Raw genomic sequence first — 67,440 nt, 5'->3', positions numbered from 1 at the left:
GGCGGGTCCATGCCGGGTCTGGGTCTGGGTCCGGGTACCCGGAATTTCTGCTCACCCCTATTGTTAATGGAGATTTTGATGTTGAAAGTGGGTCAGTGAACGGGAGCTCCAAAATCAGTAATCGGATGAAGAAGGTATCAACAAATTTAGCAATTTAGGACTAGATTGAATTGTTCTTTTCCTATTGATATATGTCAATGTGTATGACTATGTTTTATTTAAATCAAATATGATAATTGATTAATTTTTATCAATTAAATTGAAAAATGAGAAATGATACACCAAGTCAAGCAAACTTTAAGTTAAACGAAGGGACTTTATGTTTGCAAACTTTTCCCCCTATTTCTATGTTGAGTTCACTCATGGTACACCCGGGTGTACCATGAGCATGGTACACCCAGGGGTATTTTTGTAATAAATTAGAACTTCAGGTGCTCATTTGACACCAAATTTGCTCATATGGGAATTTTGCTCATTTACTCATTTGCTCATTTTGCTCATTTTGTAATAAAAGTGTTTGCTCATTTTCATAAATGAGTAGAAATGTTTGCTCATTTGTTCATTTGTTCACTTTGCTCATTTGCTCATTCGCTCATTTGGAGAAAATAGTCTTGGGTGTACCATGAGCATGGTACACCCAGGTGTACTATAAATATTCTCCGATGTTTTTACGTCCGTATTCCCGAATTTGAAATCTTGGGTCCCCGCCAACTAGTTCCTCGGTGTACTTGCATAAATCCCTTTAGATAGTGTTTGGAAACTTGTATTTCATTTCAAATAATGGGATTGAAATCTGGAATTTAAAGTTTGTATTTCAATTCCTAATCACTGTCATATGGTCCACCATTACATTATTAATTCAATTTTACCCCCTTTCTCGCTCCTACTTTAACCTCTTTTTATTTGTTTATTTATCTTAACCCCTTTCTCTCTCCTACTTTACCCACCCACACCCCATATAAATTAATTCTCATTGGTATCCGTAGTAATAGTAACAACGAAGATCTTTAGAAAACGGAGGTAGTATATCTAATTATAAATAATAGTTGGAAAAAGAAACCAAACAACTTCATAATTGTCAAGAATGATTTAGGGTTATGATTTCTTGCCTTTCGTATTGATTTCAATATAATATATATAGTACACCAAGTAAGGAAACCGTATAAACCTAGGGCCCTAAACATAAGGAAAGATCCCTAAACATAAGGAAAGATAACAACTATACAAATCTGTACAATATCTCCTAACACCCCCCCTCAAGTTGGGCAGGGAATGGATCCAAGATGCCCAACTTGGACAGTAGCAAATCAAACTGGGATTTCCCTAGAGCTTTGGTGAAAATATCGGCAAGCTGGGTCGAAGTAGAAACATAGGAAGGAAGAATCAGACCATCCTGGATAGCATCACGAACAAAATGACAATCGACCTCAATGTGTTTGGTGCGCTCATGAAACACTGGATTGTTCGCAATATGAAGAGCAGACTGGCTATCACAAAAGAGAGGCACGGCTTTGGGATGATTGACGCCCAAACTTAGTAACAAAGCTTTTAACCACTTGAGCTCACAAGTGATAGAAGCCATAGAGCGGTACTCAGCCTCAGCCGAAGATCGAGAAACCGTGGGCTGTTTCTTGGTCTTCCAAGAGATAGGAGAAGCACCCAGAAACACAAGCCAACCAGAAAGAGAACGACGAGTGAGAGGACATGCAGCCCAATCCGAATCACACCAGCCCTGGAGAGTGAGATCACAATCAGAACGCAATAGAATACCCTGGCCCGGGGTACCCTTCAAGTAGCGCACAACCCGCAAAGCAGCCTCCCAGTGCTCAAGACGAGGCTCCTGCATAAACTGGGAGAGAACATGAACAGAATAGGCGAGATCAGGGCGAGTCACAGCTAAATAAATCAAACGCCCCACAAGACGGCGATAAGCCGCAGGATCCGTGAGCAAGGAACCGGACGCGTAAGCCAGACGATGATTTTGCTCAATGGGAGAGCCACAAGGCTTAGACCCTAACAAACCAGCCTCAGAAATAATGTCCAGAGTATATTTGCGCTGACATAAAAAAATACCAGTAGAACTGCGGGCAACCTCAATACCCAAAAAATACTTCAACGACCCCAAATCCTTCATTTTAAAACAGTCACTCAAATAAGCCTTGAAAGAAGAGAGAGCAGCGAAATCATTACCAGAAATGATCAGATCATCGACATACACCAAAACATTAAGCTGAACAGACTCCCGAGTATAAGTAAAAAGAGAATAATCAGAGTAAGACTGCAGAAAGCCATAGGCTTTCAGAGCTGTGACCAATTTGGCGAACCAACAACGGGGAGCCTGCTTCAAACCATAGAGAGACTTACGGAGGCGACAGACAAGATTGGGGTTGGAGCACTCAAAACCCGGAGGAAGCTTCATGTAAACTTCCTCATCCAGATCACCATGCAAAAAAGCATTGTGGACATCCATCTGATGAAGCTGCCAGTTTTTGGCTGCAGCAATAGCCAGAAAAAGGCGAACAGTAGTCATTTTAGCAACAGGAGCAAAAGTCTCCGTATAATCAATACCTGCCTCCTGATGATTACCAAAGACAACCAGACGGGACTTGAGACGCTCAACTTCACCAGTAGACAAATATTTAGTGCGATAGACCCACTGACTCCCTAAGGCGCGCTTCCCAGGAGGCAATTCCTCCAAGGTCCAAGTACCATTATCCTCCAAAGCCTGAATTTCAGCTTGCATAGATTTCTTCCACTCATCACTCCGCATAGCTTCCCGAAAGGACCTGGGCTCAGTAGTAGATACAATAGCTGCAACAAACTTTAAATAATTTGCAGAGAAATTTGAACAATTTATGTAGTGAGCTATAGGATAGGGAGTACCTGAGGAAGCAGAAGGAGAGGCAGCAGAGGAGGACGGACTTTCAGTAACAACGGCATTAGTGACGAAATCTTTGAGAAGAACCGAGGGAATTTTATCCCTCATACCACGACCGAGAGGAGGAGAAGAGGGGGGAGTGGGTGAGTCAACAATAGAGGCCGCGGGCTGGGCAACAGGAGAAGCCGCGGATGAGGGAGAGTGGGCCGGAGAGAAGGCCGGGCCCGAAACAGGAGAGCTGGAGAGAGGAGAAGACACGGGAGATGTGGGAACGGGCGCGTGAGGCGCGGATGGGCCAGGAGAGAGAGCTGGGTCAGGATCCGGAGAGGTATTTGAGGAGATAGAAGGAGAGGGGGGTGGGCTGGCAGTATTTGTGACGAGAGAGGGGGGTGGGCTGGCATTGTTTGTGGCGAGAGAGGGAGAAGAAGCGGGAGACGGGTCCGGGCGAGCAGAGGGCATGGGTGAGGCGTGGAATGTGGGCGGATAGTCATCATCGAAATCCGGTTGGATGGGGGGAGAAGTAGGAAAGAGAGCAGGTGGGTCAATGTTAACATCTGCAGGGGACAAAAAGGGGAACATATCCTCAAAAAATTTTACATCTCTAGAGACAAAGAATTCCTGGGTGTCAAGATCATACAAACGCCATCCTTTCTTACCAAATGGATACCCAACAAAGACACATTTCCGACTTCGACTAGCAAACTTATCTCCCTTAGTTTTGTGATTGTGAGCAAAACAGAGACAACCAAAAGTGCGTATAGCATCATAAGAGGGACAAACACCAAAGAGAATCTCAAAAGGGGATTTATTTTGTAAGAGAGGAGAGAGAGTACGATTAATAAGATGAGCAGCAGAAATAACACTTTCACCCCAGAAATAAATAGGAAGATGAGCTTGAAATCTTAAAGCCCGACCAACATTTAAAATATGTTGATGTTTTCGCTCAACCCTCCCATGATGCCAGAGGAAGCAAAGAAAGCATGGAGACAGTTAAATTCAGTGCCATTGTCACTTTGAACTACTTTAATGGTTTGAGAAAACTGGCGATCAATCATGGCAACAAAATTCATAAATAAGGGAAACACCTCAGTTTTATCAGTCATTAAATACACCCACACAGCACGGGAGAAATCATCAACAATAGTCAAAAAATATCGGGCCCCACAGGAGGAAACATGCCTGTAAGGACCCCACAAATCACAATGAATCTTCTCAAAAATACGACTAGCCTTATTATCACTTAAAGGAAACTTGTCTCTAGAATGTTTAGCACGAAAACAGATTTCACATGCTTTATTTAAACTACCCCTATGACCACATAAAGGGGGAAGTAACTTCACCACTTTCTCCGAGGGATGCCCCATACGACGATGCCACAACTCAAAGTCAGCAGAAACACTGTGAATGGAGACAGGAGGAACAGAGTCATCACCGTTGAAGTAGTAAAGTCCATCCTCTCTACGACCCGTTCCAATCAGCTCCCTCATGCGGTCCTGGATAGCACACATAGAAGAGTTAAATTGAACAAAACACTGCAAATCATTAGTAAGCTGCTGAACAGAAAGTAAACTACAACTGAACTGAGGAACTAAAAGGACATTAGTAAGAGTAATAGAGGAAGATAAGCGAACCGAGCCCGTCTGAGTAGCCATAGCCCGACTCCCATTAGGGAGACCAACCGAACATGGAGTAATAGAGACTAGATCAAACATACAAGAACTCTCACCAGTAACATGGTGAGTGGCACCACTATCAATTATCCATGAAGAGGAAGAAAACGCACCATTTAACCGATTGTCAGAGAGCTTGGCGGAACCGAAAATACCGGCCAGGGCTTGCCATTGTTCGGGAGAAAAGAGAGCCGGAGGTGCCGAAGAAGAAGGGACCGAAGGGACGGGCGAGGCCGCAGCCCCCACTACCGCCGTAGCATGAGCTGAAACAGTCCCTCGGCCACGGCCAGCCGACGGTTTGGTGGAGCGAGCTTTAGGATCCGAGCCATCAGGGTAGCCAATTAATTCATAACACTTGGAAATATCATGACCCGGTTTCTTACATTGAGCACACACATGAAGAGTCCAACACTTAGAGACCTCATGTCCAACCTTATGGCAGTGAGAACAAACCGGCCGGTCCGTAGAGGAACGACCGCGAGGAGCAGCCCCGGCAGAACTGGACGGACCACGCACGGCAAAGCCGAGTGCGTCAGGCGGGCGCTCGTCCGAAGGGAATTTGGCCAACCGAACTCGTTCCTCTTGAACGACGAGTTGGTAGGCGCGGTCAAGAGAAGGCAAAGGATCACTGGATAATATTTGAGTGCGTAAACGACCATAAAATTCAGAATAAAGACCCATCAAAAAATCATGAAGACGTTGATTTTCACGACGCTCAGCATGAAGAGAACCAGCAGAACACGGAGAAGGGCATGTACAAGAGATAAGAGGTTCATGCTTGAAAAGTTCATGCCATAGCACATTCAATTTGCCATAGTAAGTAGAGACGGACATGGATTTAGTTTGTTCACACTTAGCAATTGCAGATTTCAGTTGATGAATTCTAGGGCCATTAATGGTAGCAAACCTAGTTTTTAAATGAGTCCATAATTCATGAGCCTCACGGAATTTACTCAACGTACCTTTAACCTCGACGTCAATGGTGTTGAGCAACCAAGACACGACCATGGCGTTGACCGTGCGCCAATCTGCGTCAATGAAAGGGGAGATGGGACCGCGCAGGCTGCCGTCGACGAAGGAAAACTTGCGGCGGGCCTCTAGGGCGAGCTGGACATCGCAGGCCCAGTCGTCATAGTTATCCGTCGTGAGGCGAGTCGGGGTGATAAAGTCGCCAGGCCTGTCGCCGGTGCCGAGGAAAAACGGGTTGGTGATATCGAGACGGGGGACACTTTCCGGCTGTTTTTCAGAATCGCCGGCCATGAGAGAATATTATGGGAGAAAAAAAAATTTGTCAAGGCTCCGATACCATGTCAAGAATGATTTAGGGTTATGATTTCTTGCCTTTCGTATTGATTTCAATATAATATATATAGTACACCAAGTAAGGAAACCGTATAAACCTAGGGCCCTAAACATAAGGAAAGATCCCTAAACATAAGGAAAGATAACAACTATACAAATCTGTACAATATCTCCTAACAATAATAAACGTTTATCATCAATCTCAAATCCACAAATCATAACTTCTTCTGCCAGCATTAAAACAAGCATGTCAAATCGGACCGATAATGGTAGCCATAAAAATGCATATGAATTTATGAAATATGAATCTTCAATACACAAATAAGTGAATAACTAGGATGTAGGAGATGCCAACATTTGTTATCCTTTATGGAAAACATTACTCTTTTTTTTTTTTTTTTTTTTTTTTTGACGAGGGAAAACATTACTCTTTACACTAGAGCAATGCAAATAAAAAATCATAACACTAACATTACTCCCTCCGTCCCATAATATAGTGCCTACTTCATTTTTTGTGGGTCAAACTTTAAAATCTTTGACCGAATATTCTCATTTGCATGTATAAAAGAACATATTCATGTGGGATCTTGTTAGATTTGTCTCAATGTGTAGTTTCATAATATCAACTTCCTATATTTTTTATTAATACTGAATTGAAGATATTAAAGGTCAAAGTTACGTCTTGGAGACCGTGTAACAAATAAACAAACACTATTTTATGAGACGGAGGGAATAATATATTGTCGCACGCATCACGTGCATATAGTACTAGTAAACATATATAGCTAGTAGCTATTCCATTACTTCATAAATGTATATGCTATAGATAAATAGATTGTCGGTCTACAATCATAGTACTATACAATCAATCATCTTCGAATTCATTAGGTCTATCTGTTAATAATATTCAGATGAGACCATATATCGGTTGATAACATAAGAACTAATATACTCTCTTTATTCTAGATTAAGAGTCACATAACTTGAACTAATCATGTGACAGGCAAAATCCGAACAAAAAGAATATATTTTCGTCCAAATTTCAGAGTTCAAACTAATATTATACAACAAACAACATAAAAATAAGTTCATCAAATAAGCATGGTTAAGCTGCAGATGGAGCCAACATATAGTAGGCATTGTTAAATTCCGATAACGCCGCCTTTAGTAATTGGAGTTTTGCTTCCTCTGTATTGTAGTCAAGTGATTTATCATCATAAATATCCCACCACTTTTTAACCAGTATTTGTATGTCTTCTCTCTCCATGTTTTCTTCTTCACCTGTATACCTCCATGGTTTTGATCCCTATTTTTTTTAGAAAATATTTGTATTAGACAATTGAAACATATATTTATCTAGAATAACATTAAAGTAAATATTTTGGATTAGTGTATACTTACAGCAGCACAATAGTGAACAACTTTGGCATCATTAAGTACAATGTTTTCAGGGTGACGCCATAACATGGCTAACACAAGATTGTAAATTGGAGGAATGGGCTTGTATATGTTCTTGAAGTACATGTTTAGAAAGTCCTGCATGATATGCCACAAATTAGCCAAACTTTGACTTTAATCCAATAATTTTTAATTAATTGCTAATTTTAGATATCTATATAAATATATTGAAAGATGTTCCTATATAAGGATTGTGCCACGGGGCGCTCTCCCGAGGGAGTTTTAATTCATGTAATCCATGTACAATAAAAAAAATTATAGATTGCATTGTATAGGTTTTGATACTGTGATCTCAAGTTCATATACTAAAATTTTAACTACTATTTAGTGTTATCATTTTAAAGTTCAATAATAATAAATGAAGTTTTTTCTTACTCGGGACATAGCCCGGGTCTAATAACTAGTTAATTGTTAAATTAATATATGAGAGAGCATGAAAAATCAAATATCATAGTTATAAGAAGTGGATGAAGTATTTATTAATTTGAAAATTATCGTGTAAAAATCGATGATTTTAATTTACCTGCTCAGCAAAGGGGGTGGGTGTGGTGGTTTTGACAGTGTTGAGAAGATCATGATAAGTGGACATTTTGGGCTCAAACACAAACATTCCAGCGTTAAAGTAAAGAGCAGGCTTTGGGCCTAACTTGTCCTCAGCCCATTGGACTTTGTTTGGGCATTGTTGGCAGTACCCAATCTTATATTGAGGAGTGTGACTCCAAGTTTTCTCACAAAAGCAGTCCATCACAGCATAAAAATAGCCATCGGGTAAGTCAAAGAGGTGGTCAATGTTGTCAAACACTTGGATATCTCCATCCAAGTATATCATCTTGCTAAACTCCACAAACTGCAAAAAAAAAAAAAGAAAAGAAAAAATGCAAAAACATTATTAACATCAGAAAAACTAATTTTGAGGTGAAATAAATTTTTAAAAAATGAAATTTTCACATACCCGATAATTTTTTTTATTCATCAATATACCCTCAATTTCTTGATAATTCACCATGTACCTCTTATGATAACGACGGTCAACTTTTTTGATCATTAAGCCCTGATTCTATTACTAAATCTTTATTAATACCTATTTCAATCATTTACTCTTCCAGATTCGTATTAAAATAACACCTAAGGCCAAAGAAGAAGGAAGAAAATTCTGGAAGAAAAGGAATAAAAGGAGTCATTTGTGGTGCTTTAATAGTGGTTGATTAAGGTTAACAACTTAAATAAGGTTTAGATAGGGTTTGATAATGAAATTAGGGGCTAATGACTATAAAAGTTGACGTTCAGTATCTATTAAGGATATGTGGTGAATTGTGAAGAAATTGAGGGGTATATGGTGAATTTTGAAAATATCAAGGATATATGGTGAATAAAAAAATTACGGGGGTATTTGGTGGGGTATATGGTGAATTTTGAAAATATCAAGAATACACGGTGAATAAAAAAAAATATCGGGGGTATTTGGTGAAAAATATGTTATAATAAACATGTTATGAGTACTCTAATTATCCATTGGAAAAGATAAAATACAATATTGAAATTATTATTATGGAAGTTATTGTTTAATTATGAAATAAAAGGTCTCCTTATCATTAGTCTATAGAGATGTATGAGTCACAACTCAAAATAATCCTAAAAGTTATTGTTACACATTGGATGAGCAATACAAAGTTGATCATTTCATCTTTTTTAACATGAAATTTACTTAAATAAGCTAGTTTTCACGAATGCGTGAACATTCAACTCTAATTATATTGAAAAATAAAGTGGGCATAAAAAGTCTCCTAAGGATAATAGTAGTCAATGGATCATGCATACATGTGTGGGGGCATTTTTCCTATACTAATTGTTTTTATATAGGGTAAAATGGGAATACTAATTAATTAAATGAAAATCGTAAAAGTTTTTCGTAAAAAGAAGATAAATATTTAGCATATAAAAAAAATATTAAAAGATAAATAAAACAAAATACATCGAAATAGAATTTTATAATATGATTAATTAGACAATTTGACAGAAGACTCGCTAAGTCGCTCTGGATGAATATTTAAGTGTTGAACCAAGAAGAAAACCTTGAGATTAAATTATATATAAATATGCATGCATTGTCCTTCTTTATATTGTACTTGACGTAACAATACCGAATACATGTGCTACATGAGTAATACTAATTAAAAAAAATATAGTGCAAAGGTGACAAGAAAAAGCTAGGCAATACCTCCCAAATTCTGAGCTTGGAGTAGTTTATGACATAATAAGGCATAGCAAATTGAGTATGGTTTTCAGGTGGATAAACCGGCTCAATTTCACGAACTACACAGCCTTGAGACACCAATATGTTGCGGTGCTCCGGCGGAACATCCGGCAACACCGCCACCACCAACGGATAACGACTCTTGGCTTTTCTTAAACCCTTGGCAAGCCCTACAACTCCTTTGACATAGTCACCATTGCCTGCCAAAAATGTTATATAAGCTCTCATGTTTTTGTCATCATTTGCACTGATCATGTTCAAGATTTTGGAAGCCATTTTTTAAGGATGTATATGTATATGTGAATGAAAATTATACTAATTGGATGATGGAAATTTCTGTGTTTAATTTGTAAGTGTTGTGATAGAGTAATTACTGTGTTTAAAGATGTTGTTTCTTGACTCTTGTGTAAGTAATGTGTGTATGGTTGAGAACTGAAGGTAAGGCTTGTTTATATAGAAGTTTTGGGAGGGGGTATAAGAGTAAGTGTAACCTAAAATTAGCTTTCCACGTATGTTCCTTTAAGGGGAAAAAAATATACACTCAAACAGTCAAAATCATATCCATTATTCACCTAAATTCTAAATTTCTACATAAGTGTACTTTTAAACTTCTATGATTCTTTGTATGAATATCAAGTAACTTATTCAGTTAAGTTAGTTAACTTTTCACGACTTGTTTGGTATTTGATTATAGATGGTGGTAATGGGAATGAATTTTGTATGTAATTTGTGATGAAAATCATTATTCATTCTCATGGTAATGTTTAAGGGTGCTTATCGAGCGAGTCGAGCCCGAATAGCACTGGGCTCGGCTCGGCTCGGCTCGAGCTCGTTTAACTTTTCATGAGCTCGGCTCAGCTCGAGTTGTGATGACCCATTTGGAGATTCGATCCAACATTCATCATACTCATACTCAATTAGCATAGTCCAACTTGTTACTTACATCCACTTTAATATTTTTAGCAAAAACACCAAGTAAGGGCAAACCTTAAATATAATAGATATTTTGTCTAATATACTCATATAAAATGTTGTAGTATACTGACAAATTATTCAGTTTTTGAATTAGAGGTTGCGGTTCAAACTTTGGTCCTTCTAATTTATTTTAGTCCAAAATCTTACTCATGATGTGAGTTACTTACTAGTGTAAATGGGTTTATTATACTACTAGGGTCATTCTATCATACAGGCTCATTTGGTTAATACATGATAATGCTATTTTATCCCAAAATACCTATTTTCTTCTTAAAATTTCATTACCATCCATTACTACTGGAAAGGTGGTATTGAATGGTAATGACAATTTATAAAGAAAAACTCATATTTTAACATCAAGTTTCATTACCATGAATATTAACTTGGAAATTAAATATATTCACAAATTTATACTAAAATCATTACTATTACCACCATTTTGTACCACGAACAAAACGAACCGTAAAAGTGCAGCTTAGACACACCGAGACGGACGACTAATCCGAAGATCTATTTGCAAAACACTAATGATAGTTGTAGCCTATTTTTTTGTTTTAATAGTTTAACTAGTATTTTAGGCTCGGGCAATATCTTGGTAATTGTAATTTTCATTTATTAATATTTATTTTAAAATTATAACACCGAACACATTACTTGAATTAGTGGTTAAGATTTTAGTATATAATGTGAAGTGTGACTTGCGCGAGAGAAGAATGGCTCGGCACGAGTGGTGCGCCCGCACCAAATGAAGGTGCGCCCGCACCAAATGAAGGTGCGCCCGCACCAAGATGTGGTGCTCCCGCACGTCCTACGACGATTCAAGTTGAGGCAGAACACTTTGGTGCTCCCGCACTCGAGGCATGTGCGCCCGCACCAGATGATGGTGCTCCCGCACCTATCGGGGGATGCGAAATTTTCGGGTGTTTTTTTATCTTACGACTTAGGGCTTGTATCTTAGACTTCATATAAATATGTTTTGTCATATTTAGGGCTTTTAACCACAAAATAAGAGAGAGAGATTAGAGAAAACACAATAGAGAAGATTAGAGAGAGTCTTTGAGATTCAATTGACAATTGAATCTTGCCTATTGTATTTGTAATCGTCTCGTTCATAGTGAAACGATCTTTTTCCCTGCCTTGAGGACGTAGCTATCACATTGATAGTGAACCTCGTTAAATCTTGTGTGTCATTTATTCGCTTTCTTGTTTTCTTGTGTGTGTGCTTGGTTGTTGTGAATTCTTGTTGGTTTAATTAAACGCTTCCGCATAACAAGTGGTATCAAGAGCTACAGGTTAACACCGGGGTTAATCGCTTTTGGGACATGGCAACAACAACCTTAAAGATCGACAAGTTTACGGGAAGGAATAGTTTTGGGCTATGGCAGATAAAGATGAGAGCTTTATTGAAACAACAAGGTATCTGGAAACCATTGATTAAGGGTTTCACAACGACATCAAAAGAGGGAAATCTGACTGGTCTAACTGAGGCTGAGTTGGAATCTATGGAGGAAAGAGCACACTCCACTATCTTGCTATGCTTGGCGGACGATGTCATCACAGAGGTTGCAGATGAAATCACGGCTGCAGGTTTGTGGTTGAAACTGGAGACTTGTACATGACAAAGTCGCTCACAAACAAATTGCTATTGAAGCAAAGGTTGTTTGGCCTACGCATGAGAGAAGGTATGTCCCTAAAAGATCATCTCGATCGTTTGAATTCTATTTTACTGGACTTGCGTAATTTAGATGTTAAGATTGAGGATGAGGATGCTGCGTTGATATTGTTGGTTTCATTGTCAAGTAGCTATGAACATTTTGTAGAGTCTTTTGTGGTTGGAAAAGACATGTGTCCCTAGAGGAGGTAAAGTCGGCACTTTATACTAGGGAATTGCGTCATAAAGCAACTGGTGATATGGTAGAGGATCGTGATTATTCTGCAGGTTTGGTAGCAAATGCTGAGAAAAATAAGGGAGATTCGAGTAGGGATAGGAGAAAACCTAGGTCGAAGGGCCCTAAAAGTAGTGATCTTTGCCATTATTGTAAAGAACCGGGTCATTGGAAGAGTGAATGTCCTAAGAAGGATGGTTCGGCTTCTTTTGCAAAACAAAATAAGGTTGACTACGATTCTGAGGAGGATTTAGCTCTAATTGTCCATGAGGAGAAACGCTTAGAAGATAAGTGGGTTCTAGATAGTGGATGTTCTTCACATATGTGTTCTGACAAGGAGATGTTTTCGACCTATAGCTTATGAAGAGTAGTGTTACTTTGGGTGACAATACGGTGTGTGAGGTGGTTGGAGTAGGCTCTGTGAGGTTTAGAATGCATGATGGGAGAGTTAAGGATCTTAGAGGCGTGAGGCATGTTCCACAACTTAAGAGAAACCTTATATCTCTTGGGATGTTAGACCGTAAGGGTTTTCGATTCCAAGGAGGGGATGGAGTTTTGCGTGTGGTGAAGGGTTCTTGTGAGTTACTTCGTGGCGTGAAGTCAGGTGTGGGTAACTTGTATGATTTGCAGGGTACGACACTGGCTAGAGATGATTCTGAGTTGAAGCTGCATTCTGGGTTGAAAAATGATGGTCTTGAGTGTGAGGTGGAGCTTATGGGGGCTTCTACACATGTTGAGGGGTCAGAGTCAACGAAATGAGTTCAACAACCGGGTTGGAGAGTACTACTTGGGCTGAGGATGAGAGTGTCAACAGTGAGGTAGAGTTTGTGGGAACTTCTACACAACTGGTTGAAACTAAGGGTCATCAAGAAGAACAACCAAGGGTCTTCAACAGCAGATTGGTATGATAAGGTTCGGTTCTATCGATACTTGTGTGCCAGCTTATAGCTATGGATCTCGAGCGACATGTTTTTGCCAGGGAGTGTTGGGTTGAGAGGTGATTCTGGGAGGAGTCACCAAGAGGTAGCTAGATTGGAACTCCAGGAGGAGTTGGCTGCGTTCCAGTGAGAACGGGGTGGAGTGCTCCGCGCGAGCATAGAAGAACTTCGACGGAAGTTCCCCTGCGCCAAGGGTGATTTGTTTTGGGTACTTAGACGTAAGTGCAAATGGCTCTAGTTGGAGCAACTGGCAGGGTACTGGCTCGTCTTGATTAAGGTGGAGCTAGTGTGTTTGCGGTTCAGTGAAGGCGATTTGATTTCCGACGGGTAATAAATTGGGTTTCAGTGAATGCGCAACATGGGTCTCATAGGCTGTGAGACCGGGTCGTTCACGATAGTGGTCAGTGATCTTGGCGAGATTGGGTGAGACTCATATGAGGGCAAGCCTGGCATCGGGTGAAAGATGCATGAGCAGGAGGGGAAAGGAGTATCTCGCGTACTGTTGCAGAGGTACATGCTATGTTGATGGTTTCGAGGTGGAGTTGTGTGGTAGATGCAAGTCAAGGTGGAGATTTGTGAAGTGTGACTTGCGCGAGAGAAGAATGGCTCGGCACGAGTGGTGCGCCCGCACCAAGATGTGGTGCTCCCGCACGTCACTACGACAGATTTCAAGAGTGAGGCAGAACACTTTGGAGCTCCCGCACTCGAGGCATGTGCGCCCGCACATCAGGCTGGTGCACCCGCACCAGATGATGGTGCTCCCGCACCTATCGGGGGATGCGAAATTTTCGGGTGTTTTTTTTTATCTTACGACTTAGGGCTTGTATCTTAGACTTCATATAAATATGTTTTGTCATATTTAGGGCTTTTAACCACAAAAGTTAGAGAGAGAGAGAGAGAGATTAGAGAAAACACAATAGAGAAGATTAAAGAGAGTCTTTGAGATTCAATTGAATTGAATCTTGCCTATTGTATTTGTAATCGTCTCGTTCATAGTGAAACGATCTTTTTCCCTGCCTTGAGGACGTAGCTATCACATTGATAGTGAACCTCGTTAAATCTTGTGTGTTCATTTATTCGCTTTCTTGTTTTCTTGTGTGTGTGCTTGGTTGTTGTGAATTCTTGTTGGTTTAATTAAACGCTTCCGCATAACATATAAGTTTGAAGTCATGGGATCAAATCTCATATGATCATGCATTTTCTATTTTTTTTATTGTATGTCGAGCACATGAAGTAAACAATCTAACGGATAGCACCACATGGCGCAATTCCTTGTTGAAAAACTTCTTTTAATATATTAGTATATATGCATTCTTTTCTAGAGTTATGAGTAAAGATGGCAATGCATCGGCTTCACATGGACCTAGACTTTTTTTATTTTACAAATTGAGACTCGTTGGGTGTAGAATTTTCAGACGTAGACCCAAATTCGTCGAATCTGGCGGGTATTAAATGGGTCATTATTAGTTTTCATCACATTTTGAACTTATGTTAATTGTTTTATGCGCTAATATACAGGTTATTCATCTATGGGTAAAGTATTATCTAAACAAAATTTTAAAAAATAACTCATAAAACCTTAAAATGTTACAACTTACTTACAAGTCTAAAACGGGGTCATAACAATACCGAATTCACAAAATTCAAACTTATAAAACCTTGAGTTTAGGTAAATAATTTTTTTTGTATATATATATAAATGAGTCTGCGAGTCGGGTTTGGACAGAGTCTGAGTTTGACATATGTTGACCCAGACCAAGTCTTGACCCATGCTCTCCGGGACGTAGACTTGAGCTGAACCCATTGGGTCTAAAAAAAACTAGACCAAAAGTCCTATAAAATGGGTTAGGTCTTGGCGGATCTGTATCGGGGCCATGACCTATTGTCATCTCTAGTTATGAGTGGAACACTTGCTATAAATGCTACCTACTATACTCCCTATATATGTCTTCTTTTAGTTGCTACATTTTACCATTTAGACGTGTCTCTTTTTAGTTACTACATCCGTCAAATATTTCTACTTTTAGTATGTGGTACTCACATATTATTTACCTTTATACCCTTGTTTTTGTCTTCATTATGTAAAAAGACAACTATTTTATGCTTTATTGCTCTACTTTTCAACGATACGTACATGTTTCCTTTGTATGTATTAAACAAAAGGAAAACACCTAAAAGAGACACAAAAAATATTTGACAAGACAGAAAAATAAAGAAACTTCCCTAAAACGGTATTGATTTTATTTCTCTTCCAAACATCTATATAGATTTATTTGTCATTTGCCTCCTCCAATTTAAGAACTTATCTTTATCAGCCGACCACGGTTCTCTCCCTTGACTGTCCAAAAATCATGCAATATTTATAGTTTATATTACTCACTACTCACTAATCAGTATATATTAGTCAATTCATGCATTGACACCTAAAATTCCAACTACTTGGTTGTTTCCTCTTTTCATGCAGAAGATTGCTACAGAAAACGTTGTTCGTTATGGCAGTTGATATAAATGGGTCCCACGCCTGAATTTGTAATGGGCCACGAGAGTAGTTAATTTCGTGTCCAGCTCCAAGCCCATATTCTCTCCACGTTACAAAATCTTACAATGGTAAGATTTGCTTTGTAGTTTATCTAGTTAATGTTTGTTGACCCAAATGTTTAGGATAATGACTAAGATTCCATTTTGTTCTTGGTGAGAAATGAGGATATCCTCCTATAAATCAACCGACCTTATGGTAAAAAGGACGAGATGTTTCCATATTTAATGCACAATGGAGTAGGTATATTGTTGTTTTCAACTCTAAAAATTGAGGAACAAGAAAAGGTTTGTTATTTTTCAACCAAAGAAGTCATTCAACCATTTTAAAAGTAGGTGTATTAGTAATTGTTACCTTTAGTAGTAGCTGTCAGCGGAAAAAACTTTATCTACCCAGTGAGTCAACAACCCATTACTATAGAAATAAATAAATAGTGGGATCCAACTCATCCATTCTAATAGTTTTTTAATGCTCTATGTCTAGCGGGTTAACTACCCACCGGGTAAATGTAGCATTGCCCTCTGTCATCTATTTTACAATTTGATAGTTATTAGATATTAGTTATTAAAAGTAGTCTGTGAAAATTACATTTATAATTATTATGTCGGTAAAATTAGTTGTTAATTTAGAAAAACAACAAAAATAAATTATATTCAATCTTCAAATACTACTTCTATATATCCCAAAAATTAATACTCCGTATAACATTTTCAAAACACTAGTTCAAACACCAAAAGCTACACATACACTCCTTTACCAAACAATAATTTTCACCATTATTAGAGATTTGACTCAGTCTAAATACTAAAAATTACTTCAAACACTATTGTCGAACATGCTTAAGTGGTATAAAAAATTTCGGTTACCGACGTAGAATGGGTCAAGTCGCTATATGTAGTATGAGATTAATTATTTAATTTTTAAGTTAAGTGCGATATTTATTTTATTTCAAACAGTTTAAAATTACAATTAGTTGTACAACTTTTATCATATATTCAAATGTATCATGTTCTCTAGATAATTTTTTTGCTCATTCCTTATTTGAAATCATCCAAATGAGCAAATTTTACTAAAAAAGAGGGTTCAAATAAGAAGAACTAGTCTTGAATGTATCATACGGATTTATGATAAATGATTCAATTAGTTGCATAATCTGCTTTGAGATTACAATTTTATTTAAGCACCACTTGTTTTGTGTAAAAAGATATTTTGCTTGACATGAGGTATGAGTAGATTCAAGTAATAGAAAAAAGATTAGATTATTTGCGCCAACTTTAGAGTCCGTTGCAAGTAACTCAAATTCAATTAGTAAAAAAAGTCCCAACTTCTTTCGACTGAATTGCTTTTGTAGGAGAAGATACTAGTGGAATTCTTAATCTACAAAGCACCTGCAACTCGCGTCATATTTAATAAGGTTGGAGTTAAATATTAAACTTGAGTAGTAAAACAAGGAATATCTAAGGATCTTTCCTAATACCTCTATTTTTGCCTTTTACGAGGTGTGATATACCGCAAATAAGTACATGCACCCAAGTCCATGTAGAGCATGGTGCACCCTTTTCTAAACTACGTCGTTTTATTATTTTTAGAGTCTATAATTTAAAAAAATTATTGTTATTTGTTTCCTTAAATTTTGCAAGTAAAGATTCCTTTTTCAAATTTAAATTAAAAAAATATATGTTCTTTTACCTTAAATGTAGATGTTCTTTTACTATATGTTCTTTTCATTATAACATTTATTCTTTTATAAATATAGATTTATACGTTCTTTAATTTAAAGCCGTGTGTTCTTTTTAAAATAGAAAAGTTGTTGAAAAAAATTCATGTTCTTTTATATTAAGGGGGCGTTTGGTTCGTTGAGAGGAAAGGGAAAGGGTTTGAGAAAGGGTTACAAGAGGAATGGAAAGGGTTTCCCTTTGATTAAAATTGTATGTTCTTTTTGGGTGCACAATGAGCATTGTGCACCCTAGTCCATCATCCACACTTTGTTGATATACTACTCCTACCTTAAAGTGGAAAGTATACGTAGTACTAGTTGTCTAGACTGTAGACTATAGATACTCATTTTGCTCAGTTTCTCTAAAATTGGAGTGATAGAATAATGGCATCGCTTCTTACTTTATATTTTTGAATTTTAGGAATCAAAATTCTTAAAATTCATCTAGAAATTTTGCCTAATCTCCTTTTACGGTTTACCTTTTTGTAGGAGATTTATCGCTCTATTATAGGGTGTGTTTTTTTTTTTAATTGTTCAAGCTCGAACAAATCCACCAATACTACGAGGATATTATCACCCTTTATCAATCCAAAAGAGAGAGGTAGGAAAAAAGAAAACCCATTTTACACTACAGTCACTCCTCAATTCATAGGCCAAACTCCAGACCCTCCCAAGCCACAAGATCAATGCATAAAATATGACTTAACAATGCATGTATCAACTTAATGCATTTAATTGTTCATAGGGTGTGTGTTTATGCTTCTTACTTACTGTAGAGTTCCAATCTCAGTGCAGCTAAATCCCTCAAGTTAGTATGATTCAACTTCTTAGGCACAAACAATGCTTTAAGGTTGTTTCTCCCCCACTCACCCTGCCCCCTTTTCTTCTTCTCTTCGTTCAATAACCTAAATCCATTTTTAATTTCTTAGAGAAGTGTTACTCACAAGAGTAATTATCTTCTACCAGTTGCAGCCAATGATGAACTTATAATGAACTTACAAGAGAATAAGCAACTTACACTTTACACAAACAATAATGCAGGAGCTACAATAAAATTAAGACAAGCCAAACGTTGTATTTGCCTGCTCACCAAATTAATCGATGTCGATATTGTAGTGCTCCCCAAGACTAAAGATAGAATCATACGAGTTACGACTCATCATCTTCCCAATGATACAGCAGGTGCTGGAGCACTTCAAACAACAGCCTTTCCTCGTCACTTGTTTTCCTCATCTGTTCAGGTGATTCTACTTTGCTGTTACACATTAGGCATGTACCATTAACCATGACTCCCCTTTTCTGAAGATTATCACAGGTTGTAAGAATCACTGCTGTTCATAATTTTTCCGATCACCAGATCAACAGTAACAGACAGATTGTCAATAAAATGATTGATCAGCTTCTTTCAAACAAAATATTAACAGCAACAATATAATTTAATAGCTACACCGGGAAGGGACAGACCAGAGATTAGTTGGTTAAGACACTGCAAACTGATGAGTGAAAACTTAACAGAGGTGATCAATCAGAAATTCAATATAATATGGGTTTGTTCTCAGTTAGGAGATAGGACATTATTGTGGATAGAGCGATTGATTAAGGTTGTAAACATGATAATGAGGGAAATAGCCAACTTGGATATGTCAAGAAGAGAGAAACTGAAATCGACAACACAGTGAAAGGATGCTTCATCAGCTTTTTCTATCATAGAAACAAAACATCATATATTATCAGCACACATTCAACTTAATACAATGAAGAAACAAACAGCCCAAGGGCCAGAAATACGAGTCATAAAATAAGATGGTTATCAGGGACTTGAGATGAAGTAGACAAAGAAACTAAAAGCAAAATCTCAAGCCAAAGTACAAGTAATCTAACGTGTGACTTGTATCGTTTTAGACATTACAAACAACATGGAGGAACATCTCAACTATACTGAGATCTTGCATATCGCCAAAACTTAGTCATAATTATCCTGATCTGGTTTTATTCAAGTCATTTGATGAATTTCTTTATCTGGTCCTTTGCCGAGTCACTTAAATTATCAGAAGACAAGAGGCCAATAAATAACGAGAACGTATCAGCTTCAGCTTCATGACCCTTGCTAACCATAAGGTCAGAGTAGTAGAATGCATTTGATAAGTCATTGTTGACAATAAATCCTCTGATAATTGTATTATAGGTACGATCATCAGGATAACAACCATTTTCCTCCATTATTGTCAACAATTCAACAGCTTCATTCATGAGCCTTTTCTTGCAAAAACCTTTGATCAATATGTTGTATGTTTTAACATCAGGTTGTAGGCCCTTCAATACAAGATCTGAGAATAATTTTGCAGCATCTTCAAGTTTCCCAGCCTCACACAAGCTGTCCATTAGGATATTGTATATGATAATATTAGGCTCAACACCATTATATTCCATATCTTCAAGTAATGCTATTGCCTCATCAAGTAGTGCATTTTTGCATAAGCTGTCAAGCAATGAAGAATATGTAAAAACGTCACGAGTGATTCCATGACCTTGCATATCTTTGAACAATTTACGGGCAAGTGGGAGTCTATTAACTTTGCATAGTCCATCAATAAGAGTGTTATAGGTAACAATATTAGGTGTCATTATTCCTTTTTGAAGTATTTCTTGGAATAAGTAGAGTGCCTTGTCAATGTTTCCAGCCTTGCAATATCCGTTAATCATAGTGCTGAAACTTATAATATTAGGCTCACAACCATTTTCGGCCATGAGATCAAGTAGCTTTTCCGCATCCTGCATTTGACCACGCAAACAATAACCATCAAGTAAAGCACTGTAAGTTATGACATCTGGCACCTCACCTCTCTCAATCATGTAGTCTAGAATAGCTTGTGCTTCATCAACATTCCCGTCTTTGCAAAACATGTCAACAAACATGCTGAAGGTGATAACATCTGGCGCTATGTTACACTCCAACATCTCAACTAGCATATCTTTAGCCTCGACCTTGGAGCCGGAGTTGTAGAGACCTCTAATCAAGGAGGTATAAGTGACAATGTCAGGTATAATGCCCTCACTTTTCATGGCGGTGAACAGGTCGAGGGCCTCTTTCAACAGCCTATCCTTACAAAGACTATCAATGATGGTGTTATATATAACAAGGTCAGGTCTGCAACAACCAGAATACATCTTCCTGAGCAAGTGGAGGGCAGCAGTATTGTCACCAATCCGACAAAGGCCTTTGAAAATAGCACCATAGGTAATAATGTCGGGTTGGAAACCTATCTTAACAATTTGATGGAGCAATTGAAGAGCTTGAGGAAGCTTATCACAGTGGATAAAGCCATTGATTAAGGTGTTAAAGGTATAGCAGTTGGGGGGATATCCAAGTTTGAGGCATTTTCCCATAAGAGAGAGGCCGAAATCTAGACGGCCCAAATGACAGTAACAATTGGCGAGAATACCAATAGAGTGCCTATCGGGTCGAATACCTGACAATTCAAGGTTTCTAAGTAGAGAGATAAGGGTGGAGTGAGGGTGAAGGCGTTTCAATTTAGAAATGGCAGTGAAGAGTTGAGTGAAATCAATAATAGAAGGGAGAGGACGCAAAGAGATCATTTGATGAAAGAGAGAAAGGGGGAAATTGAGATTTGAAAACCCTAATTTGCAGTGTTCTCTAACGGATTGAAGAAACAACTTACGATGTTCATGAGTTGCAATGGAGTAATAATTGCGTAAATGAAATTGAAAATGAAAAGCAGAAAAGAAAGGGGAAAGGGAATAAGAAGAAGAAGAGAGAGAGCTATTACCAATTAATGGACGACTCAGCCTCATTGTCGTCTTCGCCACAAATGAAAATGAAATGCAGTACTGACTACTGAAACTCAACAATGAGAGTGGAGAAGTGGAGTGACTGGAGACCGCAACTAAAAGTGAGGAAAGAGAGAATACATTGTGTGTGACTCAACCTCCTCAAAAATAAATCCTAATGCGAGAGAGTGGGATAGAGAAAAGATAATTTGCTAGAGATAAAATTATAAATATAATTATAAATATTTAGATTTATTGTTGGAAATTATTTTTAATTTTCAAGTTTTTTGCGAGAAACTATCTTATAAAAAAACTTGCTGTCCTAAATTACATTACTTTTACAATTTTGTTGTTGACAACTAACTTATGCCGGTTTTCGACGTTGACTTTTGTTTTTTTTTTTCGGTTTTTTAATGTAACGTTATATCACTTGATCTCTTCAAAACTTCAACTAAAATTGAAACAATCACCCTCTCCATATCGTCGAATCTCAAGCAATTTTCACAAGGGTAATTTTGTTTTCCCATAATTTATAACTGAAAAAACAAAAGTCAACGCTAGGAAACCGAAATAAGATAGTTGTTGTAACACCCCTCTGGGGACCACGAGCCCGCTAGTAGATATTGTCCTCTCTGGGCCCTAGCCCGCAAGGTTTTGCTTTGGAGTGGGAACGGCCCATCCAAAAGGCCTCTACTAGGTTGAGTTATCCACCTCTATATAAAAGAAGGCTTTGTTCTCCTCAATTTCTGATGTGGGATGGCTTTTTGATATTGGATTATTAAATCAATGAATCAATGTAAATCGATAAGCTAAATCAAGATAAGAATATTACATTATAGTTGATTATAAAGAACTTATAATCTTTGTAGACTCATACATTTCAGCCAAACTTAAAACACATTGATCGATATTAGACTAAATGTATATCAATATATCAATACAAGTCGGTAAGATAATATATAATACGGTGCTCCATTTTGAATTCAAACCATAATATTCAAGTTAAAACTCTCTCTTTCTCTTCATAACATAACATTCCTCATTATTAATTAGCCTCCCTTTCTCTCTCTCTTTTCTCTAAAACACTAACCTCTCCTACCCTTCTTCATCAATTAGGGGCTGTTATGGATGATTTCATCCATGGTAAGCCCTTTTTTCCCTTTTATTTTCAGTTTTTAGTTCATTTTTTTATTTTGTTGAATAAATTAGTATCTATTTATGAGATTTCTTTAAACCCTGTTATGAGGTTTTTAGTCTCTGTTGTGGAGATATCCTTCCCCCCTATGGGAGTAGGGATGGCAACGGGTGGGATTTGGATCGGGTGAGCCATCACCAGCATCCATCACCCGGTTAGATTGTCTCTCATCCATCCATCCATCACTCGCTTTACTCATCACCCGAAATCCATCCATCCATCACAACCGGGTGATTCGGGTGGGTCGAGTGATTAACAGGTGAAAAAACTGAATATATATCAAATTTAGATTATAACTATTAAAAAAATAATGTACTCAACTTCCACCTACACTTTCCGAAATCATAAATAAATACGCCGATGTTTCTAGCATAAAGAAAAGATGGCGTCGCACCATACAAGTTTTTAGGAAGTCGTCTTCAGAATAATAAAGTCTCGACAACAATACTTCAACAATACGAGTTTCAAAAATACGAGTTTGAACAATAAAAATTAAACATTCAATATCATCCATAATATTTCAACAAAAAGTGTTTTGGGAGGCTAGAGTCTATAAGAGAATCAAAGGTTAGGTTTAGGGTTTTTAGTTTTTATATCTAGTATTTTAATTTTAAATTTATTATAGAAAATTAAACGGATGGACAATGGGTCGGGTGCTTAACCGGGTGGTGGATCGGGTGATGAGTGAGAAATGGTCACCCGCATCCTACCCGGATCCGTCACACGGTTCACCCGTCACCTGGTCTTCATCCGTTTATTCCGGTTTTTTACCCTTTTACACTAGGGGAAAAAACATAAAGGGCTGCGCAGGAAGGGCTGCGCTTTTCGTAAAAGCGCAGCCCTACTAGTGAAGGGTTGCGCTTATTTAAAAAACGCAGCCCTACTAAGAGAAGGGCTGCGCTTTTTAAAAAGCGCACCCTATAGCAGGCTCAGCTTCCTATAGGGCTGCGCTTTTTTAAAAAGCGCAGCCCTTCTGTAGGTAAGAAGGGCTGCGCTTTTAAAAAAGCGCAGCCCTACTAAGTGAAGGGCTGCGCTTTTTTAAAAAGCGCAGCCCTTCTGCTTAGTAGGGCTGCGCTTTTTTAAAAAAGCGCAGCCCTTCCTGAAAAAATTTGAAATTTCGGAATCGCGGGCTTTGAAATATTGAGCGGGGATTCGTCAAATATATTATCCCATTCTCTCTCCTCTCTCACGTCCTCATTATTCCTTTTCCTCTTCTCTCATCTCTCTTCTCTCTCAAAAACTCCCATAAACATTTGCGACAAAAACCTTGAAATGATTTGCACTAAACATGGCGACGGAGTCCGATTGCCTATTGTGATACCTTTTCGGAAGCGGAACGAGCCAACGAGTCAAACTCACGCTATGCTGTGAGTTTAGGCTTTTTAAGCCATCCGAGTTCGTTTAAGCCTCCAAATAGCCATTTTAAGTTTTTCCGAAATTTTTTTTTCCTTAAATTATGTATTTGGGTTTTGTTTTATGTATTTAAACATTATTAGGTTGTAGTTCTTGTATTTTCAGATCTATAATGTTCTTGTATACTTCTCTTTGTTGATATATTTTGATTAATGTTCTTGTATACTTCTCTTTGTTTTGTATTTTCAGATCTATATGTTCTTGTATACTTCTCTTTGTTTATTTGAATAATGTTATTCTTGTATACTTCTCTTTGTTTATTTTGATTAATGTTCTTGTATACTTCTCTTTGTATATAATTTCTTGTATTTTCATCTTTGTTTTGATTAATGTTCTTGTATACTTCTTGTATACTTATTGTATACTTCTCTTTGTATATTAGTTTTTGTTCCTTTTTTTCATTTTCGTTTCATTCTTTTTATTGTTTTGGGTTTAGTATTTTCGTTTCGTTTCTCTTCTCTTCTGTTTAATTTCAGAAAATGTGAGATTATGAGTAAAAAAATGACAAAAAAAAAATTTTTTTTTTTTGGTAGGAAGGGCTGCGCTTTTTCCTAACTAGCGCAGCCCTTCTAGCTTAAGGGCTGCGCTTTTCTAGCGCAGCCCTACTTAAAAAGTGAAGGGCTGCTACTGAAAGGGCTGCTGTCAAAAAGCGCAGCCCTACATGCCTTTTTTAGCGCATCCCTTCTTCATTTTTCCACTAGTGTTATTTAAACTGGATAGAGCGGGTTACTGGATATCTACTGGATATTGCCATCCCTATATGAGAGTCGTGAGTGTTTTTTTTAGGTATGAGAAATTGTTCTTATTGGTTGAAGTTCGAGACTCAATATAAAGATATTGAAATCTCAGATACGGTTAACATGGCTCGATAAAAAATGCTCTTCCCAAACTATGCTAGAATGATAGACTTCCTCATCAATAGTTGTTTGATTTAGCAAATACAAGCAGATTGCGTTGTATTGCTCAACCTGGTTCATTATAGTTTCTTTGAAGACGAATTTGATTTAACCTTGTTTAATTATATCTTATTTTTCCTTAATATCTATTGTAGATATTGTTTGGTCTTAAATTAATGAAAATTTTTTTCAAAAAAGAAAAGTTAGTATCGGATTAAATTTTTTCTTTACCTCAAACTTTTTTTTCAGTTGCACACTTGTATGCCAGCTTGTCAAGTGTGTTTATGATACTGTTTCGGTTTACAAAAATTAAATTGTGATTTATGATACTGTTTCAGTTTACAAAAATTAAAACCCAACCCGAATCGCAAAATGCGATTTGCTTGAAATCGTTACCCAAACCGTAATTTTAAAACCGCAAACCAACTCAAACCGCGAAAAACCGATCTTGGTAAGTAAGTGAATGGCAGCAACATTGTCACCAATCTGACAAAGCCTTTAAAGATAGTTGATAATAGGTTTTTAGTGTATCTTTAAGACACCAAAAATCGCTTTTCAAGCAATATTTATAAAACCTAACAAGCAATTACTAAGTAAATAACTGCATACTCGCATAATTTTTACAATATTTTCACAAATTCTAAAGCTCACAGAAAAGTAAGAAAAAGGGATATCAAGGGACACTATTTTCTAGTTCATCTTTTTACATAAACAAAAGCCAAACAAAAAGAAACCCCAACAATAAATTTGTACAACAAAAAAAAAAAAAAAATGGATATATATCCACTAGGGAGCTCGTTCTAAGCAGCAGATGGGGCGGAAACATAGTGAAGAATACCAGCCTCCGATAGCGCCGCCTTGAAAGGTTGCAACTTTCGACGATGAGCCTCAACTTCAGGCTTGTAATCAAGGGATTCATCGTTATATATGTCCAACCATTTGTTTACCAGCAATTTTATGTCTTCTCTATCCATGTTCTCTTCTTTTCCTGTATACCTCCAGGGCTTTGAACCCTGTATATATTCAAAGTATTTGTATTAATGGAAGTTTTTGTATTATATATACTATCCATTCAAAAAGAATATCTAAGAAAAATAGAAGTCATAGATAGACAAAATGGGTATTTTACTTACGTTTGCACAATAGTGAACAACTTTGACTTCCTCTAAGTTGATGTTCTCTGGATGGCGCCATAGCATGGCCATCACAAGGTTGTATATTGATGGGATGGGCTTGTATATGTCCTTGAAGTACATGTTCAAGAAATCCTACATATTCAATTAAAATTAAATATTGCTCTTTGTAATTCTAAATTAAACCAACTAATAACATTCTTTTGGAATCCAAAATTACAAATTCAGATAAATATGTATAATATATACCGTACATCTCTATAAGTTTCAAATGAGCAATTAGCGAAAAAAAATTCACACCGAAACAATAAGCAAAAGGGTAGATTTGCATGTTTAAAGGTTTTAAATGAGCAATGAGTAACAAATAATCCTAGATGTACTATGTTCACTTATGTAATCGTAATCTTGTAATTTAGTATCCCACGCAATACAAATTATTGGGTCATTTCAATCACGTTTATGTCAATTTTAGCTAAAACCAAATAATTATCATCCAACATTCAAAATTTTGATCTTTATACTACCATGGTAGTTCTTTTTAGTAGAACAAAATCACACATCATCAAAACTTACAAATTTTTAAAAAATTATGTTATTTCAAGACAATTAAAAAAAATAGAGAAATGAAAATCAACCTGTTCAGCAAAAGGAGTAGGAGGGGTGACTTGGAGAGTGTTAAGGAGGTCAAGGTAAGTGGAGAGACTGGGCTCAAAGACGAACATGCCAGCATTAAAGTATTTAGCAGGCTTTGGGCCCAACTCCTCTTCGGGCCAGCACACTCTATTTGGGCTTTGCTGACAATATCCAATCTTGTATTGAGGAGTATGATTCCATGTCTTCTCACAAAAGCAGTCCATTACAGCATAAAAGTAGCCGTTGGGAAGGTCGAAAAGATGGTCTATATTATCGTACACTTGAATATCCCCATCTAAGTATATCATCTTCGTGTACTCCACAAACTGTAATTACAGCAGGTTTGATTTATGATTAGCTCAACAACGAAAAATAATCGATTCAAAGAACTATAGTTGGGAAGAAACAAGATTGGGGGAAAAAACAATATAATGCTGATATATATTCATACACCCTTTAAAAGAAATATTGTAATACACAAATTTTTCTTTTTTTTTGGTAGGTAGCCAAGGTAGGTACGATAAAAGATGTTACTGAACTAATACCTCATTTAGGTTTAACCAATCACATTTGTAGCTTAAACTTCATAAGAAGAAGGGAATGATAAGAAAAATATCACCCTAATTAAAAAATTCTAATAGAATTTAATCTTATAACCGTAAATAAATGAAGCCAAACTTTTATCACTAGGTCAAACTTTTCTTAATTGCAATATATACAAGATATATATCAAACTCAAAAGATATAAAAAAAAAAAAGGAAGAAAGGCCACTTTTCGCCATATCTTAACTTCACCCCTATTGCATATAGGTATTACATTTATTTTTTTAAATAAGACTTTATAACAAGACCAAAATCATTTACTTCCTCCATTTCAATTTAATTATAACACTTTTTATTTTAATAAATTTTAATTAAGTATAATATTTTTATATTTTAAATAACTTCTCTCTATCTTTGTCATATTACATGACCCCCTTACCCTTTTATTTTATTTATCTCTTTTTTTTCAAAAAATTACCTAACAATCCTAATTTTAAAAATCACACCTAAATTAAAATGGAAGAAGTACTGAGTATTCATATTTAGTTACTACTTGATATTTTCATTTTCAACTTGTTATACTTCCTCTATTTTAAATATAGTTACACTTTTGACATTTAATTACCATTCGTCAACCAACTTTAATAAGCATTCTCACCCCATTAAATAAAAAATAAGAAAAAATAGTAAAATAAAATCTTATTAAATCCATCTCAATTCAAGAATTTCAAACGTCTAACTTTTTATAATTAATTTTTACTTATACATAATTAAAAATATTAGCATTTAAAAAAATATCTCGACAAACATAAAAAAAAAAAAAAAAAAAACACATGGTAGAACTAATGAAATATCATTTCCGTAATAAATTGATCATTTGCCGACATATAACATTATAAACAAATGCTAAATATTAGTTAAAAGAATCATCAATACAAATTTATAGTTAATAGTATAATAATGAACACTAAAATACAACAAAAAAAAAACGGCAAGATGATAAAATTTACCTCCCAAATGCGAAGCTTAGAGTAATTAATGACATAATAAGCCATAGCAAATTGAGTTTGATTATCAGGCGGGTAAACGGGTTCAATCTCCCGAACTATGCACCCTTGAGACACCAATATCCTACGGTGTTCTTCGGGTACGTCGGGCAGCACCGCCACTACCAACGGGTAAGCTGCCCGGGCCTTTCTTAAGCCCTTAGCCAGCCCAACAACACCTTTGATATAATCTCCGTTGCCCGCTAAGAACGTTACATAGGCCCGGCCCATATTATGCTTACCAACTGAGCCCAAAGTTGGCTTTGTGGTCGCGGGTTCGAGGTTTGGCGGAGCCATTTTTGTTGAATGTATAGTGAAAGTTTATAAATATAGTGTGTGATTTGACTTTTGTGTGAGTTTTCAAGGATAATTTGGATTTGATACTGACGAGTTGAAGGAGGGTTTAGGGGATATATATAGAGTTATGGTTGGGTGGCCAGATAATTTCTTTTCTTCTTTTTTAATCTTAGATGGTATCTTTTAAGTCATACTTATATTATAGACTAAATCCAACTCAACACCATATAGTATAACACGGATGCACCAAACCGTCTCAATTTCGACTTATAGTCAAAACATCCAAAGTACGGATCCGGGTACGATGCAACCCGTACCCTAAATAAGGTCGTGACCAAAATTCTCACCGGCTATAAGTCTAATGCTAGATATTAAGCAGTCATAAAAGCGTTTTCCTTCATTGAGGTTGAACTTTCAAGTGGTTTGGACTATTATGACAATTGATGTTGATAGGAAAACTTACTATTACTTAAACTGGTATTTGAATTCTTCTTAAAACTTGAATATGAAATTAAGCTCATTTTTGTTATGTGTATTTCACTCTTTCAAAATTTAGGGTTTATTTGGTTAGAAATAGGAAATTTGGGGAAGTACGAGGGAAGTTGAGGAAGAAAGTCTTTGTGTTCAGTTGAGGAAGGAAAAAATAAAGGCACATACATTTTTTTTGTTTAATTAAAAAAAATTAGGGTTAAAAAACAGAAAATAAGAAATGGGGAGAGAACCCCGTGAGGATTCTGAACAACGATCTTATTTATGATACGAATTGCACCAAGTCTGTATTTTGGAGTGTTTTGACTATAAACCGTAGTTGGGGCTGTTTTGGAGGAAGTATATGAAGTATAATTCATAATACGTTATTTTTTTTTTTTTGTTCCTTTTTCTTTTCTTGGAGCTTTACAGAATTATAATGAAGCTAGAAGTCGATCTCTACTATCCGTGTGCATAAATCTCGTACTGTAATTCAGGAGACTGATTCGTGTTGGATTTAGGATGGCACGTGCTCCACCGAATTTAAAACATTTATAACAAACTGTTTAGATACTTCTGTAATCTCATATTCTGAGGGTCGTTTCCTTGTTTTCAATTGATACATGTATTTGAAAGCTATTTGCGATCCAATCTTGCAAGATACAACATTCAATTTGATCTTTCCTTTTTCCCTTTTATGTTGTGTCTTGCTATGCGTTGTTCTAGGTAGTCGGTATCTTTGCAGGATTGATGTATTTTCTGTAAATGCCTTGTGACGTAGGACGGTTGGCAGATAAGCTCGATCAGGAAGTGCGACGAAAACTGAACTGATTTGCGCTATTTGGGCCGACGGACTCCGATTGCTTATTGTGAAACCTTTTCGGAAGCGGAACACAAATAGGCATTTTAATTATTTCCGAATTTTGTTATTTCCTTAATTACGTATTAGGGTTTTGTTTTACGTATTTAAACATTAATAGGTCAATGTTTGGAGGCAGTTTTTTGATTTTTAATAATATCACAGAGTTTTTACTCTTTTCTGGTGGATTCCGGAGTTTTACAGATTTATCGCTTGTAAATCTGTGTGTTCTTGATTCGAGATTAGCGCTTGCTTTTCTCCATTGATTCCGACTGCGTCACCTTGTTCTTTTCGTATCTTTGCATGAGTAACTTTTTAGAACACATGACACATCTTTAACAAGCTAAGTAAAAGATTGAGGGTATGTTCTTCTCGACTTATTTTCAGTTCAATTTCGTTCAGTTCAGCTCTGAATAATACTTTTAGGGCTTGTTCTCCCCAGCTTATATTCAGTTCAATTCAGTTCAAATCAATTCAGTTCATATCAGTTCAATTCAGTTCAGATCAATTCAGTTCAGCTCTTGACAATACTTTTACTCTCACATATGACTATTCATTTCAGTTCAGTTCAATTCAATTCAGTTCAATTCAGTTCAGTTCAGTTCAGTTCATTTCATTTGTTTTATGCCGAAGAGAACATGCCCTACTCTCACATATCACTATTCATTTCAATTTAATCCAATTCAATTCAGCTTTTTTATGCCGAAGAGATTATGTTCGAACAACCACTTCTTTAATATTCAAATAAATGCAACAATTTGTTTTATGTACTATATATATGTACTAAGTTTTACCAAATTTTTCCTGTAATAGGCTAGCGTTTAAAAACAAATATTATTTATAATGTTGATAAATATTCCTCAATATGTGCTTCTAAATTTATATCAACTTCTAATCTTTAGTAACAGATAATTAAAAGGTGTAGCTAAGTTGTTGGGGAGGTTTTATTTATTAAAAAAAAATGGACTACGGGTCTACGGTATATTATAAATTTATAATTTGAAAGCTTATTTTCTGTTATATGACGCTAATAATAATCTGTTTGGGAATTTTTATGGAGGTAATGAAAAGGTCGAAGTCACCATTATTAAAATCCATTTTCTCAAAGTTTAATGTATTTTGAATCAAAAGTATTATGAAATTTGTATATTAGTTTTATTATTCAAATTTTTTTTGATGTGTTGTGTCCGGATGAACCCTTTTATTTGTGTCCCTTCAAATATGAAAATTTGAATCCGTTACTACCGCAATTTATTTAATATTTTAATTTGTATTTGGTTGACTAGGAGATAAGGAGAATTGTTTCAGGTGCATAATGTCACATATATATTAATACTACTAACCGCTTAAGCTCCTCCGGAATTGAGAGTGGTGGGATGTGGGAGAGGGTAAGTAAAATGTCCATGCACACTCTTGAGTCTTGACTTTATCGGTCTCATTTATTTGGCATAAAATGGTTGAATTGAACTGATTGGAGCTGAATTGAACTGATCTTATCTGAATTGAATTGAATTAAATTAAATTGAATGAAATATATATATAAATAATATTTAAACAATAATAATATGAATATTAAATAATAGTTATAATAATAAGTAATAATAATGAATAATCAATAATGAATAATAATAATAATTAACGATAATAATAATTAATAATTACTCCCTCTGTTTTTTTATATCTTTCTCACTTGGAATCTTGACAATATTCATGCTTAGAGAGAATCTTCTCAATTTTTTTCAATTTATAAGAAAAAATATAATCATGTGGGATCTTGTTTGATTCGTCTCAATTAGTACATTATTAATATTCAATTGTTATAATTTTTACTAATATATGATGAAAGATATTTAAGTTCAAAAATGTGCATTGGAAGATGTGTAAATGGAAAGTGAGAAAGATAAAAAAAAACAGAGGGAGTATTATTTTATATTATTTGTATTAATATATCAATACTTGATGATGATTATATAATAACAATAATATATGAGAAGTAAATTAATATTACTATTTTAATAATTAGATCCAATAATATAATAATATTTAGTAATAAAAATAATGATTGGGTCGGACCGCACAAAATTGCATCATAAACCATTTTGACGCGATTTGATTGGTTCATGGCTAAAAAAAGTGGGTTTATTTGTGCTTTTTGACCTAAACCATGTTCCTCCTAATAATAATAGTAATAATAATGTGTAAAGCTATAATAAACAAAATAATATATAATAATAATAATAATAATAATAATAATAAGAGTAATTAGTAAAATAAATTAGACCAACATTATAATAATATTTAATAAAAGGGTTATAAAGAATGAAATCGAACCGAACAGAGCTGAACTAAATTGATTGAAATTAAACTGAACTGAACTGAACTGATAATGAGATGAAAGAATATTTCTATGTTAACTAATTAAGTAATTTATTGATAAGTGGCAGGGATCGAACTGCTGGGTAATCGAAGTTCATTTTAGGGCTAATTAAAGTCGTAGTGACACAAGAATGTTCTAGCTCTCAAGTATTTTGACTATGTCGGGATCTGCTGGAACACATTATGCATGTTTGAAAGCTGATATTTATGTCATAATCTAAAGCTAGCCAATTAATAGGGGACAAGAAGGGACTTGAATCTAAAATTATTTCCTTCACAAATATAGTTCCTATATATTTTTATTTTTTTTTACAATTTTCAAAACGTAACTTTAGCTTATTATATTTTTTTATTTTCTATTAGCAAAAAAATATAAAAAATTTGATATTAAAAATGTACACGTTGAGACAAATTTAATAAGAACTCACTTGAATATATTTCATTATACACATTATTGAGAATATTTAGTCAAAGTTTTAAAATTTAACACTCAAAATAAAAACATAAACTATATTTTACAAGGGAATAGTAATTAACCGACCTATTGCTAAGTAGCGTCAAGCAGACCACTCTACGTGAAAGCGGCGCATGCAAGGTGTAATACAAAGCATAGCATTAAATTGCTTATACACGTGTTACAAAATATTAATGGAATATAGATATTGTGGATAGGATTTAGGAATAATTAGGATGCTTGGTGGTTGCAGAGAGAAAGTAAAAGTTATATTGTAAAATTAAATTTATACTTTCCTAATTATTATGCAAGGTTAGTAAATTTTCTAAATATGTTAGATGGTTAATATGTACTCTTATATTTTTTCCAAAAAAAAAATAAAATAATATGTACTCTTATATTAGAGGATCATTTTAGTTCAATTAAAATTAAAATTGATATGCATGGGTTACAACTAGGAAGAAAAGGATGTTCCCATCATTTATTTATTACTAGTTTTACATACACGTAATACATGCGATAGCGTGTCATAACATTTGAAGTATAAAATAAAATTAATTTATTTTTATATTTTGTTTTCTCAAAAAATTGATATTATGTTTAAATGTCCTATTCCCCCTGCACTCAAATGGAACAGTTAGTTATCCCCTTTTTTTTCTTGTGTCCCCCGTGTTACCTTATATAATAAAGATTTTTTATGTGGTTTTTAATTAATTCCCTTCAGTGTTCATATTCAACGTCAATATCTACAAAAGCTGATATTTTAAGAAATCCATATTGAAAAATACGAATAAGATTTCACATGCATGGTTAAATTTTGATTTTAATTATTATTTCAAAAAAAAGTTTACATCCAAAAGACAAGTGAGTTAATTAAAAACAAAGAACAAACAATATTACAAGATCATCAATTTGTTCAATTATTATAACTATTTAATATATTTACTCACTGTTTTGCATGGTTCGATTTAGGTTGATTTGGGCAAATTTTTAGTGCGATTTGGGTTTTAAAAATGTCAATTATATATTTGCAGTGTGGTTTGGATTATAGCCTAAATCACATTAACTCAACTCAAGAACAATTCTACTATCAACAAATTTGAATTTGACTTGGCTACATTTTTTATTGTAGTACAAATATTTCAAAATAGTAAAAACAAAAGTTTTGATTAATGAAATATATGAGAGTTCAAATTTCTCTTTCAGTTCATTTTAAATTTGATTATTAAATCGGATTAGAGCTCCTTAGGAACAGTACATGCACCTTTTAATACATACAGTTCAAACAAAATTGTGAAAAAAAGCCTAGATTTCATGTTTTTTTTTCATCGAGATTTTTTCAACTTATAATGAATAATCAAGGGTCTTCTTTTCTATTTTTCCCTACCCTTCCAACGTTTCCATTAACAAGTCTAGTCTTAGGTATGTCTGGTCATTGGATAGAATACTCAAATGGCTAAAGTGTGAGGGTCTAATAAAAAAAGGGTTTTTTTATTGAACAAGGCTTTATTGAAAAGGGTCTTATTATATGGCCAATAGAAAAACTCAATAATTTTGCAAAAATAAAATAGGTTTTGTAAAGATAATTACATATTCGGATTAATGTTTAAATTCATATTTGGCTTTCTTTGTTCTTTTTTTTTTTCTCGTTTGCCAACCCACCCATTACCAATTCGTCATCGGCGCACTACCCATTTGATCCGACCGTTGTCGATCCTTTATGAGGCGATGACCCGACCCGCTTCCTATTTTGATCGGCCCCGTCTAATAACCAGGTCTACTCCTAGGTAAGATTACTAAAGTACTCACGCCGACACGTAAGCAAAACCTTGCACGTGGCATGCCAAATCTACTGTAAATTTCAAGATACGACTAGGACCCCTAGCCGACAAAGAAGCGGGACCCACTAAATAAGATAGTAATATGTGGCTCTTTCTCAAAGCATGTGGCGTTTGCAAATTTGCCAAATGTCAGCATTTGAAGGACTAAGTTCCACCCACGTGGCATAACTTTAAGGTTAACCTTGCTGTCAAGAGTCAACACGTTAAAAAGATTAGTTGAGTGGATTATACTAGAATGTGTAATTAAAGTTTCAAGTAATTGAATTAAATAAAGAACTTCTAAAGATTATTCTCGTATAAAGGATGACGTATCTTGGGATAAGACAAAACTTGAGATAATGTAGCTTGATTTCTTCAACGAAATTAACTAATTATGGGTAAGCCACCGACGTTGTAACTTGCAAAAAGTCTTTATTCACAAATTTTAAGTTACTGCCGCCCTTAGAAAATTAAAAGTTTCGTGTAATCGCAATGGTTCTACACACGTCCAAATCGGTGGTTGTAATTTGTTTATAAGAGAAATGGATAATCTTGTTTTAGGGCCTGTTATCTTCAGCATAAAACAACTAAACTGAACTGAACTGATCTGATCTGAACCGAATTGAACTGAACTGAACTGAACTGAACTGAATTGAACTGAACTGAACTGAAATGAATAGTGATATGTGAGAGTAAAAGTATTGTCAAGAGCTGAACTGAACTGAACTGAACTGGTCTGAACTGAACTGATCTGAACTAAACTGAATTGAACTGAACTGAACTGAATTGAACTGAACTGAACTGAAAATAAGTTGGGGAGAACAGACCCTTAGACTTTCTTTTTACGAGGACTTTTACATACATTCGTTATTTTTAAAAATAACTCTTGAAAAAAAACTTTACAAGATTATCTAATATAAATAATTTTCTTATAAAGATCTTCTTATTGTAAAATAGAGTTATTTAATTAATCTAGGTAATATTTTTTCGTTTTATGATAAATGAAATATAATATAAAAGAAAATCTTGATAATTTCATGGGAAAAACATAACAATATAATACTTCCGTTTGTTTTCAATTATTACATTTTACTTTGATGGTTTGGGAAATATAAAAGTGCACAACTAGTTGATTCTGTTTCAAAAAAATTTATTAAAAAAAGCATTGAAGTATTGGAGGAAAGAGATAAGTGGGGTAAGCAGAGCTTTGTTGAGTTTATAAAAATTTTGGTAGGTTAAATGAGGTAGAAAAGTGAGTAAACATAATATAACATGTTATCATATATAGATAAAATAGTATAACAATTAATTAAAAAGAATGCAAACGAATGTAATATATATATATATATATATATATATATATATATATATATAATACCTTTTCAAGAAAACCCTAGCTAATTGATCCGAGAGTATAGTACGTTGGAGGTCAAGAAAGGACACGTATTATTGTATTTTTTAGAAGTATTTACAAAATGATGAATACATTTAAGGATAGGTGCATATATCCAAAATATTTTTGCTTATTTGTTAATTTAACTTCTTTCATTGTGAAATAAGTAAACCGCTTCTTTCTTTTTAACTGTTTTTTAAGAGAAATATTTCTCCTATTTCATAACGGATGAAATATGTTTTTTTGGTGCTAACGAGTGATGAAATACGCTGATGTACACATGATTCGGTCCTAGGTCTTGAATGAAGTGTACAATGTACAATCTCCAAATAATAGCTATAAGAAAAAAAAAAAAAGAAAGAGGCAGCCAACAAAACCTTATACACAACCCAAATCAACCATATTAATTTCAAGGCCCTACAAGGTTTACTTTGTCCAGTATAATGGGTAATCCATTAAAGAGATTCCAGTCCATAGAGAACTTTATATCATGATTAGAAATTTAGAACACACTATGTGGAGGTCTAGGACTTGATCTTGTCATAGCGGTACCCAAAAGCTGGCCCGTTTTGCCCGGTGCATCAACCTGAAATACCTTTTGAGCCAACAACGTTTTGCCAGTCTTGGCAATATTGGGTTGGACTGGGCTGTTTAAGTGTTCAAAGACAAACAGAAAAAAAAAAGAAACAATCTACAATTACTTATGTCGCAAATCGGCTAGCTAGCTAGACTCACTCGATAAACTCTTCCTAGAACTAGGGTTGGAAATTCATGTTAGTGGGTGGTGTTCGTGTATGGTTTTGTGTCGATTTTCGGGTTGGGCCCCAAATGTATCATAAATGATATAAAAACGGGTTGACTTTGTGTCATTCGTGTTTGCGCCATCTTCGTGTTTTCTCAGTAACTTCAAGTCGGGTTTATGTCATATTATTAGTTTGTGTCAGGGATTGCCAGCCCTACCTAGAACAAGTTCCAATTTCCAAATATGATTTACTTATTAGCACAATCAACACGTTTTGAGTGTTCGATTCTTACCAAGTCAAAGTATGAAGTATTGTTATGGTTTGCTTTTAGGTAAGATTTACAATATGCCTATATGACCAAAGTTTCATTGTTGGTAGGGAACTCTTTTAGCTTCATCCGACCATGGTTGGTTACTTTCCGAATAAATAAAAAATCAATGAGTGAAATAAATAAAAAATACAAAATGACAATCTAACTTTGAAGTCATATTATGATATACGCATCATTGATCATTCATATTCAGCCACTAATCTCAGATTGTAATCAATGTTTCAAGATCTCGAAAAATGTAGGTTACAACATGGATACACTTCAACTGATCAAAGCAGCATACAGTTTTAGACAGCAGCAAGGGTCTTGCCCAAAATAATGTCATCTGTGGAGAAATCAGCCGCTTTCCTGAAAGTTCCTCTTCCAAAGTCTAGGTTGTATGAGTCTGTAAGACCTTCGACCAAGTCGAACTCTGGTTTCCATCCGAGCAAGTTCTTTGGCTTTTCGATCGATGCAAAGAAATGCTGCATTTTAAAAAGAACGAATCATAGAAATTAGAACTGGTTCAGGAAAGAGTAATCAGTTAATTTAGCTAGCTGTTTCCTTGTAAACAAAAAGGACTAGTTTTAAAGTGATGGGCAATTTGGTTTAGAAAGATAATTAAAACAGACTATGAGTGGTTACTTTAAGTTGTTATGCAACACTATTATTGATAAACCTTGAGATTAAGGCCTTGAAATCATAGCAACAAGTTACTGTTGGTGAAAAGAATTGTCCTATTTCAGGAAAATGATAGTAACAGACTAATAGAAGACAGAACAAGTATATACTTCAGAGAACTGACTACCATAGAGGTTTATGAATACTAACTATTTTATCTAGTGCTTCTTCTTTGCAGCAAACACATCAAGGTACATTACTACCTTGTATATGAATGTATTCGTCTCATGGTGATTTGGTAGTTCGCTATGCCCATATTAAGTCACAGTTTACATCATATCTTTATTAAACATTTACCCTTTACGCAGTTTTTATTTCTAATAAGCAATCCATCGATCAGGAGCGTGTCCAGACTCATGGGGTGTAATAGAGGACAGAGGACAAGCATGTAGTTTGTGTTTAATGCTCTTTTAAGCTTATTATAAATTTATAATCACAGGTAAGAAGGGAGGAAGACGACAGTAGATAAGACTAATCGAGTTTAGTTATTCTACATACCTGGTCACGGAATGGGAAAGGCTTCTTTTTACCAAAATCGTACTCCTTGGGGTTGTAGTGGATTATCTCAGGTTCTGGGAATCCACCAGCCTAAATCACAAATTATATAAGCAAGACAATAATCAGCAACGATAACAGTAATTATGGGGTTTGTATTTTCTTTAAACAGATTCAAACGTTGGCATCATATTACCTTTGCACATGCTCTTGCTAGTCCATCAAATGTTACATACTTATCTCCGGAAATATTGAATACTTCTCCGCTTGCTTTATCATTTCCAAGTACAAGCAAGAAAGCCTTTGCCAAATCCTAGCATAATTCCCACTTTATTAGACTTTTTAAGTTGCAAAACTTTCCATCATGCAAAAAGATGCTCATGTATATACATAGTCCAAATTTCTGATTAATATTGATCAATAACAGTGTATAACAGCAGCAGCTTTGTTCATGAGCAATAATATTTTGTAGTGTACGTTAGAGCTGACAATCTTGCATCGACCCAAATTCAACCTAAAGTCAATGAGCAGAACCAAACAGCCTAAGATCTGACTGGATTTAACACATTTAGCAGATTTTTGTATTTATATTACGTTTAGGTTTTATTTATATATCATGAGCATAACCTGAAATCAAACCAGAATCCACCCATTTTTGTAGTGACAATGAATTAGAAGCAAGTTATACTGAACTCATCATAGTTGCTAACCTTAACATGACCAAGACTAGTAATTTGGATTCCTGAACCAGGGATAGGAATAGGGCGGCCAGCTTTAAGTCGATGGAAGAACCATTCTTCGACAGGGTTGTAGTTTAATGGACCATATATGTACACAGGCCGCAAAGCAGTCCAGTTGACACCCCTTGACGCAAGCAAGCTCTCTGTGTCAAGCTTTCCCTTGTGCCTACTCTTTGGATCAACTGCATCGGCCTGAAGTTTTACCAATTATGTAAAAGTTTATACTGTATGAGATTAGATTGATAAATAGTGATTATTTCATGCTTTTGATGCAAAGCACTTCAACATTATGAAACTCTCTAATTGGAAAATTTAAGGTTTACCTCACAGTGTGGCAAGAGATCTGATTTGAGATAGACACCAGCTGATGAGCAGTAAATATATCTGGTAAATGAAGGACCAACTTATAGTTACTACAAAGAATCTGAGAAAAATGCTGAAAAGAGTGTAACAATTGAGCTCTGTTCATTTTAGAATAGTGATTCCATCAAAGGAAAATGTTTTACGCCCTACCAAATGGAGCCTAACTGTCTGAATCTTATGTTAGGTTTGGCAACATTAGCTAAATTGAAGTTGAAACTTGTAAGGTAGCTTATTGTATGAACTGTTTGGTTAAGCTGGTTGAATGAACTGTCTGAATCAGTGAGAAACTCAGAGTAGAAGACTAAGCTTACTGTTCTAGCTTCGGAAGTGCGTCCAATATTGGCTCTACTTCAACTGCTTCTCTCCCTGAAATTGGACAAGATATATGAAGGTCACATTTCCAAACATATAGTTCAATAAGCTAGGAAAACAAAGGGTTGGAACATATCGCCAAACACCCACCATTGATGTCGTAAACAACATCGTAGCCTTCAGCAGACAAACTGCTTTTCACGAAGTCAAAATCTTGCCTATCACCTTTCAAGTGCAAGATCTATTAATCAAGAAAAGTCATTGTTGATAAGAATTCAAAACATAAATCATAATAGATAAAAGAGGTACTACATAAGCTTCACTTAGAACTGTCAGCATACCTTAGATGAAAAATCAGCAAAATCAGCATCTGCTTCACCAGGCAATTGCTGAGCAATAGGTGCTTTTCCTCTTGTAAAAAGAGTCACCTAGAGTAGATTAAAGAACAATCACAAAGTTATTGTAATTAAGCCATTCCAGTTGGAACTAGATTAATGAAGTCTCATCACAACTTAACAAGTAACCTTGAATGAAACAAAAAAAAAGTTATTCCACTTTTTAAGTACTCGAGCATGTCATTTATTCTAAATGGTCTCTAATTTGTATAACACTATTGTAAAATTTGATAGTATACAAAAAGTGGGATAGAAGATTTGGAATCGAGACAAATACCTGATGCCCCTCCTTGACAAGGAGTCTTGACAAAAATATACCAATGAATCGGGTGCCTCCCATTATAAGAATTTTCTTGCCACTTGATGCTGTAACATGCAAAGCTCCTTTTGGTTGCACTACATTCCTCTTGAACTACAACAATGCCAAGACGAATAAATATTGAAATCTTATAATCAAGCTCATTTGGACCATCCTTCATAATTACATAACTTTTTCCCATAGTTATGGTGTGATTCACAAGACATAGGAGCAATTCACAAGTTGAATACTCTTATGTATGGGTTGACACCTTAACACATGTTGGGTTACATGAGTACATGCTCCAAAACAATTTTCCAACTTACTCGGCCCTCCCTATGTGGGAACAAGAATTGGCCAGGATCTTCCGCTCTGATACCATGATAAATACATCACATAGGCAACATCGGAGGAGAATATGATCACACACAAAAGGAGATGAGGTTCCATCCTAAAACCAATTCGTAATAGTAGGAGTAACCCATCAAACTTATATGTTAGTCATCCTCCCTCCGCTCAATATAAGAGAAGCTCTAACACCTTAACACTTTGACTTTCACTATCACTAATAGACTATTTTGATTATTAATATATATCCAATAATGCATTAGTAGATGAAAGCATATGAAAAGTTTATATTTCAAAAATACATATTGAATTGAATCTTACACAATCACATTAGACGATAATATTTTCTCTAACTTCGAGTGGGAAAGTCAAAGTGTTACAACTTTTTTAAACCATAGGAAGTAGCATTTACGCCCAGATGTACTGATTTTTAGATAGTGCTTGAATTATAAGTAAAAACTCAACAATCAACATTGAACACTAAGTAGTCAAACATCGAAAAGAAAAGGGAAATAATGATACCTGAACAGAGTGAGTGAGTCTGCAGCCATTGAAGTCAGAGGAGAGAGAAGAATGAAAGAGTGCCAAAGAAGAAGCTGGTTGGTTCTGTTGAACAGCCATCAATCTGCAGGCCATCTTTCCTGCAGTTTTTTTCTGGGAATTTTTCTTTTTATGTTTTGGGTTTTAGCAGTGACTGTAATTTGAAGGGCTAGTGAATGAAGTCCCTTAATAGTAGTGATGAATCTCATCGTTTTCCTCTTTGTAGTTTGTGGTATTCTTTCAGTTGGTGTTTTCCCTCCCACTTCTTCACCAGTCACCAACGGTTAGGAATAGGATAAGACAATGACCCCACTTTATTCTTCGCTTCATAACATCCACACCTCCACATCCTCATCTCCCTCCTTTGTCACTCACTACCCACTAGCCGTAATCGACTACTAATTATTATACTCCCTCCGTCCCAAAATATAATTTCCATTTCCATATTGGATCTCCCAAAATATAGTTCTCATTTCCATATTTAGTTCCACATTTTTCCGTAATTTGTCTAGAAAAACCGTGTCCCATCATTTATTTGCTTCTTGAGATTTGTTTTTTCCTTTGTTTATTCAACCAAAATGTTACAATTAATGTTCTTTCACCAATTATTCTCCATTATCTCTCCTAAAATCATCTTTTTCCATACAACATTTATTTAAATAAACAAAAAATCATTATTACCCCTCTCATATTCTACTTGCATAAATTACCGTGAAAAAAAGGAAATGAGAACTATATTTTAGGACGAAAGGAGTAGCTCTTTAATCTCGATTAGGATATAAGATAAGGGCGAGTTCTTTTCACCTGAACTTGTCTTACCTAAAATTTTAGATTTGATAAGATTTTATCAAATCCTGATTGAATCTTATGTTTGAATGATTTGATTTGTCATGATTAGTTGATCAATCCTGTTTAATGATGAAGAGAATACATCTTTACTTGGTCTAAAGTTATATTTGAAGATAGGGAAATAGGGACATTGAACTTCAATTTTTTTTTGGAGAAAATTTGGACCTTGATAGAATGAACTCAAAATTTCTCTATTATGATTCATGAACTTTGTAGTTGTACCATATATATTCATTAATTACTTACTTAGACAAGTTCCAAAAAGTCATAATTTATTAGAAAATGAAGAAATATATATATCAAAAGGAATCCGATTCTCAGTCCAATTCAACCTAAAAATTAATGTGTTCTATATGGTCTATATGGTCTTAGTAAATTAGAGAAGAGGGCCAAATCGGGTAAGACCACAATCACATAAATTAATGTTTGTGAAAAACATTTCCTTATTATTTTCGGATCAGTTCGGGTATACGACATTATTTCACTTCGTGACAGATTTATTATGGTTTTGGTTCTATTTGTGTGAGATAATGTCTCATGTTTATGTTACCCGTTATATTTATATATATACCTCCTTCAATAACCTCAACGAATTAGGCAAAAACTATGGCAATAACAGAAAAACGGAACAATAAACTCCATAAATGATATACCATAAGTTTTCATGGGCAACGTTGTGCCATCCCGTGCATGGTGATTCGAAACGTCAGATAACGACTGACTTGTGTTCACCTTAATTTCACTTGTTATCTAGAAAAAAATAAAAAAATAAAGTCTTATAAAAACTAATAAGTTCTAGTAAGTTTAGATAAGTTCATTTAAGCAAAAATAAGGTTTGACAAATTTACAAAATAAGTTCCAATAAATTCGGATAAGGTTCACTAATAAGGACAAATAAGATCTCATACATGCAAATAAGTTCACATAAGAACCAGGGATGTCTTAGCCTGTGGTTAAGGTTGACTAGCCTTACCTGCACGCGATGCGTGTGATAACGTGTGATAATATATGAAGTAGAAAATAAATTTAATTCGATAGAAAAATTGTCTTTACAATTTTGTTTTCTCAAAAAACTGATGTACAGTTTAAATATCTAACTTTCCCCCCTTTTTTCATTCAAATTAATTAGTTAGTTATCCCCTATTTTTTTTCTTTTATTCCTTTTTCAATTTTTTGGTGTCCCCCATGTGTTGCCTTATATAATAGAGATGTGATGTGAACGATAGGTCACAGGTTCGATTCCTCCTCCCATTCTTTGTATTTTGTTTTGCCTTCGTGACTTGTATAGATAGAAAAAAAATCAGATAAGTTGAAAAGAAGAGGGAGAACATATTGAAGGCATTCCAATTTCCAACAGACGATAAACATGGGTCAGCCCATAAATTGAACCATTTCCAGAACTGTATAAGCCCATACCTTGAGTCGGATTCCGGTAAAACCAGTGACACGCCTGCGAGAAACAAACAGAGAAGAAGCTAAATTGCAGAGAAAGTGAAAGAAATAAAGAAAGGAAAAGGGAGGTAGAGGAAGAAGGAAGAAAGTTCGCCTTTTACTTTCCCGAGGTCCCAAATCAGGGAAGAGAATTCATAAGTTAATTAATTCTTTCATTCTTTCTATCTCTTCTCCATGGATCAGATCCAGGTATATCTCTCTTTCTTTTTTTCTCTCTCCTAAATTTCAGATGCATTTGCTACAATTTCTAGGTTTACGATGTTCAATTGTGAACTTTCATTCTCATTAGTAGATCTAATGCGTTTAATTGATTTTAGATTTAAGTTCTGTTGTCCTTGATTTCGGTGTTGTTAGTTATATTGTTCATTTGTAGAAATTATGATAAATGAAATTGTACAAGTTATAGGCGGTGGATTTTGCTAGAATTAGAGTCCAAATTTCTGATAGAACGTTGTTAGAAGTTCGGAATTTTTTACATTTAGGTCAATGTGGTAATATGAATCAAGGAAGTTTGCTGATCTGCAAATCGTTTTCGAGGAAAGATTATTTGTTGGAGGAGATTGTTTAAATTGTTTGATTTTGTCACCTTGTTGTGTTGTTCGTCTATGGTGATTGACTTGCTAGCTTAGAAATTTAGAGCAAGTGATGGCAAACTTTGTTGCAATTGTGTGAGAGGTCTTAGTTGAGGGAATTATATCGAAGATTTGTTGTTCAATGGTCTTTGAGTATATGTGCTGGATGATCGATGCTTCGACATGGGTATGGAGACTTGGCAGTTGACACTTTAATTTGGGCTAATAACTTTGTTGCAATTGTGTGGGCGGTCTTAGTTGAGGGAATTATATCGAAGATTTGTTGTTTAATGTTCCTTGAGTATATGTGCTGGATGATCGATGCTTCGACATGGGTATGGAGACTTGACAGTTGACAATTTTTTGGGCTAATAACTTGCAGAACTTTATTGATTGGCCAAGTGTACTAGTGTGTGACACAAGTAGTTCCTATTATTAATATGATTCTACCTTGCATTTGCAGCCTCCTCCGGAAAACTATGCAAACCCAAAGACATGTTTATTCCATGTACTTTTTAAGGTATGTTGTTGTAAGCTTAAAAGAATGGGAATGTTGTTGTAAGCACACATGGGCACACTTGATATATACTTGGTTTTGTTCACCAAGCACTAATTTGTAACCACTTTAATATCGTGGGGTTTGTGCTATGCAGGGCGCAGCTTTGGCATTTTACATTCTGTCGGCACTTTTTTTCGACAACTTTGTGATTATCTTTGTGGTCACTGTTCTCCTCGCTGCTCTTGATTTTTGGGTTGTCAAGAATGTTAGTGGGCGTATTTTGGTTGGTTTGAGGTGGTGGAATGAAATTGATGATATGGGTGAAAGTGTATGGAAGTTTGAATCTCTTGACCAAGAGGTCAGTGCTCATCAGTACACTAGATAATTTTAGTACTTGTTACTGCATTGTGATTTCTATATTGTTGCACGACCATCTTTTTTGCTTATCTCATGGGTATGCCATTTTAAGTCCCTTTCTAATTTAATCTTTTTTGCTAATGCTATACAGTCATTGGCTCGCATGAATAAAAAGGACTCGTGGCTGTTTTGGTGGAGCGTTTATCTTACAGTAAGTAAAGTTGCTTCTGTGACTTGCAGTTGACTGAATTGCGGTGTATTTACTTGTTTTACTTTGTTTCCTTCAAAAGTCATGTACTTCGTTTCCTCAAAAATCATGTACTTCATTTCCTAGACATTCATGTACTTTGTTTCCTTCAAGTAATGGAGTAGACGCTTTAAGCATTTATGAATCTTGTTCTGTTATGATCCTATCTGAAGTTTAGGTTTCTTCATTGTTCTTTTTGTAGGCTGTTGCCTGGATCGTTCTCGGAATATTTTCACTGATACGGTTTCAAGCTGATTATCTCCTTGTTGTAGCAGTGTGTTTGTCTCTCAGCATTGCGAACATTGTTGGCTTTACCAAGTGCCGCAAAGGTGAGTGACATTTTTATCAATAGTTTTTGACTATATGAACTGAATCCAATGATATTTTGTGTGCCCTTTTATGGTTGCCTTAATTGAGGACAGTTATAAGAAAATTCCTTCCTGGATGGGTGCAAGGATCCTCTTGCATTTCTGTAATGCAAATCAAGTTGCGATTGGGTGGAAGTCATGGAAAAACCTTCAAAGTAATATCATATATGAATTCAAGATGTGAACCCGAAATAATATACTTTCTCCTTTTCAATTTAGATGTTGCATAGAGAAAGTGGGTAGTTTTTAAGAAAGGTAGAGAGAGAAAAAGTGGGGTACCACCAGTCCACCACTTTGGAATAGAAAAGGATGTGTTAAGGAAAAAGTATGGGTATTTTAAAGGAGAAAGTAAAAGACCACCATTTTTTCAAGGATATTCCAGAAAATTTACGGGTAAGAAGATGTCCTTTTGGTATACAGCAAGTATTGTGAGATTTCTATTAGGGAAGTGTAGGAAGTATTTTGAAATAGTGGAAGTATAAGATAAAGAAAAAGGTATCGATTTGGATGGGAAGTCAAAAATTATTATGGGATATTAGATGAGACCTTTACTTTGGGATGGAGGAGATTAATTGAACCATGCTTTCGAGACTAAGTATTGCTCTCTTGTTGACTAGATCTGACTTAAGTGGTTTCAGCTACATGTCAACTTTTCAATTTGTGGTACATCGTGGTTCTTAAGCATTGTTGAATCTGATTATGTTAATATCTTTGACGAGGTAGAGCTATTGTTTATGTAACTTGTGAAGAACTGAAGTCCATGATTAGAGGCAACTGTTGATTAGATGTACCCTTTTCTGTTTCATTAGACTTGAGAGAGGGATTAGCTCCACCTCTGACATAGCCATGGTTAGGGAAGCAAAATAATGATGTGAAGGAGTTACTGAGTCTCTTTTTGGTGAAGAAATGAATATATGAGTCCAATTAGACAAACTGGTAATATTCAGCTTAGCGGTTTCGAGATTGAGTAGATATATGGCACAGATAATGACTGTGGTACTTGAAGGATGGTGGTCTTATATAACTCCAGTCCATTGTTGCTAAAATAGTATCTTTATAGGGACCAAAAGATTTAGGAGGGGTTTTCCATTTCCACTTCTTTTTGAGGAGGATGTATTAGGCAGTGTTTTGCTACCTTAAGACTTGGAACATCCTGTGTGAATTTAGTTCCCTAGTGTAATAAACAGCACCTATGTGTGCTTCTTGATTTTGTTTTGTTGCTTTAGAAAGGGAGGACCATAAATGATTTAACCTGTATAGATGGGAGCAACGTCATGCTGGGTTGATTATGTTATGCGTTCCTCTCTAGGTAATTAAGAGTTCTTGTGTCATAGAGTAGTAATGGAAACCAAATGCGCGGATTCTATATTTCAATCTTTAGATGTACTGGTTGCTGAATGAATATAACAAGAGAACAAGAGGGGTTATGTCGGGAAAAGCACGAGGAACTTTGTTGTTTGAATTTTGGTGCGCTCTATGTTTCATGATGATTATTAATCTCTATTTTTGAACCTCACTATCTTTAATTTGCATGTAGTTTTGTCAAGGAAATCATCATCTTTAATTTGCAATGCAGTTTTGAAATTAGATTGGTTCACTCAGAAATTTTATGATTTTCTCCGCAGATGCTAAAAAGCAATTCCAACAATTTGCCACACAGACAATAGCGTCTCAGTTTACATCCACCATACAGTCAGCCTTTAGTGTTGTGTGAACAAAGCAAGAAACTGAATGAACGTGTGATTTATGCATACATGTGAAATTGTAGAAGATAATCAGAGCTGAATACTTAGAGAATATGTCGGGGCCAGCAGCTGATCAACTATGTCTTGACTGAATTCATTTTTGGTGTCTATTTTCTGTAAAGATGCGGCTCAAACTTTATGAATTCCCAATGATTTTGTATAAACAACTGAACTAATAGAACGTAAAGAGATCTTGAATGTTTTCCTTTTCTCTGAAGCTGGTCCCTTTCTCCCCCTCATTTCCTTCGCTCGCGTCCTTTGAGGATACCTTTCTCTTTGTGACCCTGTTATTGCATATAAATTCTCTTGCATTTGTATTTTGCTTTGCACATCCATTATCTAAATTGTGAAGCTTGCCAAATGAAACCGAGAAAGATGATCGCAACTTTCAAGTAGCATGTTGGAGAGTTTGTACAAACCTTTTCTTTCGTAAAGTTGTGTAAGAATTTCATCTGTTCTTGTTTCATTTACCTACCTAGGTCATGTGAACAATAGCTGATAAATACATTTCTCTCCCAAGAACTCACAAATACAAATCTATGTATTTATACTCCCACTCTCCCACTTCCACTCTCCTTCACTCTCATCACCACTTTCCCACTCTCTTTCACCCTCTTGACCCTCCCTCACTTCTCACTCTCTCCACTCTCTTACTCCATTTCTCTCATCAACAAACATTTGCAAAGATTTCGTACTCCGGCGAGAAGAAGAATTCCATAAACCGCTACTCAGAGTAGCGGTTTATTTTAAAATTAAACCGCTACTTCGAGTAGCGGTTTCCGTGGGTTAAAACAAAAAAAAAACAATTTTCTCGCGTGCCGTCCTACGTGGACGGTACGCAGGGAATTATAATTTTTTTGGGCATATTTTGGAAATTAAAACCCACTTTTGCATTATTCAAGGAAAAAATTCAGAAACATAGACTATATTATGAAATAAAGGAAATATTTATTTGTATTTAATTACTCATGCTTGTTAGTGGTCTTTGAATGCAAGAGTATTTCATATTTTGTTTCTTTCTATTCATTTAGTGTGGTTGACCTATAAATAAATAATGACACTATATATTATTCTTATAACACAAAGTACCTACCTAATAAATAAAAATGTCAACTTAAGAGGCAGAAATTGACTTCAACTTACCTATTGAACTATTAAAATACTAGAATAGAAAGGCTAAGTTTAATGATGTTATATAAGTTGGGATTAAAGGCGCAAATTAGATTCTACACATCTTAGTAGGATAAATATCATGCGCACAAACTAAAACGCAGGTCTCAACAAACGAATATTAAGGTTATTCAAACGGATATGGTATTGAAATGGTTAATGAACTTACAATTTTGTTGATGGGACATTTGCGAGCTGTGAATGAACACTTGAAAGTTCTTCAAAAGTTAAAATATTCATTTCATAAACTTAAAATTCAAAATTCAAAATGCAAAGATTAATGTACATCTACATATCATTGGATGAATATGTGATGTTATTAATTGAACATTTGTGATTTATCAATTAACATTCAAAATGTACATTTCAAAGATTCAAACATTATCAATGCACATCTATTTATTGTTGGTTGAACTTGCGTGGTTGTTAATTAAACATTTGCGAGATATGAATGAATGTCTGCGAGTTCTTTATATATAAACATGTATATTTGTAAAATTTAAAATATTGATGTGTTGAACATAACTTTGTATTGAAACTATCATTTTGAAGAACTCAAAAGAACATTGTAATTAAGGCTAAGCTCTAATTATGAGCTATTAAATATGTTTTTTTTTATTTGACTTAATGTTCATTTTATATGAATATATCTTAATATGCGTGCCAATTTTGACATATACACAACATTATGCATAATGCTATCTTACAACTGTGTGCACCATCTACGCTTGGGGGTTAAACTTTTAAGGGAGTATAGAAATCAACAAAGGTGTTTATACCTTTAGACAGTTTCTCATTTGTATTGACTCTCTCTACTTTTTTGTTTACTTGTTACATCGTGTTTGATTGCATGGTTTTTCAACCTTTAATATTTCTTATCTCTTAGTAAAAATTATTAAATTTTAATATTATGAATCTACACTCCGAGATGAATCTAATAAGATCATACATAACTATATTTTTATTTATAAAAATATTAAAATAATATGTCAAAAGTTGACAGTTTGATTTCCTAAAATAGAAATGAAGTATTATAAGTGGTTGTTTGGAATACAGGAAATTATGTAAGTAATAGAAATTCCCATGATTTTCAAATCTCTATTATATAAGTCAAGGGGGAGCTATGGTGTCCCCTCTTGAAAAGACGTATATACCCTTAATCTCACAAAAAATAATTAAGAAAAGATTTTAATTTCTTAATTCTTTCCTCATTTACAAATATGGGTAATAAGGGAAATTCTACATTACCAAAAAGACATACATAAAAAAAGTGTAAAAAGAGGAAACTTACAATTGAAAATATAAACTGATGAGTAAATCAATTTTCAAACAATTATAAAAACAAAAATTTACAAAAAATTTTACTGTATGAACTAATAACCATTTCAAATAACAATTAACATGCATAAACAAACCATAAAAGAATTAAAAAACTTAGAGAATATTCATTTTTTTCATTTTTTGGAGCTCAGACTCAATTGAGGTAATAAATAATTAAAGAGATGAACATACATCATTTGGTAATATCAATTTAGAATTTTTTTTATTGAAGCATTGCTCACCATAATATGCTTAAAACCTCAATTACCCAATAAAATTAAATTGAACTACTAGTCATAAAATATGCCTATAAAATATATGTATTTTTAAATAAATAAAAAACATAACGTAGATCTTTTTTAAACAGAGAGTTATTGAATTAAATCGCACACATCACGTGCATATAGTGCTAGTTTGTGCAATTGTTTGGTTGGCAGGAAATGAGAAAATTGGGGGTAATGAAAATTCAAGGAAATTTGGAATTCCTACAAAACATAGGAATTTATTTACCTATCCTCCCCTTGAACACTCACAATTCCTACATAAATTCCTAAATATAAATTACAATTTCTCTTATGACTACCAAACAATTTAGACTACTCATAATTCATAAAGAAATTAATTTCTCATAAATTGTAATTTTCTATGCGAGGAAGTATTTCTTTCTTGTGCATTTTCCAACTCGGAATTGAGTAGTGACACCAAAATCTGCACAAAGAAAACTCAACCCCTCGGCCTCTTCCTCAGTTGAATTCTGTACTATACATTGCAAACGTAAGATTTCGAAGCTATAACACCAGAATCAAAATCAAGCGTTGAACCTCATCAAAACCTCAGAAGAGAGAACACAGAAAAAAGAGACAGATATGCTGCAATGCATTTACATCTTATCAGATTCCGGGTAATGTTTTTTCAACATTTTACAATCTCAGATTCCTGAATTGCTTCCAAATTTTACTTTCTCAATTGGGTATTATCAGTACCACTGATTTCATTAGCACCCATATGCCAATTTTTTTTTTTTTTCTTGGTGTGATTTTCAGGGAGGTTATGCTGGAGAAACAGCTGACTGGGCACCGAGTTGATCGATCTATATGTGATTGGTTTTGGGATCAAGTCAATTCTGAAGGTGATTCTTCCAAGGTAACTTTTTTATTTTTTTGGTTTCACTTGTTTAATTTCAATTGAATTAATGTCATATTAATATATTGTTGTCCTAAAAAAATTATAATGGTGATTGTTTGGATTTACTGATAGCTTCCACCAGTAATTGCTTCACCAACACATTATATTTTCCACATTGCTCGTGATGGGATCATATTCTTAGCTTGTTCACAAGTTGAAATGCCTCCTTTGATGGCAATTGAGGTGAGATTTTTTTTAATTTATGATATTATCTTATTCGTATATGATTGATGGATTGACCTAATAGAATCACCGCAATTATGATGGTAATGGGTGCGGTTCTATATTGTAATGTGTAAGTAAGTGATATTTTAGTTGCCTTTATAGTAGAGGTGGAAATGTCTCGTTTGGTAGAAGGTATCATTCAAGATTTTGATGACGGATTTTATGTGTAATTTTGTCATGAAATATCCCATTTGTTGATAATGTACACATCTTTTTAGTAGAAGGGTTATTAAATTCAATATGTTAAATCTTTGTATGTATTAGAGAAACTACATGGCTATTGCTCTTTTTCCAGCTTAACCCAATGACTCGCGTTTGAGCCTTGGGAATGCAGCAACACTGGCTGGGAGATATTTTCCCTGATTGGGCTTTCCCTGGTTGAACCCCGATTACTTGGGGTTTAATAGGCTTTGGACTAATTAGGGGTTTTCGGGGGGTAAAAGCTTGTAGAGTTGATACCTGCTTGCCTCTTTTGAACACTAATTCTTGTTCTAGCATCATGGATGAGATTGGTAAATTTAGTGACCGATGATATATTATGCACTATGCTTCCTGGAATTAGTAACTAAGGCCTTTGAAATGCTATACTTGCAACTTCGGTTTGTTTAACACTTCTTGGCGTATAGGTCCAGTAAGTTCATCGATTATATGAAAGACCCTTCCAATTCCAAGCATATTAATGTTCCTGATTTAGGGGTAGCCTCATTGGCGGTGCTAGCTTAATTCATTACATATCAATCTTATGTTGTTTGCTTAGCTGTTATATGCTATTATTGTTACATAGTCGTGCCTAACACTTCTTAAAGTAAGAGTGCTTGAAAATACTTGACATACTTCTTTGGGCATGCTTGCCAACGCATAATTTTAACTATTAATATCTCTAATTAACTACATGTAAAAGTTATATAAAGTTAATATTATTAAAGTATATATTCAGATGAATTTAACAAGATCCCACATGACTATATATATCCTTACGTAAAAATCACAAAAGACGGTCAAAGAAGAGTATGTAAAGAGCGTAAAAGTCAAACCGTGTCATCTATTTTGAAACGGAGGAAGTATTATCTAAGACCCTTCCAACAAGTTATGTTCTTGGGGTAGGAGTGGCCTCATTGATCTCTAATGTGGTTTGCATCTTTTACCCTCAGTTGAACATGGCTATCTATGTATTTTGCATGGCATCATTGGCATGTGGCACAGTAGCAAGAAAGGGGCATGTAAAACTTAAAATTTAGTGACTTACAATAGTGTGGGGCAGGAGCTGATTCTTGGTGGAGTTAAAGGAGTACTTTACAATATTTTTGATAGAGGGGGGGGGGTGGAGGGAAGGGAAGGGGATGAAGATTAAGTTATGCATTATCCATTGTTAGGAAATTAGATTATGTTAAAAAAAGGGAACATGAAATCTATATTCCTTTTCAATGAACCGAATTCGTCCACAGTCGGAAAGATGTGGAAGAAAAGCATACCTCACCTTCTATCATCTTTTGTTTTATCTAAATGAGAGAGTTTGTATTTTCCTCTTCTCTCCTCCCCTCCCCTTCTTTCCAATCCACTATCCTCATCAATTGTTGACCAAATTTATATTTTTCTTCTTCCACTTCTCAATGTTAATCTAATGGTATTTGTTTGTTACACACTAATATTTAAGGGGTTGGACAGAAATTTTGCCAGAAAAATATTAGGGGAGGGGGGTTTCTTCTGTGCTATGTTAGCTCATCAAACTGTACACACTGATTACCAACATCCTGGTTTGTATAGTACTTGCTACGTTCCTATATCCTCTAATGATAAGGAAGAAGATTCGGAGTCTTTAAGCGTTCAACTTTAGTTCCTTTGCAGAGCAGCTGATGTACTTTCTGACTATCTTGGAGGAATGAATGAAGACATAATCAAAGACAACTTTGTTATTGTATATGAGGTATATCTAAATTCTTTACTATCTTCGTCTTTCGTTGTCCTCTACCCTATTTTGCATTCGTATTACTGTGTGGGAGCATCCGCTTGTTACATTAGGAACATGTAGTAACAGGATTTCCTGATGCAAAAATGAAATAGAACCTGTAGTTTAAGTGCTTAATTTCATAGTTTGATGCCTTTTGAGATTTTTTGAAAAAAGTTGTGTTGTAGAGATATCTGAGATGACCAAGCAAGATTTGACACTTGCTTGATGCTTCAATCATGATTCCTATCACCTAATAGCTGACGGTTTGTCACTTAGGTAGTCAGGTAACTCAGGTTTATTGGATATGATTCAATTATGAGAAGATTTCAAATTCTAACAGAGTGAATACTTTTTGGGGATTTTCCTATTCTGTCATTTCGTGAATTACTGCCACTTTATGTAATGGTAGCTTGGTTGATCCATTGTGGCTAGATGTTATGAACTCTTTTTAGGGGGAATGGTTCAATTATCGCCTGAGTCCCTAATAAGCTGTTTTGGGGGTTTGTGTCTAACAAGAATGCCAAGTGATTTGAGTTGCCTTGCAGCTTCTTGATGAGATGATCGATAATGGCTTTCCTCTGACAACAGAGCCTAACATCCTGAGAGAGATGATAGCCCCCCCAAATATTGTTAGCAAAGTATTGAGTGTTGTAACTGGTAGTAGTTCCAATATGAGCAGCACTCTCCCAGGCGCAACAGCATCATGTGTGCCATGGAGGACAACAGAACTTAAGCATTCAAGCAATGAAGTGTACGTGGATCTTGTTGAAGAAGTGGATGCTATAATAAACAGGTTAGCATTGTCATTTGACTACCTCATCCCTCTTTTTATACCATGTTTTACTGCGTATCATCGTATTTCATTTCAACTATCTGAAGTGTCACCAGTACGGTACCACTGGTTTCTGCTAATTTGATTTGTGCTCTTTCAACAGTAGCTCAACTGTTAGGCCTTGTTAACTTCATCTTAAAAATCATTTATGTCCCGTAACAATCTGTTGACTAGAAATTAGTTAATAAGTTTGACAATTATGCAGATAGTTATAATTCTTAACATTAAATTGATGATTGATAGTAGTAATAAATATACAATACTCAAGGCATATGGTACAATTCACTTGTGCTATATTGCAAAAAGAGACCCATATTGAAAGAGACTGATTTTGCCAAAAAGCTGACAGCTATGGTTTACCAGAATTCTGTTGAGTTGCATATTCTACGAGAATATATGTGCTCTCATCCAAGTAAATTCTTTTTAAAAGCTCGAGTAAATAATATTACAACTTACAATAATCCATCACATCGAAACCAACAAATTCATCATCCTCTGTCAAAGTACTATGCATACTTTTATGTGGCTATATGAATATATATATATGATTATTTGATTATGTAATCATCCGTTCTGACCTATATGCTATTCAATCCTGGTATCACAGATTCAGACAACCATTTCTCGGGTTATGCCACTTAATTCGGTTTATTGTGAAAGTAAAAGTCATAAATTAAATTGTTCTATTCACTTGTCGGTTTATATTTGTTTTTATGAATTATACTAAATCTTTATTCCTTATTTGGCAAACTTTTTTCCCTCTATTATTCCCACATGAGACCTACTTCTACTCTTTTCTCCTTGAAAGTAACTAAAAGTCATATTGGTGGTCCTGATCTCCTATTTTCCTTGGCTATAGTAGGTGAGTAGAACTTGGGTAAACAGAGGGAGCATGTATTCTCGTATTAGTGAAGGATACTCTTTGTTTACGCATTTCAGCAAATTGACATTACCAAGTAATTTACATATATAGATGATGATATTATTATATTCATTATTGTTGTTGGTCGTGGACTGGTGGTGGTGTTGCTTGTTAGTGTGCCCAAATATATTTTCTAATCAGGAAATGTTATGTTTCAATCAGAAAAATAAGTTCAATGAAAATCAGTTTCCATTAGTACAATCAGTTATCTTATAAGACATGCTTAAACAGTATATTTAAGTTTAGCAAAAATCGGTTGAAGTTTTTTCTTGTCCCCCAGCCCAGCCTAGCACTTCGTGAACAGGACCTTGACCTAACACGGATAAAAATTAGCATCCATTTAGCATTTTGTGATCCTATGGGCCCAACATATACCCATTTGATACACCCTCCGTCTTCCCCTAGAGTTGTTGCTTCTTTAGCTAAGCTACATATTCTTTGGTGATGTTGTCAGGGATGGAGTTCTTGTTAAGTGTGAAGTTTATGGTGAAGTTCAAGTCACTTGCCATCTTTCAGGTGTCCCTGACTTAACATTGTCATTTGCCAATCCTGCTATCCTAAATGATGTGAGGTTTCATCCTTGTGTCCGTTTTCGACCATGGGAGTCACATCAAATTTTGTCATTTGTGCCACCTGATGGACAATTCAAGCTTATGAGTTACAGGTTTGTATAAATATGCTTGCATACTTTGACTACCTTGTTCCCCAAGGCATTACCTTACTTCATGTTCCTTTGTAATTGCAGGGTTAAAAAGTTGAAGAACACCCCTATATATGTCAAACCACAGTTTTCTTCAGATTCTGGTGCATGTCGTGTCAGTGTAATGGTTGGAATACGACATGATCCTGGAAAGATAATTGATTCTATAACAGTGCGGTTTCAATTGCCGACCTGTGTTTTATCTTCTGATCTGACCACGAATCATGGAACAGTGGACATCCTTGCTAACAAGGTAAACTTATATGTTACTTCAGTTATCAGTTAAAGGCTCACCTCTTATATTTATCTTTGATTATATGGTCTCTATAAAATACCTTTTCCCTTTTCTTGACTGGCCATTAACTAACATTGTATGCAAAACCTCCCAGATCTGTTCTTGGTCCATTGACAGAATACCAAAGGACAAAGCCCCTTCTTTGACAGGAACATTAGTGCTCGAAGCAGGCTTTGAGAGGCTTCACGTGTTTCCTACATTTCAAGCGGAATTCCGTATTATGGGGGTTGCTCTTTCAGGACTGAAAATGGATAAACTCGAAGTGAAGAATGTAGCAAATCGCCCTTACAAGGGTTTCAGAGCTCTAACTCGGGCAGGGGAGTATGAAGTGAGGTCGTAAAGTTGGAAGTTCCAAAACTAACCTGTTGGTTGTTTGCAATGGGGGCCTTAGGCAAATACATAAGGCACCTGCCATTTCAAAGCTTTGCAGTAATGGAGGAGTTTCCTTGCATTTCATTCATCTATCCGTAATTTGGTGCAAGGAATTGCATATTGTCAGTTCATCAATTTGTGTGAGCTAGCTTGAGAGCTTCCGAAGTGTGCTAGAGTAGTTTATTATTGTACTCCAATTTATGTGAACTCATATGGTGTTTGAAACAGTTTGTACATTTCAAAAGGAGAGAGATTCTAAATGGAATAAAAAATTAAGTTTTTGGGATACCTATTACTTTCAATTTACCAAACTCTATGTTTGTACATTGGTAATGAGTTGGATCCACATTTAGATTTACCAAACTCTATATTTGATAGTACAGCTTTACTTAAATTTGGATCATTTTGATGGGTTTCAAAATCGGATTTGGTTCGAATTTGATCGGTTCAGATTTAAGTCAGATTCAGACAATAATTGTAGATCACAAATATGATATTATGAAAAAATTATACTAATATTTATTTGATTTTAGATGATGAAATCTGAATTATCTTGTAGGAATGTAATTTATAACGACAAGTTGATGATATGGTAGTGGAAATTATTCGTCGCTGCGCATGCTACTGAACTGCAATCTTCATTTCTTTCCATCATACGGTAGCCAAATTTTTTAATAAAGTAACATTTAATACACCTGATTTGCGATCATGATCTATAGCCTATACACGAGCTGGGTAACATTGTGATTCGAGAAAGATACGGCTCAGAAAGATTGCAAAATAGAAATAAAATCAACCAACCCGAACTGGTGGGTTATCGATGGAGCTGGAATCACAAACTTCGCCTTGGACATTGGTGACAATACAAGTGAGACTTGAATCTTGAGTAAAGATTGTGAAGGAAATGCCTTCTGAGAATAGTATGCTTAAACTGTGACCTTGTTTACTCTGAAGGAATCCATTACTTGACGTATATCATTTTCTGCTTCCCGTAATACATCTTCAGGTACTTGTAACCGCAACTCATATAGCCTGCTGTTTTCCACTCCAAGAACTGACAGGTACCTTCGATCCCATTCTTTTCTAACCACTCGCTCCTGGGGCATGACAGCCAACTCGTTGTTGTTGGCATAAGACTTAATGTTCACCTGTTTACGGAATTAAAGGCATGTCAAAAGGATAAACAATACACATAATCTAACAGGTAATCGAAATTGAAAAACAGAGTTTCTGCAACCACCATCCATAAATAAAAATATTTCAAACTACTCTCAAGGAATAGAAGTTCCAATAAGTTAGCTAATTAAAATGCCAATAGACTCAAGGCAACCATGATGCGTTCTCTTCACCTTAAAAAATCAGGACTAATCAGGTCCAATCATGTGTTAAAGTAAGTTGATGACATAGCTATCAAATCCAATCAGGTCTTATAAGTTCAATTCAGATAAGATTAGGTGAAGATAACGCACCTTAAATATTCTATGAGCTATCTAATTCAAACAACCCATAAAATGCTATTAGATGGTTCAATCAATTCCATCAATATTTACCCAACAATTATTCCAGTAAGTTATCAGCTAAAGTAAAATCACCAAAGAAATGACCAAAACAATCAACATTTTATTTTAGATCAGATAGACCCTTACTTCAATTTGATAATAGAGCCTGCCATCATCAGCAACTCTAGAAGACGCGGAGAGAACGTTTGATTCACGCCGAACACCAAGTCTGGTAGACATGAACTCTGTTAGATACTGCTTCAGTACATTTTTCCCAGCTTCTTCTGGTGGGCCCAAATCCTCAACACTCTTGTAGTAAGATGATGAGGGTGAAGAGATATTAACTGAAAGATTTTCATCGAGAACAAAAGGATCCCTGAAGAATATGTCTGCTCCAGCACCTTTAACTTGGATCCAGGTCTGAGGGTACCTCAGGGAATAACCATCGAAAAAGTCTATATACTCCCTAAAACCAACCGACTGTTCAGCAAATGCACGGTCATGGGTTATGACTTGCGTGGCAATACATCCTGAGAAAAGTCCCACCATCGCATTCCTTCTTGACACTGCGAAAGCTGTAGTCTAATTATATGGTACAAAATGTCCTGTGAGAAGCCCATTGCCATTCAATAATCCCGACCCAAACTTAAATAAAGGAAGTCTTAGTATTGAAGAAAAAATGAAGAAGCTATGCAGAGAAGCACTCAATGCAGTATAAGAATAGGCAGTATAAGCAAGCTTATAGAAACATTCTCAGATAAATCTAGATCAGTACATATATAATGTGATAATGAAGATATAGTTGACATATACATTTTGCAGTAAAACAAGTACTTCTAGTTCTTACTCATATATCTAAAAATATAAAACACAAACCACGAATTTGATGATGTAAAAAAGAAAGAATTCAAATAACAATGCAATACATCCTGGCCATTCAAGTTCTTCCTGTTTCCTGTCTTCTCTCATTTCGGGTGATCTTAGGATCTAAACTCATCTGTGATTCAGCATTTCCCCTCTTATAGGCTCCATTTGGTAGGCGTAAAACGTTTTCCTAGAAAACTGTTTTCCTCTATTTTCAGTTTTAAATTGTTTGGTTGGCAAAAGGTGTAAAACCATTTTCCTTTGGAGTAAAATTACTCTCACAATGATGGAAAACCATTTTCCTTTCAAAATGAAGGAAAAACTATTTTTCTTATCTCTCTTGTACATTCCTCTCACTACCTTCTTACTTTCACTTTCATTTTCCTTTCATTTTTCTTACATGGAACCAAACAACTGAAAACTAATTTTGGAATTGTGTTTACATTGTAAATTATTTTCCATGAAAATCATTTTACACCAAACATATTTTACACCCTACCAAACATAGCCATAATGTGTCATGGTTCAACAGAACTTCTAATCTTTCTAAAGGGTGTAATCAAAATTCATAAGGTTCCCCGTACTAAATTCCGAGCAAAACCATTAACCACATGGTATTAAGAAGTCCAATTAATCAAAAATTTCAGCATGCATCTTATCCTATCTTTAGTAGTTAATAATCCAATAACGACCACTTTGGTAGGAAGTATTGGCAATAAAATCAAACTCCAATGTAATTTTGGATCAAAGGTCACATGTCAAATTATCAATGTGCATAGTAATACAATTCCTTCCAACACATGTATAGCAATCTCGTAAATTTCCATTACCACCCAATAGAGAATACGGCAATAAACGACGACCGAAATACACGAACAAAAGGAAAAGCATTAATAAAATAGTTAGCAGCATGCTCTTAAGCCCTTTCAACAAACCCTACATTCAGTAACACCACTCTACCAACCAAATATAACTCATAGTATCAACAAAACCAACCAAATATCGGAAATTAAAGCTATACACAGTAAATCTTAGCAATAACTAAGTATAATTATGATTAATAGTACACCAAAATTAGCCAAAGAATCACAAATAAAGAGTAAAGAAGATTGCAAAAGTCTTACAGTTTGAGCATTGCAAATTATCCTGGAAGAATGCTTCAATTGAGGAGATAAATGTGGCACAGAAAACGACGGCGTTTGAAGTCTGGAAGTATTTGTGGCGGGTAGAGAAGAAGAGAGAGAAGGCGCCGGTAGTGATTCGAAGAAGGAGATGGACGCCATTTTCGTTATCTACTTCTCTCTCTCCTATCTTTTTATTCTTTTAAAGAAAGAAAATTACTAATTTATCACTCTCTGTTTTTTCAATATATGAGTAAATGGTGCATATATCATATGGCAATTTAGTGATTAGAGGGAGAGAAAAAATAGTGTGCCAAATAATCTAAAACACCAAAAACATTCACTATTTAAAAGAAAGATATCTTAAATACCCACAATTTCTCCAATATTGTATAAAATGTTCTTATGATATGCTACTATTCCAAATCATCGTGATAATTTAGAACAAGCTCGACACTTGTGTTCTATTACTTTGAGAATGAAAAATAATTGGATATATATATATATATTTATGTTACTGTCTTAAATCACCGTGATGATCTAGGACAAGCTGGAACTGATATTCTATCACTTTGAGAATGAAAAATGATTAGATATATGTAATTAAAGGGATAATAAAATGATGTAGATTCGCATAAGTTTTGGTGAAGAGTTGAAGGCCAATAAGTTTCAATAATGTCTGATTATATTTTTTGTTGATAATGTCTATTATGAAATAAGAAGAGTGTTGATTATTTTAAAGTTTAAATCTAAGAAACACATAGTTATCATTAAAGACCTCATGAATTAAATTTTATAGTTATATAAGAGGTAATAGATAGTTTACCAAGTTAGGTTTTTTAGTGGAAATAATCATGGAGTGGAAGAGTGGTTAAAGAATTACTTCCATTTTCCATATGCAAGTCGCAAGTTCCATTTCCCCTAGGTTGTGGGATTATGTGGTTCAACTTTTTAGTATATCAGTGTACATGAATAGTGACATTAGTTCCCCTATGTTAGCTTATCAGTTAGTGGTAACACTAACAACCAAATTAAGTACTTTCGTAAGCAAAAGTGCTTATTTGTTGGTCGTGTGTGATACTGATTAAAGATATAAAGCCTCTTGTGTGAGATACGTTTCAATCATTTAGAACCAATGAGATAAGGTCCTCTTATTAGTTTATGGGCATAAACTGATAGATCGATGTTCTAATTTAATATGATAGATGTTTAGATTAGAAGGGTATTTTATGGGGGCTTCATTAGGGACCCCATGGTAAGATGAAAGGCCCTGTCAGATAGCACCTCTCGCAGGTTAATTCGATCTGGGTTTGCGGGCAGACACTTTGAGATTGGGGGTGGGAAGGGAAAACCTTCTCCTAAAGTGCTCATATTGCGGATGGAACCCCAACCTTGAAGTTGGAAGGTTCTTTTCTTACAACTAGACTAGACCAAACTTAGCTTGGTAGATTAGAAGGATACGTTTTGGGTTAAATTATAGATATATAACTTAAAGTGATATATGTTGGTTTAAACGATACAATGAGTAATACATGTCTCAGTCATAGTTAAACGGAGACAATTTTTATACAAGACATTTTAGTTAGAGATAAAGGATTTTTTAATTAAGATGTGATTTTTCAATATTGGATGGATATTTTAGCTAATGATATGAAGAGATATTCAATAGGATAGGTATATACCATGCATAAAACCTAAGCAACTATCTAAGCCTCTTTTTGGCAACTTGCAATTACTATAATTTGACATGTCATAGTCCTTAAAGATAGATATATTTGTATGTTATTCCCTCTCTTCCTCTTCAATCCTCAAAATATGATTTTTGTTTGAGAAGGTATTGTGTCAGACCGTCCGACCATAATATTTGGTCGGACGACTTTCAGTTGGTTTCAATTTTTTTTCAGTTGGTTTCAATTTTTTTTTCAGTTGGTTTCAATTTTTGTTCAGTTGGTTTCAATTTTTTTTCAGTTGGTTTCAATTTTTGTTTAGTTGGTTTCAAATTTTTTTTAGTTGGATGTCTTTTAATTTCAGTTACTTATCTTATTGTTTCATTTACGTGTTTTATTTTAACTGAAAACAAAACTTAAGTAAATGAAATAAAATAAGTTCTAAATGAATGCAACTTACCTCTAAATGAAAGCAACTTACCTCTAAATGAAAGTAACTTACCTCTAAATATTTCTGAAAAAAGGCTTTCACATAAATCATCTAAAAAAAACCCCTCAAATGTAACTCTTCTGATTTGACATCAAACTCTTCTGAGTCACACTCAACTATAATCTCATCTTTCCCTTACCTTCACAAACGCTTTGAACTGTATCCATTTGACGATTCCTCTGTCGTTGCTGCTTTAATCTCAACTTCTATTCGTTCTGCTCTTAATTGCCCTCTTAATTACGCACACTCTTATCTAGCTAATCTCCTTCCTTTATGCGTATCTCGTGTTGTTTATCTTGACTTTGATGTTGTTATAGTTAATGATATTTTCACTCTTGACAACTTTAATCTTCAAGATGATAAAGTATTGGCTGCACCTTCACAAAGCATTCATAGATGCAGTTGATTTCGTCGGTCTTCTTGTATCCTCTATTGCTTTTAAAAAAAGTTGAGTTTTGGACTCAACCCATCTGACAGTAAGTATTGGTCAGACGGTCTGACCCAATACTTTCACTTTTTGTTTACTAAAGCACCATCTAGGCTCGTAACTTGGTGGCAAGGAGTTGAATTATCTATTTTTAATTTATTCGTTTGGGACCTTTAGGCTAAGTAACTAGTCCACATTTCATTTTTGGTTTTTTTCTTGTATGTACCTTTTATTCGTTTTATATTAGTACAATATTTGCAACGTTGCTCATTGCTGCAATATTACTATTTCGTAACAAGTTATCTTTATCACTCACATCATCACATGATTCACATGAACTCTTTAAAATGCATGCTTCTCCCCCCCTCCCCTCATATTATTACAAACTAGCCTTCATATGCACGCGATGCGTGCGTTAATTTTAAAATTTGTTATTCTATTAGATACTCAATTCGTACTTTATTTATGATTAAACTTAAATGTGAAAAATTCAACAGTTAGATAAATTTAGATATATTAATTTGCCAATGTAAAAAAATAAAAAAGTTGTTAGTGATTGTTAACATTAATTTTTTGTGAATGAATATTGAACAGAAAGAACAAAAATAATGAGTTGGTTTAACTGGATTAAAGAGTATCAAAGGTAGTGAATGTTCAGATTTTTCATGTGCACGTTGTGTATGCCATCTTTTTTTATAAGGTATAAATATTTTGTCCATTTAATTTTTGATTGAAGTATTTGATGCATATACCAATTTAAACTTGTTTTAAATGGCAAGTTGGAATGAGATTTTTAAATGATTTGCTTTTGTAATATTTTTCATTCCATTAATTAGATCATTAAGGGTATTTTAGTCACTTCAAAAGAGGACACCACACCTCCTCCCTTGGCTTATATAATAGAGATAAAAAAGTATTATCTGACTATCTTATCGGCATATCAAAGATAACGACTAAGGCTATGTTCAGTTCACCTTATTTTTGCTTATTTCAGATCTAATCAGATCAGATCAGATCAGATCAGATCAGATCAGAAAAAATAAGTTCAGATCAGATCAGATCAGAAAAAATAAGTTCAGATCAGATCAGATCAGATCAGATCAGATCAGATCAGATCAGATCAGATCAGTTCAGATCATATCATGCTTATATTTAAAAACTTATTATTATTAAATATCTTTCACTACATATTAATAAAAATTATAATAATTGAATATTAATAAAGTACTCATTGAGACGAATCAAACAAGACCCCACATGACTATATTTTTTTTCTATATATTAAGAAAAATCTAAAAGATTATCTCAAATTGTGAATAGTGTCAAGATTCTAAGTGACAAAGATAAAAAAATACAAAGGGGGTATTATTATTTACTAGTACATTTGTTCAAAAGAATTATTATTGTTGTTGTTGTTGTACTTATTAATTATTAATATTGGTAATTATTATTAATCTTGTTGTTACCATTATAAATGTCATTGCTATTATTATATTAAGTTATTTTGTTGTTATTAAATAATAGAAAATTAAAAGCCACATGTTAAGAACATAAGATTGACGCAAAAATAAGAAATATATAAAATATGATATCTCAAATTCATGACAACGAAACTACTAATTTCGGATTACATTTCAAAATAAGCTAAGTGTGACATACAAATTAAATTTAGATCCATTACATTAATATTTGTCTACACACAAACACTCTATATTATACTGCTGCACGAACTGTTTATTAGATCCATCTAACTGTTAGATCTCTATCTTTTCTGCGTATATATCTTTATTATATAAGGGAAGGGGGGAGGAAGATGGTGTCCTCTTCTAAAACTACTAAATTACCCTTAATGATTTAATTAATGGAATGAAAAAAATTACAAAAAAAATCATTTAAAAACCATTTCACGTTTCAACTTGCCATTCTAAACAAGTTTAAAATGATATATGCCTCAAATACTTCAATCAAAAAATTAAATGGACAAAATGTATATACTTTTTTATAAGAAAAGATGGTATACATGACGTACACATGAAAAGTCTGAAACATTCATAAACCTTTGATACTCTTTAATTCAGTTAAACCCACTCATTATTTATGTTCTTTCTGCTCAATATTCGTTCACAAAAAAATAATGTTAAGAATCGCTCACAACCTTTTTCAGAAGTATCTAAATTCATCTAACTATTAAACTTTTCACATTTAAGTTAAATCATAAATAAAGTATAAATGAGTATCTAATAAAATAACAAGTTTTGAATAACGCACGCGTGCATATGAAGGCCACTAGGTCGAAGGTGAAGTGATGTCCATGTGGTGAAAGAAATTAGGCAAAGGGTAGAGCTGAGAATAGATAGCAGGCACAGATTTCCCAAAGCGTGGATTATGGACTAGGGTGCACAATGCTCATTGTGCACCCAAAAAGAACATACTGTTAATATAAAAGAACATGAATTTTTTTCAACAACTTTTCTACTTTAAAAAAGAACACACGACTTAAAATTAAAGAACGTGTAAATCTATATTTATAAAAGAACAAATGTTATAATGAAAAGAAAATATAGTAAATGAACATCTACAATTAAGGTAAAAGAACATATACCTTTTAAATTTAAATTTGAAAAAGGAATCTTTACTTGCACAATTTAAGGAAACAAATAACAATAATTTTTTAAAATTACAGACTCTAAAAATGATAAAACGACGTAGTTTAGAAAAGGGTGCACCATGCTCTACATGCACTTGGGTGCATGTACTTATTTGCGCAGATTTCCTGCATAAAAAAAGATAATTGCTCCCTTTTTTTACCTGTCAGTATCAAAGAAAATGGTGGGAAAAAGAATTACGACGACGAAAAGCGAGAACAAAAATCTGGACACTGTTTAACCCATCTATAAAAACGCCTCAGATCCCTTTTCTTTTAAAATCTTCTGACAACATTTAGCCATTAATTATCTCCTTCTACATCAGATTATTTTTTCTCCGTAAGTTCTATTTTCATGTAATTTCTTTGCCATTTGTTCCAAGTATCAAAATTTATAAATCATATGCTTGAATCATATCTTATATTACCACATTTCTGAATATTATAGTTTATATAAGCTTTTGCTATGATTCCAAATAATGGTTTTTTGTTTGGCAAGATGAAACCTTGTTGTAGAATCCTATCAACATGTAGAAATTTAACTAGTTTTGTTCCTCAACCCCAAATTTGCCCACATTTAACAAGTGGGAATTTGTCAAATTTCGGTTATGATTTCGTTAATAATCACAAAATTCATAGTTTCCCATTTCAATTGCCGGGTTTCCCATGTGTAATTCATCATACCCAGAAAAATTCCTGCTTAAATCAAGCAAGTGTTGGGCAATTTAGGCTTTGTTCTAGGGTTGGGTTAGGTAGAAATGGGTTATTGGTTGGATGTGCTGCTTATGATGTGAGGAATTGTTCCACAAAAGTTGATTCCAAGGTTAATGATAAGAACTTTGAGAGTGTTTATATTAAGGGTGGGGTGAATGTTGAACCTTTGGTGGTTGAGAAAACAGATGAGGATGAAGGACATTTAAGGGGGAAACAAGGAGAAGTTGGTGGGGATGTAGAGGGTGAGAAGGGGGATTTGAAGGTTGAAGGCCGAAAGCGAGAGGAGTCGGAGATTGAGAAAGAGGCGTGGAGATTGCTGAGGAATGCTGTTGTTACTTATTGCAATAGCCCCTGTGGGACGGTGGCTGCAAATGATCCTAATGACAAGACACCGTTGAATTATGATCAGGTGTTTCTTCGCGATTTCATCCCCTCAGCACTCGCTTTCTTGATGAAAGGAGAAGGGGAGATTGTCAAGAACTTCCTTCTCCATACTTTGCAGCTACAGGTTATTCTGATTCTTAATTCTTCATAAGGCTCGTCTTGGTGTATGCCTTGTCTTTTCAATTTTGTTGCTTCTTTGCATATATGATGTATCTCATTTTGCTTGTTTGAACATGCTGATTCCCGGAAAAAAAAAAATGAAATGACTTATATATGCTTTGAATTTAGCTTCAGAAAGAAGGCCTGCAATGTTTATGGGTTAGGAGGCAGGGTTTCACGGTGGCTTTTTGAGATTATTGTATAGGTTTTTATATAGGTCCATGTTCTTGTTTTCAGTCAGGATTCTGGAGGCTTATCTTTAATTTGTAGATCTAGAGTATTGAATTTCATCAATGTCATTTAATCTAGATAGTGAATGTATAAAAGCAAAAAAATGCGCAATTTCTATGCTTTCATTGTGCACAACATAATTATGGTCGATTAATAATGAATTGAATAAATTTTTTTGGTGCTTAGTTGTTTTTCACTTTTCAAACCTACCTCCAAGTAAACTAATCACTAAGATCATTATTTGTTCTGGTGGTTTCTCCTTTCTGTATTTAGAGTTGGGAAAAAACAGTGGACTGCTACAGCCCAGGACAAGGATTAATGCCTGCAAGTTTCAAAGTTAAGACTCTGCCTCTTGATGGAGATAATGGGAAATTTGAAGAGGTTTTAGATCCTGATTTCGGTGAATCTGCTATTGGCCGTGTTGCACCAGTTGATTCTGGTAAGAACTTATTTCAAGTCTATGTTTTATATATATATATATATATATATATATATATATATATATATATATTTCTTTTTAAATAGAAATCTATGTTATATTATTAGTCACTCATGGGCAATCTTATTTTCTAGTCTAGCACTCCTGTTAAACTTGATCATTTAAGGTCTTGCTATAAACTTGTATGAAGCTAGCCCATTCTGGATTTAACTTTTTGTTATCTGTAATGTTAACTTCTTTGGTAGGGTTATGGTGGATTATATTATTAAGGGCTTATGGGAAGCTCACTGGGGATTTTACACTGCAAGAGAGGGTGGATGTCCAGACTGGGATTAGATTGGTCTTGAATTTGTGTTTAAGCGATGGGTTTGATATGTTTCCCACTCTTCTGGTCACTGATGGATCTTGCATGATAGATCGACGGATGGGTATCCATGGGCATCCCCTTGAGATTCAAGTAAGTATCTTTTGGTTGCAATGAAGATCTTGAGAACCTATGTTATGTTCCAAATTTTTTAGTTGATATGTTCATAACCGTAGCCACATTTGGTATTTCTGCTGGTATATGCAAGATAAGTTAGCACATTTT

General features: G+C 34.8%; 8 protein-coding genes across 9 annotated transcripts in view; 3 read left to right on the top strand and 5 right to left on the bottom strand.

Annotated features, from left to right (window-relative positions):
* Positions 1-6,705: 6,705 nt before the first annotated feature.
* Positions 6,706-9,988, bottom strand: LOC104890674 (galactinol synthase 2). Of its 2 annotated transcripts, XM_010676251.2 has the most exons (4): positions 9,527-9,987; positions 7,832-8,155; positions 7,252-7,386; positions 6,706-7,156 (listed from the first exon to the last, which is right to left on the bottom strand). In XM_010676251.2, the coding sequence occupies exons 1-4, from the start codon at positions 9,836-9,838 to the stop codon at positions 6,956-6,958; spliced, it is 972 nt and encodes a 323-aa protein (XP_010674553.1). In that variant the 5' UTR covers positions 9,839-9,987; the 3' UTR covers positions 6,706-6,955. The 2 variants fall into 2 exon arrangements, with proteins under 2 accessions (XP_010674553.1, XP_057250362.1); XM_057394379.1 differs by lacking the exon at positions 7,252-7,386 and having other exon boundaries at positions 9,527-9,988.
* A 9,310-nt stretch (positions 9,989-19,298) lies between these two features.
* LOC109134776 (putative pentatricopeptide repeat-containing protein At1g12700, mitochondrial) lies at positions 19,299-21,565 on the bottom strand. Its single transcript, XM_019248984.3, has one exon. The coding sequence runs from the start codon at positions 21,425-21,427 to the stop codon at positions 19,613-19,615; it is 1,815 nt and encodes a 604-aa protein (XP_019104529.2). The 5' UTR covers positions 21,428-21,565; the 3' UTR covers positions 19,299-19,612.
* A 3,928-nt stretch (positions 21,566-25,493) lies between these two features.
* LOC104890675 (galactinol synthase 2) lies at positions 25,494-28,720 on the bottom strand. The gene is made up of 4 exons (XM_010676252.3): positions 28,227-28,720; positions 26,676-26,999; positions 26,041-26,175; positions 25,494-25,920 (listed from the first exon to the last, which is right to left on the bottom strand). Exons 1-4 carry the CDS (start codon positions 28,557-28,559, stop codon positions 25,708-25,710), a joined length of 1,005 nt encoding a protein of 334 aa, XP_010674554.1. The 5' UTR covers positions 28,560-28,720; the 3' UTR covers positions 25,494-25,707.
* Positions 28,721-37,137: 8,417 nt separating this feature from the next.
* On the bottom strand, positions 37,138-41,342 carry LOC104890676 (chloroplast stem-loop binding protein of 41 kDa b, chloroplastic). The gene is made up of 10 exons (XM_010676253.4): positions 41,137-41,342; positions 40,246-40,380; positions 39,915-40,001; positions 39,724-39,814; positions 39,573-39,627; positions 39,222-39,282; positions 38,869-39,090; positions 38,355-38,471; positions 38,162-38,251; positions 37,138-37,467 (listed from the first exon to the last, which is right to left on the bottom strand). The coding sequence occupies exons 1-10, from the start codon at positions 41,248-41,250 to the stop codon at positions 37,291-37,293; spliced, it is 1,149 nt and encodes a 382-aa protein (XP_010674555.1). The 5' UTR covers positions 41,251-41,342; the 3' UTR covers positions 37,138-37,290.
* A 2,035-nt stretch (positions 41,343-43,377) lies between these two features.
* Positions 43,378-47,460, top strand: LOC104890677 (Golgi apparatus membrane protein-like protein ECHIDNA). The gene is made up of 6 exons (XM_010676254.3): positions 43,378-43,644; positions 44,491-44,547; positions 44,681-44,884; positions 45,035-45,094; positions 45,333-45,459; positions 47,124-47,460. Exons 1-6 carry the CDS (start codon positions 43,630-43,632, stop codon positions 47,210-47,212), a joined length of 552 nt encoding a protein of 183 aa, XP_010674556.2. The 5' UTR covers positions 43,378-43,629; the 3' UTR covers positions 47,213-47,460.
* A 2,870-nt stretch (positions 47,461-50,330) lies between these two features.
* Positions 50,331-56,500, top strand: LOC104890678 (AP-3 complex subunit mu). The gene is made up of 8 exons (XM_010676255.4): positions 50,331-50,634; positions 50,777-50,876; positions 50,991-51,101; positions 52,978-53,067; positions 53,637-53,884; positions 55,300-55,509; positions 55,591-55,798; positions 55,935-56,500. The coding sequence occupies exons 1-8, from the start codon at positions 50,600-50,602 to the stop codon at positions 56,178-56,180; spliced, it is 1,248 nt and encodes a 415-aa protein (XP_010674557.2). The 5' UTR covers positions 50,331-50,599; the 3' UTR covers positions 56,181-56,500.
* A 331-nt stretch (positions 56,501-56,831) lies between these two features.
* LOC104890679 (psbP domain-containing protein 1, chloroplastic) lies at positions 56,832-59,937 on the bottom strand. The gene is made up of 3 exons (XM_010676256.4): positions 59,700-59,937; positions 57,859-58,293; positions 56,832-57,360 (listed from the first exon to the last, which is right to left on the bottom strand). Exons 1-3 carry the CDS (start codon positions 59,856-59,858, stop codon positions 57,139-57,141), a joined length of 816 nt encoding a protein of 271 aa, XP_010674558.2. The 5' UTR covers positions 59,859-59,937; the 3' UTR covers positions 56,832-57,138.
* A 5,125-nt stretch (positions 59,938-65,062) lies between these two features.
* The window catches only part of LOC104890680 (alkaline/neutral invertase A, mitochondrial), a 5,751-nt gene continuing 3,373 nt past the window's right edge, over positions 65,063-67,440 (top strand). Inside the window, exons 1-3 of the mRNA XM_010676257.4 lie at positions 65,063-66,146; positions 66,686-66,851; positions 67,097-67,308. Coding sequence (XP_010674559.2) covers positions 65,391-66,146; positions 66,686-66,851; positions 67,097-67,308 — 1,134 coding nt within the window. The 5' untranslated portion in view covers positions 65,063-65,390. The remainder of the gene's footprint in view (positions 66,147-66,685; positions 66,852-67,096; positions 67,309-67,440) is intronic.

The sequence above is a fragment of the Beta vulgaris genome, chromosome 4 (genome assembly GCF_026745355.1).
Source record: "Beta vulgaris subsp. vulgaris cultivar EL10 chromosome 4, EL10.2, whole genome shotgun sequence".
NCBI lineage: Eukaryota > Viridiplantae > Streptophyta > Magnoliopsida > Caryophyllales > Amaranthaceae > Beta > Beta vulgaris.
Note: the sequence above shows the minus strand (reverse complement) of the source record. Positions and strands in the feature narration are given on the sequence as shown.

What these genes read in the sequence shown, in the direction of transcription:
- LOC104890674 (XM_010676251.2), bottom strand. Translation starts at nt 9,838, where the DNA reads ATGGCTTCCAAAATCTTGAACATGATCAGTGCAAATGATGACAAAAAC. An exon ending in CCAAGCTCAGAATTTGGGAG is followed by an intron (nt 8,156 to 9,526) that starts GTATTGCCTAGC and finishes TTTTTTTTGCAG; the next exon opens with TTTGTGGAGTTTAGCAAGAT. An exon ending in CCACCCCCTTTGCTGAGCAG is followed by an intron (nt 7,387 to 7,831) that starts GTAAATTAAAAT and finishes CATATCATGCAG; the next exon opens with GACTTTCTAAACATGTACTT.
- LOC109134776 (XM_019248984.3), bottom strand. Translation starts at nt 21,427, where the DNA reads ATGAGGCTGAGTCGTCCATTAATTGGTAATAGCTCTCTCTCTTCTTCT.
- LOC104890675 (XM_010676252.3), bottom strand. Translation starts at nt 28,559, where the DNA reads ATGGCTCCGCCAAACCTCGAACCCGCGACCACAAAGCCAACTTTGGGC. An exon ending in CTAAGCTTCGCATTTGGGAG is followed by an intron (nt 27,000 to 28,226) that starts GTAAATTTTATC and finishes CTGTAATTACAG; the next exon opens with TTTGTGGAGTACACGAAGAT. An exon ending in TTGTTCACTATTGTGCAAAC is followed by an intron (nt 25,921 to 26,040) that starts GTAAGTAAAATA and finishes GAATATATACAG; the next exon opens with GGTTCAAAGCCCTGGAGGTA.
- LOC104890676 (XM_010676253.4), bottom strand. Translation starts at nt 41,250, where the DNA reads ATGGCCTGCAGATTGATGGCTGTTCAACAGAACCAACCAGCTTCTTCT. An exon ending in TTGTCAAGGAGGGGCATCAG is followed by an intron (nt 40,002 to 40,245) that starts GTATTTGTCTCG and finishes AATCTACTCTAG; the next exon opens with GTGACTCTTTTTACAAGAGG. An exon ending in GCACTTCCGAAGCTAGAACA is followed by an intron (nt 39,283 to 39,572) that starts GTAAGCTTAGTC and finishes TTCATTTACCAG; the next exon opens with ATATATTTACTGCTCATCAG.
- LOC104890677 (XM_010676254.3), top strand. An exon ending in GGTGGAGCGTTTATCTTACA is followed by an intron (nt 45,095 to 45,332) that starts GTAAGTAAAGTT and finishes TTCTTTTTGTAG; the next exon opens with GCTGTTGCCTGGATCGTTCT. An exon ending in CTTTACCAAGTGCCGCAAAG is followed by an intron (nt 45,460 to 47,123) that starts GTGAGTGACATT and finishes TTTTCTCCGCAG; the next exon opens with ATGCTAAAAAGCAATTCCAA.
- LOC104890678 (XM_010676255.4), top strand. Translation starts at nt 50,600, where the DNA reads ATGCTGCAATGCATTTACATCTTATCAGATTCCGG. An exon ending in TACATCTTATCAGATTCCGG is followed by an intron (nt 50,635 to 50,776) that starts GTAATGTTTTTT and finishes TGTGATTTTCAG; the next exon opens with GGAGGTTATGCTGGAGAAAC. An exon ending in CTGAAGGTGATTCTTCCAAG is followed by an intron (nt 50,877 to 50,990) that starts GTAACTTTTTTA and finishes ATTTACTGATAG; the next exon opens with CTTCCACCAGTAATTGCTTC.
- LOC104890679 (XM_010676256.4), bottom strand. Translation starts at nt 59,858, where the DNA reads ATGGCGTCCATCTCCTTCTTCGAATCACTACCGGCGCCTTCTCTCTCT. An exon ending in TAATTTGCAATGCTCAAACT is followed by an intron (nt 58,294 to 59,699) that starts GTAAGACTTTTG and finishes CCATATAATTAG; the next exon opens with ACTACAGCTTTCGCAGTGTC. An exon ending in GGCTCTATTATCAAATTGAA is followed by an intron (nt 57,361 to 57,858) that starts GTAAGGGTCTAT and finishes TTCCGTAAACAG; the next exon opens with GTGAACATTAAGTCTTATGC.